The following is a 72089-nucleotide window of genomic DNA, read 5'->3' as shown; positions in this document are numbered from 1 at the left end:
AGCAATCAAAAAAGTTGTTTTGAATGTCAGATGCTTCAAAGACGCACTTCCTAATGGTTCAAATGGAGCCTTCGTCAGTGATTCTAGAACAAAAGGAAGATCCCATTCAGGAACAAGTTTTTTTAAAAGCGGTCTCTCTTTTAAAAGTCTTATTACATACGGGTGTTGACCAACAGGACAGTTGTCAACCTGGGGTAACACAGCAGACATCATAGATCTATATCCTGTAATTGTTCTATATGCAGCACCTTTATGGAATTTGTCTCTCAAAAAATTTACACATTCCGTCAAAGATGCTGCATAGGGATCAATTTGGTGTTCAGCACTCCAGCTACTGAAAATTCTGAATTTAGATCTATAATCTTTCTTTGTTCCCTTACGCCATGATGCTGACAGTAATTTGCAAGATATTTTCTGAAAAACCTTTTGTTGCATAATGTCTGTCGATATGAGCCGTGCATTCAGTTTTAGAGACTCCGACTGAGGGTAAAGGATTTCCCCCCTTGCTTGAGACAGTAGATCCGACTGCACTGGCAGTGACAAAGGTTTTGCAATCAATATCTGCAACAGAAGCGGGAACCAGTGCTGGCGTGGCAAATTTTGTGCTTTCAGAAGTAGTGTGCAATTGAATTGCTGCATGTGAGATAAAACCCGAGGAATCAGCCGTATTGGTGGGAAAGCATAAGCAAACATGTTCGTCCATGCGATTTAGAGGGCATCCTGAGCATAGGTTATTAGATGAGGGGTCCATGTACAAAACAGCTGTGTCTGTTTGTTCTCCATTGTCACAAACAGATCCATCACTGGAAAGTCCAAAATACTGAAAATTTTCTTCACAACTCTCCTGCTATATAGGCTGCCTTCAGAGTCATGCCATTTTCTAGGGCAAGCATCCAAAGGTCCCATGTTTTTCGGCAGAGATTCAGTGATTTCGTACCCTCTTGCTTGTTGATGTACTGTACTACTGTTGAATTGTCTGAACGTATCAAAACATTCTTGTTTTTCAAGTGGGGTAGGAAATGCTTGACACTCCTCAAAACTGCCTCCATCTCCAGACAATTGATATGCTGGAGCTGTTGCATTAGAGTCCAACGTCCTTGCACAGTAAGGTTGTACATATGGCCACCCCAACCCCAAGTGCTGCTTGCATCCACAGACACCTAGGGTTCGGACATCCACACACCCCATTCTCCTCCGCCCCTGGTTAAGTTTAGCCAATATATTTTAGCATTTTACCATGTATTGAGCATAGGTGACCATCATAAAACGCATTTTGTAACATTTCAGCGTGTTTTTAAAAAATGATTTGGTTGATGAGTATGACTTGGGTTTCACTGCTTCTCTTTTCTTAAAATCTGGCAGCAACTCATCTATCTGTTGTTTTTTTTCTTTCTTTACGCTGTTTAAGCAGAGTTTCAAATTCAGGCCCGAACAGTCCTTCCCCTTACAACGGTAAATTAGTAAATTTGTTTGAGTCATGTAATTCATACAAGGAAATATCTGTCATTGCCAAAGTCCGCCTAATTATATTATACCAGTCTGATTCATACATTTAGTAGTGATAGAAAAAAATATCTTTCACCTGCTTTTCAAGATCTGCAGATTCAAATTCACTGGATCGAATCGTCAAAAGAAGGTTTACCAAGCTTTGTTGCATATATGCCTGCATGATTATTCCTACACGAGCAGCGTGTGAACCTTTGTAAGCTATGCGCTCAACCATTTTACAGGGTTGTGTGTACAAACGTACCATACCTTTTGGTTTTGAATTTGAGAATGAAGCTTTTTCATGATTTTGCGTTTGTGAACGTGATGGCGACTGTTCATAGTCAAGGATTTCCCCGTTTTCTTGTTTTTTAGAACGACGGATTTGTTTCTCTGACATGATAAATATTCGGACAAATCTTCAAAACATTCCCTAAATATTAACAAACAAACCAAGCAGAAAGAAATGAAGCGAGCACAAAAATACATCCGATTTGTAAGTCGCCGAAGAACGAAAGTGAGATTACGTGGTCTTTTCGTAGGGAGGTGCTGATTGGTTAGTAGGTCGAAAACGAAATTCTGAATGTAGCGTTGTAGATAAGATTGTATGAAATAAAATACCTGTGATTTTTCGTGTTAAGTGTGGCGCGTGTCCGTTTACTGTTACCTGTTGTAATCATGGGTTGCATACACACAATAGAATTTGAATAGCCGCAGAGCATGGCTTTAAAAAAAAGATTACGAGGCTGTATCATAGAAAATAAAATACTGATAATACTGTAGAGGCAATATTTTCTGGACCTTATAAAACCGGGTCAGAGTAATGTCTTAATCAACTGTAGATTATGCATAGTATACATTTGACTTGGGCGCCGTTCGATAAACTATTCTACGATTTTTCTTGCGGTTAGGGGCCATCGGAGGTGGCATCTGGCTAAGACGTATGTGTTCACATTATATATACGAGCATTTTGCCATTTTTTGTACAGGGTCTCGGGGGAAGGCCAAAAGGATCATACGGAAATCAGGCAATTTCAGTGCAGTTGTCATGCAGTCTCCGCAAGCATCCCGCGGAAATCATGCGACTCCCGTGCGGCTTCCGTGCAGAGGCTGCGCATAGACGATACGAGATTGCCAATATATATAACCATCTGAAAAATGTTTTGCTTATATCAAGGCCGCTGCACGGCAATGGTGCGGCCACTGTAGGGTTGCTGCACAATGACTGCTGCATATCCGTGCGAGTTCACGGGTACTGGACGGGCAGCGAGCGACAACCTTGCGGCAGCCGGGAGAAGTTCTCACAAGTCTGCAATTGACGGACGATTTCTTTTTGGCACCAAAAAGTTTTTGCCTGGGCCGCTCGATTAGCGCGCGACCTCCTAACGATGCCTGTGCGGAAAATGGTGTGCGACATGTCTACAGGCTACGGGATACGGGTTTACAATTTTATTTTTCAAATTTGTATATTTTTCGTTAGAAAAAAATTGAGGAGGCTGTGGAGCCCCTTAATCCGTACAAAAATCGAACTGCCGCCTCCTGCATCCGTACGGAGGCCGCACAGAAAAGTGGATACGGACAGTCTACTTGCTCCGCAGACGCCACATGTGAAATAGGCAGTAACTTTGAACGGTGGAAAAATCTATGTCATTTAGCTTAATAACATAAAAAAAGCCTTCTAAACACCATAGATATTTAATCAAGGCTTATGAGGGATAATAATCGCCTGCCTACCAAAACAGTACTTTGATATCGGTAGACAACATGAAACCTCGGAAAGGTAAAAAATACTTTCATTTTTGTTGAGAAATTTGTACATATTTTGTTCACAAAACACCAAAGTTATTGTCAAAACTGTTTTAAAAACCTTTTACTAAAAGCGTCTATGAAGAAACTTGATATAATTTAACAAAGGTCACACAAATCCGTACGTCAGGATCCATATCTAGGGAGTAGTTTGGAATATTTAAATAAAACTTCATATAGTAATATGTTCACCGCTATAGGGAAATGGGGCCCGTAAGTTTCAGTCAGACTGCCCACGTAACACTAGAGTTATGGGTTCTAGTGTCAACTATAATAGGTTACTATAAGTATTGCAATTTCTGATTCTTAACCTTTGTCATATGTTTGTAACTTCAGAGTTATTGCCGTTTAACTATTTAAACAAACTTACCAATTGGTAGAATTTCAATTTCATTAAACTTCTTTCATTTTTTCCATAAACATTTATTATCAACATGTGATGTTTTGTACCCACACCCGGTCACCCCACTGCCCTGGTCACATCGAGTGGTTAAGGTCGCCGACATCAAATCATCTGCCCCTCATCGATGTGGGTTCGAGCTTCACTCGGGGTGTTGAATTCTTCATGTAAGGAAGCCATCCAGCTGGCTTACGGAAGGTCGGTGGTTCTACCCAGGTATCCGCTAGTGATAAAATAGTGCACGGAGGGGCACCTGGGGTCTTCCTCCACCATTGAAGCTGGAAAGCCGCCATATGAACTATAATTGTGTCGGTGCGACGTTAACCCAACAAAATAAATAAATAAATCTTCCCCTTCTAACCGCTACAATCGTTTTTTTCGTTTTCTTCCGAAACTTAAACGCTCCATGAGTATTTTTTTCAACATGCAAAGTTGTACCCTCTCCCCATCTTGCTCCTCCACCCAGTCACCCAACCACACTGATCATGCACCCCACCCCAACACTTTGTTGTGTGATTTTTGTTCATCCTCCCCCCCCCAACACACAACTAAAAATCTAAAACACATTAATTATTTGTCGGATATATTCCTTTGCCATTCCTCACCACACACCCATTTTGCACGGGGGAATTACCAATTTGCTTCTTAAAATTTATGTTGCTTGATATTCAATTGTTCAAATTTATTGAACTGAAAGTATTAATTTGATGGAAAATGTTGAATTGTAAAAATTTTAGTCTGCCTCAGTGGTAGAGCGATTATTCTTATTTTGACATATTATTTTGAATTCACATATATATTTTTCCTCTCATCTTTTATGGCTTTATATGGCAATAAGGATTTGTTCCTAATCTTAATCATGCATACATTAATAATAATACATTTAATAATAAAAAGAAGTTAATAAAGTTGTGCACGCTTTTTATGAAAATCCGTTTATTTACCACTGACTATTTTATTAGGTGATCATGAGCAATTAAGATAAAATCACCATCAAAAGCATGTGATTGAAACATATTTTCGTGTTTAATAGATGCTATCACTTTGCTCATGGCAGGGTCAGAACAGCTAGACCTCTGCACGCTAGTTCTTTTGTTCAAAGAGGTCTTTCAGAAAAAATAGATCTCTGTCTAACAAATGATGAGGTATGTAAGTGTAGTTAGATGATTCAATGGAATTCAGAGTTGGGAATATGCACGTGTATTTATGATGATCAGTAAGTAGTGATATGTTTAAACGGCTATTTAAAACTAGACATAATAATGGAAACAAATTTAATGTATTTATCCCAGGTTTATTAAATCATTCAGTTTCTGTGTTCCGTGTAGTAATTTGCACGAGATTATCGTGCATACAAGGTTTATATACTCCAACTATCGGTCTTCTATTCATTCGAAGACTTCGTATTGTGTTAAACGTTATAGAGATAAATGGCTGAATCGGAGGAATTGTTAGAAGAATGAGCACGTGGTCGGACATTTTCAACTACCTCTAATACTGTGAATTCTGATGGGTCTAGGAATATAGAGACGTTAAACAGTTTATGAGATCTTATTTCGACCAGCAGCACCCAACTTCGTCGTCCACACTCAAAAGATTCAAGGACTATTCGAAGGATTTTCGCTACTCCGGTAACAAAAAGCAAAATTAACTTCAATCTAGAAGTCACTGAAGGACTCGACGAAATAAATGATTTAGTCAGTCGTGGAGAACAGTCGAAATCTTAGGAAGTCGTGAGTTCTTTTAGCAAGAAAGTCGAACACAGGAATAAATTGATTAGAATTGCCGACAAGTCCGCGGGGGGGTGTGACACTGTTAATGAGTATGAATCTGGCGACCTTGCAAGCGACAGCGACGATGATAAACGACTCAAACGAGCGGAGAGCAGAGCAGTCGCCAAAAAACTCGCCGACAGAGCAGAAAACCGGTTCCTATACCGAGTCCTACTCCCTCCGGCTTTAGCGGGAATTATTCTTCTGCTGTTTCTTACGGTACACAATCTCCAGACCCGGGCAACGTTACACCCCTTTTTCGTTGCTTCAAGAGATCCAACAATACAATCATTCAGTGCTTTGCCTGCGGTGGATGAGGACACACTAGACCAGAATGTCCACTCCAATACGCAGGCCCAGGAACTGCCTTTAATTCCGTTTCCGGGGTCTCCGGCAACCAGTGGCAAAGACAGCAACAACTACTGCAGCAACAGTCCCAACAGCAGCTACCGCCCTAGTCTATGTCATTCAAGACAGATAATGAACAGACGACTGCCTCACAATAATGAGTATAAAGATGAATATTTGTTTATGGACTTATTAAGCACAGATATGGAGAATAATTTAGAAAATATATTATTTCAGAGTAGATATTTTGAATGCCAAAAAATACGTTTCAAGATGCTCATTCTGTTAGAAGTTCTACTTATGTTAAGGGTCGTTTACATGATCACGCTGAATTTTGGGAACATTGTTTTCACAGTCCTCCCGTTCGGTTTATCAACCTCCCATTTTTATTTTTACAAAATGCCTGAGGTGCCTTGTAAAATACATATGGGAAAATGGTGTCAGGCTTGTATTATTTTTGGGGGCAATGCCCCCAGATTTAACAAACCGTCTTTCAATTTTTTTGTCGAGCTTATGACCAAACTGGCAACATACAGAAAACAAGTTCCAAAGTATTTACCAATCATAACTTTCATATTGCATTTTGCAATTATATTTTTGATCCAGATAAATGATGATTAAATAGATCTACACATTTTATATTAACAACGGTATGTGAAGAAAACTAAACTGCATTATAAATATAAATTATAATAGATCTTCTTCAGCGTAATAATAATAAAGATGCTTGATTTGATCACATGATCGATTCTGAAACCGACACTTGTTTTGATCATGTGACCTATTCTGAAATCCAATAACTAGTTTCAATACGCTCAAAAAATGTGTTCATGATTCTGCGTGAAAATAGCAACTACTAAAGGAATTGCTACGCTACTGATAAACCAATAGATTATTGATTTTTTCATCGCCGTGCCTCGACACTGTTGTGGATGTGTATTACGGAGAAACTTTATCAGTTTGCGGCGATCAGTACCGTTTATCAGCAGAGCAAAGCATTGCCCCCATCAGTCCTCTCAGTACTTTGATTAGATGATTGGTGGGTGTCAACAAAACGTACGACCATGCCTTCAGGGATGCGGAGTTTGTAAAGTCAGTTCTGGTACAGGCAGGCATTCTTATAAATACTTAAAAGTCAGTGCTAGTACCTACTCAAAAATTTGAATGTTCAATTCTAGATTCTGGGTTCAAAATAGTGAAAAAAATAGACGCCCTTTCTTGTTCTTGGAGGGGTGAAAATAACTGGCTATTGCCACCTGTCAGTCTATTTCCACGTGTATTCAACCATTTGGTAAAATGCAAAGCTAGAGGCACTCTAATCGCTCCAAACTGGCCATACTTTGGCTATTAGATTTGACTGTAAAAGTTAAATTTGTATTAAAAACAATTTTTTTGATTACAGTTTTGCAAGTTCTTGTTCTAAATTAAATTGTTTTTCCTTAGTAATAAGATATCAGTTCATGGAATATCTGTGACCTCCTGTTAACAAAATTAAATATGTTTTTCCTATGAAAAGTGTCCAGATTGGATCGTACTTTTAATATATTTCTGTTATAGTTCTGACACAGTAGAGCAATAAAGCTATCAAAATTTAAGAAATAATAAGTTCCCAAAAGTGGTTTATCGTAGAATAACCCGAGTTTTGAGTTCTTATGCGTAAGAATATATCGCGAAGGCCGTAGGCCTGAGTGATATATTGTTTCGCATAAGAACGAAAAACACGGGTTATTCTACGATAAATCACACTTGGGAACTTATTATTTCGATTCTAACACGACATACTAGTATCAACAGTGATAGGAAAAATGGGTACTACTTTTTACGACCGTGCCACGCACCTGGATTGGATGACGTCATTGCACGCGAGTGGTATATGCAGAATAACCCGAAATGGATTTTGCTCTACATGTATGAAGGTTATTTGCTGGTCGTGTTAGAATAAGTTTTTATTTCGGATTATTCATGTTTTTTCCGCCCGACTGATTTACAACTGGTCATGTACAAACATCACGTGATTTTTACTACGAGTTCATTATATCAATGGATGGTAGTTCAGTTGTATCGTAATGTTAGACTTGGGGATTAAATCATTATTGTGATGAATTATTAATATACATCATAATTTTGAATACTATTATAAATTTTTCTTACTATAAATTTCGTTACTGAAATTCCTCTATCCGACTGAACGGGAATGACACTAGATGTTTGTTTTATTAGGTATTATGAATACATTCCATTTTGATTATTTCCAGAAGTTTAACTGTAATAGTTCTAGTAAATCTGATTTGCTAGTTTGCCAAATAACACGTTCTTTATTAGCCGAATGGCAAGTTTTTTGTTTAAGCCGAATGGCACGTTTTGGTTATGATCTGAATGGCAAGTTACGGTTGAGCTCAATGGCAAGTTTTTTTGAGCCTATTGGACTTTGCTTATGCGCAGTTTGTAATGATCTGAATCACAAGTTCTTTATATGCCGAATTGAAAAGTTTAAGCCGAATGGCAAGACTTGGTGTTTTTTGTTTTTGAGCTGAATTGCAAGTTTTGTTAGAGTCGAATAGCAAATTTTGTTTAAAACGAACGACAAATTCTGTTATGTGCCTAATCGCAAATTTCGTTTACGCAGAATGACAAGTTCCTTTTTTGAGCCGATTTGCAGTTTGTTATGAGCCGAATGGCAAGTTCTGTTTAAGCCGAATGGCAAATTTTGTGTGAGCCGAATGGCATTTTTTTTAGCCAAATGGCAAGTTTTTTGTTTGAGTCGAATGGCAAGATTTGTGTGAGCCGAGTGGCAAGTTTCGTTTGAGCCAAATGTCAAGTTTCTGTATGAGCCAAGTGGCTAGTTTTGTTTGAGCCTATTTTATAATTTTTTCAAAGCCGAATGATAGTTTGTGAAAGTTCAACAGGCTAGATCACAAGAAGCAAAGAATAATTGATTGTTTTTATGACTGCTAGTAATTAAGATCCATTATACATGGTCCGACTATGTTAAATGTTTTTTTTTTTGTCAGAGATGTTTGGTTAAACATGCAGAATGGTTAGTGGCAGTTAATGAAGAACACATCGGCATGTTCGTGATGTTTGAAGATGCGTTTTTATTATTTTCTAAATTGTTGAGATAATGAATACATTTTTCTCTTTATTTTACGATTTGCAGATCTGGTTGATTCAACGTTACATACAAGCAAATACCAGAATCCGGAGTTGTCTTCCCTGGCTGCCAGTTTCTGATGTAGTGCTAAAGTCGAAAGCCACGAACACTAAGAAATATTATGAACGAGCCTTCCTTGTTTGGACACGGTGGGTGTCTATGTATGGTATTTTGCCACTTCCGGCTTCAGAATCTGATCTTTTGATTTACTTAGTTTCTTTAATTCAAAAGTGTAACTCAGTTTCAAGTGTGGTTGAAGCATTTTACGGCATAAAATGGGCCCATGATCTAGCTAGTTTTTCTAAAAACAATCCTTGTACGTCGTTCTTTTTTCAGTCCGTCAGGGAGGCATCTCGCAGGATACTAGGTCATTCTGTTTCTAAAAAGGAACCGATTACTCCAGAAAGTCTGAAGCAATTAGGCACTATTCATGGATTTGAGAACGCAGGTTGTTATAAATTAAGAAGTATATCAATGTGTTAATTGTCTTATGCGGGTTTTCTTCGCTTTTCTGAGTTGGTTAATATAAGAAGATCTGATATCGTTTTTAATGCAGCTCATTTAATTGCTGTTTTCATTGCTAAGAGTAAGACTGATGTTTACCGGGATGGTAACTGGTGTTTGATTGCTAAGACAGGGTGCGACTCCTGTTCAGTGAAAAATGTTAGAAAGGTATCTGAACAAAGCTAACATCAAATCAGATTCAGAAGAATTCGTTTTTCATTCATTGTCATACTGCAATCGTACTAAAAGTTATAAGCTAAGAGGTTCAAGCTCTTTATCGTATACCCGTGCTAGGGATCTTTTACATGAATTGCTTGAATCTATCGATCTAAACAAGAAACATTTTGGTCTTCATAGTTTACGCGCGGGAGGGGCAAATATGGCGGTACTAGATAGGTTGTTTAAGTGGCATGGTAGGTGGAGGACCGAAAAGGCCAAAGATGGTTACGTGAAAGATGATATTTGCAAGAGATTATTTGTTTCTTAGTCTTTGGGAATTTAAGTATAACTTAATGACTTTCTCTTGAATGAAAGTTTTCTTTTTAATGTTGTCATTTTCTTACAAACTTACGTAATTCATTATATTCGAAATGTTTTTAGAATTACTAGTTTCAAAAAGTTATAATAGTCTTAGAATTTTTCAGTTAGCAATTTAATTATTAGCGTTCATAATTCGCTGTGCCTTAGTATACAGACCGTTCTTTGTTGGTCGGTATGTTAAAAGATACGAGACTGTTCCTATTTAACCAGAGTGTTTTGTTGTTATTTCTCCAAATGATTTGTTTGATAGGGGATAAATGATTTATTTCTGTATGAGAGAATCGAATTAGGAAATAAATGTATTTATCCCAGGTTTATTAAATCATTCAGTTTTTGTGTTCTGTGTAGCAATTTGCACGAGATTATCGTGCATACAAGGTATTCATTCGAAGTATTCATATTGTGTTAAACGCAATCTGACTAAAGCACATCTCCTATTAGACATTTACGAATTAAGTCTACGTGGACTGTGAACACCTAAGACGATCGATTTTTCAAGGGGACCGTCTCAACATGATAATTTCAATTTATGTGTGGTAGGAAAACATTCCAATAATGATGGTAACGTCTGGCTTATTATGTTACCGCACAAGAAAAGATTTGGATTTGTCTGTCCGTCTGTCTGTTCGCCAGAGAGGTGTTTTGTTATGTATATCGCAAAAAGTACTTGATCTAGCGTCATAACACATTTTCCCGAAAGGTTCTTCAATATTATAAGTTGCGCATCTGCGACAAAGTTGAAAAGATGAGCTTATCTGTCCGCAATGTATCCGTATTCCATCGTCGTCGTCGTCCGAAATGAAAATAAATCTTAACTGGGTTAGCTGGGATCAAAATGTAGGTCAACAGGTAAAACATTGTGAAAACTGTAGAAAACGTAATATCTTGCGTCTCCATTCCTTTGTTGGTATTATACGCCCGAAGGAAAGTATTTTGGTGTTCGTCTGACCGTCTCGGTCCGTGTGTCCGTCTTAGGGGTCAAAGGTCATATAACTTTGTTTCGAGTGCGATGTGCAACTCCTAAACTGCTTGAGGGATTTAAAAAAAAACTTGGCACAAATGTTCACCACATTGAGACGACGTGCAGAGCACATAGCTTGCTTAAAGATAAAGGTCACATTTAGAGGTTAAAAGTCACATGACTTTGTTTTGTGTTTATGTTGCTTTGCATTGCGGTGCTCTTGTTTTTATTTGGCAGATTCTTTTTTTGTTCACTTACAATAGTTTTTATTGAATCACTTCCCTTTTATGTTACTAGAAATAGATTATTTTATAACTTTTTTATTATTAGCCGTAGGTAAAAACCGAGACCACTTTTCTTTGGTATAACATGGATGGTACCTGCAAAGTTAAGGTGTATTTTGACACATCTGTACCTGTTAATAATTTTAGTGGACTAAGAGTTTTTCGAGGAATTTCTTCCCGTTGTTGTCATTTTCCTTAGGACTTCAACAGTAAAGTTCTTTAAATTTTGCTCCCATCCTCTGATATTTGACTTTATCAAAACCTTTGGGGGCCTCTGTGGCCGAGTGGTTAAGGTTGCTGACTTAAAATAACTTGCCCCTCATCGATGTGGGTTCGAGCCTCACTCGGGGCATTGAATTCTTCATGTGAGGAAGCCATCCAGCTGGCTTAACGAAGGTCGGTGGTTCTACCCAGGTGCCCGCTCGTGATGAAACAATGCACGGAGGGGCACCTGGGGTCTTCCTCCACCATTAAAACTGGAAAGGCGCCATATGACCTATCATGTGTCGGTGCGACGTTAAATAAAATAAAATAATTATATATATATATCAAAAACTTTTACCAAAAATTCTAAGTTAAAAAGGGACATAACTCTGTCAAAATTCAAATCACAGTTATGAGGATTGTTTTTCCTGGTGTAGACTTCGATAGTAAATAACTATTTTTAGTTTAAAGTCAATAGCTTTGATAGTAACAGAGATATTTGACTTTATCAAAAACTTTAACCATAAATTCTAAGTTAAAAGGGGCATAATTCTATCAAAATTCAATCAGAGATACGGGGATTATTTTTCCTGGTGTAGACTTCTATAGTAAATAACTGTTATAAGTTTCAAGTCAATAGCTTTGATAGTAACAGAGATATTTGACTTTATCAAAAACTATAACCCAAAATACTAAATTAGGAAGGGGCATAATGCTGTTAAAATTCAATCAGAGTTATGGGGATTGTCCTTCCTTGTGTAGACTTTGATAGTAAATAAGTACTTTAAGTTTCAAGTCAATAGCTTTGACAGTAATAGAGATATTTGACTTTATCAAAAGTTTTAACGAACGGAGACGCCGACGCCGACGCCGGGGCGAATGCAATTAAAAACAAGTACATCCAAATTTTATATCACCTACCGCATAGTGATGATATAATAACTCAAACCCTATTGCCGTTATAAACTCTTTTTCATATCGGGCATAATATAATTAAACAATGTTGAGACGGTCCCCTTGAAAAATCTATCGCCTTAGGTGTCCACAGTCCACGTAGACTTAATCCGTAAATGTCTATTACGCTACGCATAGGATCTGAGAACGACCTATTCATAGCCTCGTTCTGACGACCCTTTCGCTAGCCAATCAGAGCTTAACTTACAAGATTTTGCAAATCTACCTGTAGCCTTGACTTTTGATATTTATAATTCTTGTGTCGTAATGTATTAGATAGCCGGATAGCTCAGTCGGTAGGCGACTTGCTTTGTAAGCGAGAGGTCCCGGGTTCGAGCCCTGGAATGACTGCACATTTTTCTTACTCCGACATTCGAACAAGTCTCTGATTTGTCAAAATAAAAATAGCAATACTGGAAATCCAAAATATACAGAAGACGTATGTGAATGGGTCGTTCTCAGCTCTTTGTTTAGAAGATCAAGTACTTAAGTTAGAATGGTGTTAAACGTTACGTACTATTAGTTACACTGCTTGTTGGTGACAGGATACGGGATATACGCTGTCGAGGAAATCCATATCAGGCGAGAGCGAAGAAGTGTAAAGATTTTATCTTGCCGACTACCATTTACTTACATGCTATACTGTAATCGACACATTTTGTAAATTAACAAAGCTATTTACAGTAATCAAAATTCATATCTGAAATGACCTAGCAGGATATGGAATATATCCTGTCTTCACGTGACGTCTATTGACAATAGACATGCAAGAAACTTGTAGGAGGCAAGATAAACATCTACTTTAGAAATTCGTTTTTTTTATCTTCCAGTATATTATGTTTAACAGTTTATTTTACCCACAATATTAACAAAACGCGATAACTGTGGCCTTCATTTACTAATACCGGTGTAACAGCCCAGTTTTTCCCCCAGTCAGTTCTTTCCCCGGGAAAAAATGACTAGCTCTTGTCAGTTCTTTCCCCCGGGGGGAAAAACTGACTAATCAGTTTCTTCCTCCCTAGGCAGTCACCGCCCCCCACCCCCGCCCCCCTGGAATTTGTTTTCTGATAGGGGAGGAAACTAACAAGTTAGTCAGATCTTTCCCCGTAGTCAAGTTTCCCTTCAAGTACTAGTTTCTTTCGGTATTGTTATTAGGAATACAAGTATCTGTTCATTTTCCATTTAAATTTCAGATGAAATAGGTATTGTTTTTCATTTGAATAAACCTATTATGTTTCTTTTTTGTAACTTTAATCAATGTTTTTGTGTCAAATCAAATTTTTAACTTCTGTTTGATTGCCATAACTATTCAATAATTGTCAGGTGCGGGGAAAAATTGACCGGTCAGTTCTTACCCTCCTAACATGTACTTGATCTAACAGGTGGGGGAAGAAATTGACCAGTCAGTTTTTCTGACCTATTAAGTGGCAGAAGAAATTGACTGGTCAGAATTCCCCCTTGCATATACTTGACCTATCAGGTGAGGGAAGAAATTGACCAGTCAGTTCCTACCCACCTAGCATATACTTGACCTGTCAGGTGGGGGAAGAAATTGGCCGGTCAGTTCTTTACCCCCTAGCCAATATTTAACGTGTCGGTTGGTGAGAAGAAATTGGCCGTTCAGTCCTTCCCCTCCCCGCCCCCTCCCCCGCTAGCATATATTTGACCTGACAGGTGGGGGAATAAATTGACCGGTCAGTCTTTTACTCTGACCTGTTGAGTGGGAGAAAAAACTAACTGGTCAGTTCATCCCCCTTGCATATACTTGACCTATCAGGTGGGGAAAGAAATTGACAAGTCAGTTCTTTCCACCCCCTCCCCCAGCCAACATTTGACGTGTTGGGTGGGGAGAAGAAATTGACTGGTCAGTTCTTTCCCCCCTAGCATATACTTGACCTATCAGGTGGGGGAAGAAATTGACTAGTCAGTTCTTTCTCCCTAGCCAGTACTCGACCTGTCAGGTGGGGAGAAGAAATTGACCGTTCGGTTCTTTCCCCCCTAGCATATACTTTACCTATCAGGTGGGGGAAGAAATTGACCAGTCAGTACTTTTCCCCTTAGCCAGTTCTTGACCTGTCAGGTGGGGGAAGAAATTGACCAGTCAGTTATTTCCCCTTAGCCAGTACTTGACTTGTCAGGTGGGGTAAGAAATTGACCATTCAGTTCTTTCACCCCTAGCATATACTTGACCTATAAGGTGGGGGAAGAAATTGACTAGTCATTTCTTTCCCCTTTGCCAGTTCTTGACCTGTCAAATGCGGGAAGAAATTGACCAGCCAGTTCTCTCCCCTCCCTCTCCCCCCCAGCCAACACATGACGTGTCGGGTGGGGAGAAGAAAATGACCAGTCAGTTCATCCCCCTAGCATGTACTTGACCTGTCAGGTGGGGGAAGAAATTGGCAAGTCAGTTATTTCCCCCTACCCAATACTTGACGTGTCGGGTGGGGGAAGAAATAGACCAGTCAGTTCTTTCCCCCCTAGCCAAGACTTGACGTGTCGGGTGGGGAGAAAAAATTGACCGGTCAGTTGTCACCCCACCCCCATCTAGCATGTACTTGACCTATCAGGTAGGGGAAGAAATTGACCGATCAGTTCTTCTCCCCAGCATATACTTGACCTGTCAGGTGGGGGAAGAAATTGACCAGTCAGTTCTTCCCCCCAGCATATTCTTGACCAGTCAGATGAGGGAAGAAATTGCCCAGTCAGTTCTCCCCCCCCCCCCCACGCCCACCCTTGCCAATACTTGACGTGTCGGGTGGGGAGAAGAAATTAAGTGGTCAGTTCTTTCCCTCTAGCATATACTTGACCTATCGGGTGGGGTAAGAAATTGACTAGTCAGTTCTTTCCCCCTAGCACATACTTGATCTGTGAGGTGGGTAGAAGAAATTGAGTGGTCAGTCCTTTCACCCCTAGCATATACTTGACCTATAAGTTGGGGGAAGAAAGTGACTAGTCATTTTATTCCCCTTAGCCAGTACTTGACCTGTCAGGTGGGGGAAGAAATTGACCAGTCAGTTCTTTCACCCCTAGCATATACTTGACCTATCAGGTCGGGGAAGAAATTGACCAGTCAGTTCTTTTCCCCTTAGCCAGTTCTTGACCTGTCAGGTGGGGGAAGAAGTTGACCGGTCAGTTCTTTCCCCCCTAGCCAAGACTTGACGTGTCGGGTTTGGAGAAAAAATTGACCGGTCAGTTGTCACCCCCTAGCATATACTTGCCCTATCAGGTAGAGGAAGAAATTGACCAATCAGTTCTTCCCCCCCCCCCCAGCATATACTTGATCTGTCAGGTGGGGGAAGAAATTGACCAGTCAGTTCTTCCCCCCAGCATATTCTTGACCTGTCAGGTGAGGGAAGAAATTGGCCAGTCAGTTCTTCCCCCTACCCTAGCCAATACTTGACGTGTCGGGTGGGGAGAAGAAATTGAGTGGTCAGTTCTTTCACCCTAGCATATACTTGACCTATCAGGTGGGGGAAGAAATTGACTAGTCAGTTCTTTCCCCCTAGCATATACTTGATCTGTCAGGTGAGGGGAAGAAATTGACCAGTCAGTTATTTCCCCTTAGCCAGTACTTGACTTGTCAGGTGGGGTAAGAAATTGACTATTCAGTTCTTTCACCCCTAGCATATAATTGATCTATCAGGTGGGGGGAAGAAATTGACCAGTCAGTTCTTTCCCCTTACCCAGTTCTTGACCTGTCAGATGCGGGAAGAAATTGACCAGTCAGTTCTCTTCCCCCCTCTCCCCCCCCAGCCAACACATGACGTGTCGGGTGGGGAGAAGAAAATGACCAGTCAGTTCATCCCCCTAGCATGTACTTGACCTGTCAGGTGGGGGAAGAAATTGGCAAGTCAGTTATTTCCCCCTACCCAATACTTGACGTGTCGGATGGGGGGAGAAATAGACCAGTCAGTTCTTTCCCCCCTAGCCAAGACTTGACGTGTCGGGTGGGGAGAAAAAATTGACCGGTCAGTTGTCACCCCCTAGCATATACTTGACCTATCAGGTAGAGGAAGATCAGTTCTCTCCCCCCCCCCCCAGCATATACTTGACCTGTCAGGTGGGGGAAGAAACTGACCAGTCAGTTCTTCCCCCAGCATATTCTTGACCTGTCAGGTGAGAGAAGAAATTGGCCAGTCAGTTCTGCCCCCCTACCCTAGCCAATACTTGACGTGTCGGGTAGGGAGAAGAAATTGAGTGGTCAGTTCTTTCCCCTTACCCAGTTCTTTACCTGTCAGATGTGGGAAGAAATTGACCAGTCAGTTCTTCCCCCACCCCCCAGCCAACACATGACGTGTCGGGTGGGGAGAAGAAAATGACCAGTCAGTTCATCCCCCTAGCATATACTTGACCTGGCAGGTGGGGGAAGAAATTGGCATGTCAGTTCTTTCCCCCTAGCCAATACTTGACGTGTCGGGTGGGGAGAAGAAATTGAGTGGTCAGTTCTTTCACCCCTAGCATACACTTGACCAATCAGGTGGGAGAAGAAATTGACTAGTCAGTTCTTTCCCCTTAGCCAGGACTTGACCTGTCAGGTGGGGGAAAAATTGACCATTCAGTTCTTTCACCCCTAGATGTACTTTACCTATCAGATGGGGGAAGAAATTGACAAGTCAGTTCTTTCCCCCTACACAATTCTTGACCTGTCAGATGGGTGAAGAAATTGACCGGTCAGATCTTTCCCCCCTAGCCAGTACTTGTCGTGTCGGGTGGGGAGAAGAAAATGACTAGTCAGTTCATCTCCACTAGCATATACTTGACCTGTCAGGTGGGGAAGAAACTGGCCAGTCAGTTCTTCCCCCTAGCCAATACTTACCTGTTCTCCACAAGTAACTGCCAACTTCCCCACATAAATCAGAGGTGGAGGACTAATGATTTCAGACACAATGTCGGTTATCAAATAGTCACGGAGAACATACGTCCCGCCCGAGGATCAAACGCGCGACCCTGCGATCCGTAGACAAACGCTCTTACCTACTGAGCTAAGCGGGCGGGTCTAGTCAGATCTTTCCGCCCTAGCATATACTTGATCTGTCACTTGGGGAGAAGAAATTGAGTGGTTATTTCTTTCCCCCCTAGCATATACTTGACCTATCAGGTGGGGGAAGAAATTGACTAGTCAGTTCTTTCCCCCCTAGCATAAACTTGACCTGTCAGGTGGGGGGAGGGTGGGTGGGGGAGAAAGTGTCCGGTCAGTTCCTTCCCCCTAGCCAATACTTGACGTGTCGGGTGGGGAGATGAAATGACTGGTCATTTCTTTCCCCCCTAGCATACATTTGACCTATCAGGTGGGGGAAGAAATTGGTCAGTCAGTCCTTCCCCCTTAGCATATACTTGATCTGTCAGGTGAGGGAAGAAAACAGCCAGTCAGTTCTTTTCCCTTTAGCCAGTACTTGACCTGTCAGGTGAGGGAAGAAATTGACCAGTCAGTTCTTTTCCCCTTAGCCAGTTCTTGACCTGTCAGGTGGGGGAAGAAATTGACCGGTCAGTTTTTCCCCCCTAGCCAAGACTTGACGTGTCGGGTGGGGAGAAAAAATTGACCGGTCAGTTGTCACCCCCTAGCATATACGTGACCTATCAGGTAGAGGAAGAAATTGACCGATCAGTTCTTCCCCCCAGCATATACTTGACCTGTCAGGTGGGGGAAGAAATTGACCAGTCAGTTCTTCGACCCCCGGCATATTCTTGATCTGTCAGGTGAGGGAAGAAATTGGCCAGTCAGTTCACCCCCCACCCTAGCCAATACTTGACGTGTCGGGTGGGGAGAAGAAATAGAGTGGTCAGTTCTATCCCCCTAGCATATATTTGACCTATCAGGTGGGGTAAGAAATTGACTAGTCAGTTCTTTCCCCCTACCATATACTTGATCTGTCAGGTGAGTAGAAGAAATTGAGTATTCAGTCCTTTCACCCCTAGCATGTACTTGACCTATAAGGTGGGGGAAGAAATTGACTAGTCAGTTCTTTCCCCTTAGCCAGTACATGACCTGTCAGGTGGGGGAAGAAATAGACCATTCAGTTCTTTCACCCCTAGCATATACTTGACCTATCAGGTGAGGGGAAGAAATTGACCAGTCAGTTCTTTCCCACTACCCAGTTCTTGACCTGTCAGATATGGGAAGAAATTGACCAGTCAGTTCTCCCCCCCCCCCTCCAAGCCAATACTTGAAGTGTCGGGTCGGGAGAAGAAAATGACCAGTCAGTTCATCCCCCCTAGCATATACTTGACCTGTCAGGTGGGGGAAGAAATTGCCAAGTCAGTTCTTTCCCCCTAGCCAATACTTGAAGTGTCGGGTGGGGAGAAGAAATTGAGTGGTCAGTTCTTTCACCCCTAGCATATACTTGACCAGTCAGGCGGGGGAAGAAATTGACTAGTCAGTTCTTTTCCCCCTAGCATATACTTGACCTGTCAGGTGTGTGTGTGTGTGGGGGGGGGGAGAAAGTGTCCGGTCAGTTCTTTCCCCCTAGCCAATACTTGACGTGTCGGGTGGGGAGATGAAATTGACTGGTCATTTCTTTCCCCCTAGCATATACTTGACCTATCAGGTGGGGGAAGAAATTGGCCAGTCAGTTCTTCCCTCTTAGCACATACTTGATCTGTCAGGTGAGGGAAGAAAATGGCCAGTCAGTTCTTTCCCCCTTAGCCAGTACTTGACCTGTCAGGTGGGCAAGAAATTGACCATTCAGTTCTTTCCCCCCTAGCATATACTTTACCTATCAGGTGGTGGAAGAAATTGACCACTCAGTTCTTTCCCACTTACCCAGTTCTTGACCTGTCCGGTGGGGAGAAGAAATTGACAAATTAGTTCTATTCCCCTAGCATATACGTGACCTATCTGGTTGGGGAAGAAATTGACTAGTCAGTTCTTCCCCCTCCACCTAGCATATACTTGATCTGTCAGGTGGGTAGAAGAAAGTGAGTGGTCAGTTCTTTACCCTAGCATATACTTGACCTATAAGGTGGGGGAAGAAATTGACTAGTCATTTCTTTCCCCTTTGCCAGTACTTGACCTGTCATGTGGGGGAAGAAACTGACCATTCAGTTTTTTCACACCTAGCATATACTTGACCTATCAGGTGGGGGAAAGAAATTGACCAGTCAGTTCTTTTCCCCTACCCAGTTCTTGACCTGTCAGATGTGGGAAGAAATTGACCAGTCAGTTCTCCCCCCCCCCACCCCACAGCCAATACATGACGTGTCGGGTGGGGAGAAGAAATTGAGTGGTCAGTTCTTTCACCCCTAGCATATACTTGACCAGTCAGGCGGGGGAAGAAATTGACTAGTCAGTTCTTTTCCCCCTAGCATATACTTGACCTGTCAGGTGTGTGTGTGTGTGGGGGGGGGGGAGAAAGTGTCCGGTCAGTTCTTTCCCCCTAGCCAATACTTGACGTGTCGGGTGGGGAGATGAAATTGACTGGTCATTTCTTTCCCCCTAGCATATACTTGACCTATCAGGTGGGGGAAGAAATTGGCCAGTCAGTTCTTCCCTCTTAGCACATACTTGATCTGTCAGGTGAGGGAAGAAAATGGCCAGTCAGTTCTTTCCCCCTTAGCCAGTACTTGACCTGTCAGGTGGGCAAGAAATTGACCATTCAGTTCTTTCCCCCCTAGCATATACTTTACCTATCAGGTGGTGGAAGAAATTGACCACTCAGTTCTTTCCCACTTACCCAGTTCTTGACCTGTCCGGTAGGGAGAAGAAATTGACAAATTAGTTCTATTCCCCTAGCATATACGTGACCTATCTGGTTGGGGAAGAAATTGACTAGTCAGTTCTTCCCCCTCCACCTAGCATATACTTGATCTGTCAGGTGGGTAGAAGAAAGTGAGTGGTCAGTTCTTTACCCCTAGCATATACTTGACCTATAAGGTGGGGGAAGAAATTGACTAGTCATTTCTTTCCCCTTTGCCAGTACTTGACCTGTCATGTGGGGGAAGAAACTGACCATTCAGTTTTTTCACACCTAGCATATACTTGACCTATCAGGTGGGGGAAAGAAATTGACCAGTCAGTTCTTTCCCCCTACCCAGTTCTTGACCTGTCAGATGTGGGAAGAAATTGACCAGTCAGTTCTCCCCCCCCCCCACCCCACAGCCAATACATGACGTGTCGGGTGGGGAGAAGAAAATGATCAGTCAGTTCATCCACCCTAGCATATACTTGACCTGTCAGGTGGGGGAAGAAATTGGCAAGTCAGTTCTTTCCACCTAGCCAATACTTGACGTGTCGGGTGGAGAGAAGAAATTTACTAGTCAGTTCTTTCCCCTTAGCCAGCACTTGACCTGTCAGGTGGGGGAAAATTGACCATTCAGTTCTTTCACCCCTAGATATACTTTACCTATCAGATGGGGGAAGAAATTGACAAGTCAGTTCTTTCCCCCTACCCAATTCTTGACCTGTCAGATGGGGGAAGAAATTGACCTGTCAGATCTTCCCCCCCCCCCCCAGCCAGAACTTGTCGTGTGGGGTGGGGAGAAAAAAATGACTAGTCAGTTCATCCCCACTAGCATATACTTGACCTGTCAGGTGGGGAAGAAATTGGCCAGTCAGTTCTTTCCCCCTAGCCAATACTTGACGTGTCGGGTGGGGAGAAGAAATTGGGTGGTCAGTTCTTCCCCCCCCCCCCAGCATATACTTGACCAATCAGATGGGGGAAGAAATTGAATAGTCAGATCTTTGTTTGTTTGTTTTGGGTTTAACGCTGTTTTCAAACAGTATTTCAGTCATGTAACGGCGAACAGTTAACCTAACCAGCGTTCCTGGATTCTGTACCAGTACAAACCTGTTCTCCGCTAGTAACTGCCAACTTCCCCCAATAAATCAGAGGTGGAGGACTAATGATTTCAGAAAAAATGTCGGTTATCAAATAGTCACGGAGAACATACGCCCCGCCCGAGGATCAAACAGGCCGAGAAGAACTGACCGGTCTATTTCTTCCCCCACCTAACAGGTCAAGTATATGTTAGGGGGGTGGGGGGGGAAGAACTGAATGGTCAACTTCTCTCCAATCGGCATGTCAAGTATATGGTAGGGAGGAAAGAACTGACTAGTCAATTTCTTCCCCAACCTGATAGGTCAAGTCTTTTCTAGGGGTGAATGAACTGACCGGTCAATTTCTTTGCCCACCTAACAGGTCAAATACTGGCTAGGGGGAAAGAACTGACCGGTCAATTTCTTCCCCCCACCCGTCAGGTCAAGTACTGGCTAGGTGGGAAAGAACTGACTAGTCAATTTCTGGCTCCACCTGATAGGTCAAGTATATGCTGGGGGGGGGGGGGAAGAATTGACCGGTCAGTTTGTTTTCCCCACACGACACGTCAAATATTGGCTAGTGGGGAAGAACTGAGCAGCCAGTTTCTTCCCCCACCTGACACGTCAAGTATATGCCGGAGGGAAAGAACTGACCGGTCAATTTCTTCCCCACCCAATAAAGCAAGTACTGGCTGGGGGGGGGGGGGGAGAACTGACCGGTCAATGTCTTCTCCCGCCTAACAGGAAACGGGCTGACAAGTCAATTTATTCCTAATCCTGACAGGTCAAGTATATGATTGGGGGGGGGGGGGGGAAGAACTGACCAGTCAATTCATTCTCCCCTCCCGACAGAGCAAGTACTGGCTAGGGGGGAAAGAACTGCTGGGGGAAAGAAAGGAGGGAGTCAGTGGCGCAGTGGTTAGCAGGTTGGACTACAACGCAAGCGGTCCGGGTTTGATTCCCGGTCACGGCTGATATCCCGACTAGTTTTCAGTGCTTGGTGATATGCTTAAATTGGTACTGTTTGCAGCAGAATCAGCCTAGACTGGATTCCGGGGAGGTAAATATGACACCTGCCGTGGGATCGGCTGGAAATAAGTTATTCCATCCCTTCCAGGTGGGGACTTTCGTCGACTACCCACGTTAAACAAGAAACTTTACTTTACTTAACTGACCGGTCAATTTCTTCTCCCACCTAACAGAGCAAGTACTGGCTAGGGGGGAAAGAACTGACTGGTCAGTTTCATTTCCCCACTCAACAGGTCAAGTACTGGCTAGGAGGGAAAGAACTGACTGGTCAATTTCTTCTCTCCGATTGACAGATCAAGTACTGGCTAGGGTGGGAAAAGAACTGACCAGCAGTAATTTCTTTACCTTAGAAGAAATTGAAACAGGAAAAAGGCCATCAATTAGAAAAATATAAAAGAAATTAAAATAATTTCATTTTAATAAAAACATTTCTTTAATTTACACAAAATAGGAAACATATTCACTAACAGGGGAAATAATTTAGCCAGAAAAATTGACGAAGTTTGGGGGGTGGGGGGGGGGGGGGGGGGAAGGGGGGGAAAAGAATTGACTAGTTAGTTTTTTGCCCAAAAGAATGATCACGAGTAACTAGTTGCAACTGGGGGGAGGGGGGGACTGACAAGGGGGGGAAAGAACTGACCAGTCAGGTTATTCCCCGGGGGAAAAAACTGACCGTTACACCGTAAATATACAGTAAAAACAGAGTTTTTCCGTGCCGTTTTCTGGCTATAAGAACTCTCCATAAGAATGATCAAGAGTAACTAGTTGCAGTGGGGGGGGGGGGGGGGGGGGGGGGGGGGGGGGGGGGGAACTGAACAGTAAGTTTCTTCCCCGGGGGAAAAACTGACTGGGGAAAAAACTGACCGTTACACCGGATCAACCCATAACAATGAAATAGGGAATCAGGTTGACACCGCATATGACAAATTTCGTAATATATCGCAAAACCGATGTAAGTAGCGGCGTGGTCTAGTGGTTAACATGTATGATTTGTAAGCTTACGGTGCTGGTTCGAATACAGGACGAGATTTCTTTTTTTCAACATGGTTTTACCTGGAGAAGGAATACAGCTAAAACTATATGTATCATTATTTTCTCGTACACTTATTCCGAGTACTTATTGAAATTTTTCAGAGGATCTCATATTGGAATAGACTTTGAATTTATGAAAATTGCAAGAATAATAAAGAAATTTCTTGCAAGCAGGATGACTACTCAGTTACCGACAGTGATTTTTAATCAGTATATTTAACATTTGTATACATGTATGTGATGACATGAAAAATAAATTAAATAAACAAATAAATAAAAAAAAATTAAAGAAAAAGTGAAGTGAACTCAAAAGACAATATAAAAAAAGAGTAGAATAAGTAAGAAAAAACATTTAAAAAGAAGGGCTCGAACCATCACCATACAAACATGAACAAGAGCTGTCACTAATGGTGACAAATGCCCCCGCAGCACCTTGACCTTTGACCTGGTGACCCCAAAGTCAGTAGGGGTGGTGTACTCAATAAGTACTATCAGCATGTGAAGATTGAAGGTCCATCCGTTCGTTAGTTCGTCACAACATTAACATTTTGCATGAAGGCACTTTATTCGCGAACCACTGCACCCAGGACCTTCAAACTTCACATGCTGATAGTACTTATTGAGTATACCACCCCTACTGATATTGGGGTCACCAGGTCAAAGGTCAAGGTCACCAGGTCAAAGGTCAAGGCGCTGCGGGGGCATTTGTCACCATTAATGACAGCTCTTGTTTGATTTTACTAAGTACCGTTAAAATGAAATTATCACGATCCATTAATATGCGTCTTATTAAAAGGGGACAAATAGTATTATTGAGTTGAATAGAATAAACGATGTACATTATTGGAAATAATAGAGAGTATTGTGTTTGTAATTAGAATGATCAGTGTTAGTCATTGAACTTTAAAATGATTGAAGTGATTGTTTATAGTAACTAGAAAAACAAACGATTGTTTGTTTATGTTGGACTATATAGAAGGAATTACGTCAGTTTTACTTTAACAACTGTGTTTAATGCATTCGGAATAAACATTGAAAGTGTTGACTCACGATTAGAATGAATGACACTTGGTGTTTAATAAACAGACTGAATACATTTTACATGTATTCATAACTTTGATTATTTTTCTTATTATAAAATGACACTGCTATTGATATACATGTAATGAAATATTGTTATGTTATAATACATAACATGATATAATACACAATACGAGACTGTTCATATTTAACCACAGTGTTTTATTGTTATTTCTCCAAATGATCTGTTAAATAGGGGATAAATGATATATTTCCGTTTGAGAGAATCGAATTAGGAAAAACTAAGCTTAGTGAGTTCTATTTCAGAGTGGCTCGATAGTATTCTCGCAAAACAATGGACATTATCATAAATATTAATATGTTGTAAAAAACTGCTTCTTTCCCTAGTAAAATGTAAACAATTGCATCTATATATGTATACACGTCATATCTAAACATTATCATTATCTAAACATGTTGATTATTTGATTGATTCAGCTATTTTCTTCACACTTTATCCTTATCGTTCATCCGTTTATCCTTTTTTCTTTTACGTGTTTAAGTTTTTTACAACTCTAAATTTAGTTTGGTGTTTAACTTACATTTTACACTTACCATTTAAATCAGTATCAAATATCTCTTTAAATGAGATTTGCTTGTTATTTCATATCAAGTGTTTCTGAATTCTACTTTTCAAATTCATTGCTATATGTCTGAATATGTTTTCATATTTAAACTTTTATTGTACTTTACAAAAGCACTTTTTGGTTTATTGAAATGTGTCATCTTTTCATGTATTATATATAATACTGTAGTAACTGGTAATTAATTGTGCCATGAATAAACATGTAATTTTATGTAATAAGGAGAGGACAACTGTAAGCTAATATAGCTTTCTGTCCAATTCCTGGAATGTTGTATTGTAAATATTTCATGCATTTCGGAATAAAAATATGTTTAAACTAAATGTGTACATTTAAGTAAATAGTGTTGCCCAGAGCCTGGTTATTCAGAATCGCAGAGCTTGCGCAGTTCTACGTCCCCAACGCGCTGTTTCAATTGAGAGACGGTTATTGCAAGTAAGATATCTAAACAAATTAATACAAGTCAAATGGTTTATCGCGGCCAGAACTTTGTACAAACCGGACAGAAGTTGCAAAATTGTCATTTGTGCAGGAAAGAAGCGTTTACCGTAATGTCCAGTACTGGACAGGTATAGTGACCATGCACGGACACAGCCAATTTTCCCAGAGGGGGGCAGATCCACTTCATTTTTTGCATTCTGGGACAGTTTTATGGACTAACTTGTTAAATTTGGGAAAATGATAAAATCAAGCTTTCTTGAAGGTAAAATTCTTAGTTTCTTTTAGATAAATAATATGAATTATGTCGGGGTCGTATGTAGCAGCAGCCGCATATACTTTACATGCAGTCCTAATGTTGCCTTTTTCGAAAAACATTTTCTTTCCTTCTTGTCTTCTTTCCTTTTTTAAAGATTTTCCAGCGGGGGTCCGGACCCCCGGTACCCCCCCCCCCCTCTTGATCCGCGCATGGCGACATATCATGCTTTCTGTTTATACAGGTAAACTTGTGTTTGGTTTAATTTCAACAGAGCACAGTTGTCTGAACAGTGTACAAACTCATTACTGTTTTTTCGGGCAAGGGTGGAAAAAAAAGAGGTAAACAATGAAAGCAGTAACAGTTTTATTAAAAAGAATAAACAATGAGACAAACATTTCCAACATCTTTGGACGGTTCAAAAATCCCATGTTAAACATACGATAAACCCCGAAACGCGTGAAAATGTTCCGAGTGTAAATCGGGTGAAATAGACGCTCGTATAGTTAGATTATGCGTCTAGATTGATTAAACTGGGCGAGTCTACTTACTTATTACTTGAGGATGAAAAAAACGTGTATTTTAAATGTTGCTCTTAAACAAGGGTGGCGGTTGAACTACTAAAAGGCCAACAACAGTTAATTCACAACAAATCGTACGGTATGTTTTTATAATCAGTAGAAGCTAGTCGTATTTACGCTTATGAGACCTGTTTCAGCCATAAGTAAAGAATTGACAGGTCCATCATGAAATATTTTCCCCAGCGTGCAAATACTTGTCCTAGTCAATATGATCGCGGCCTCATCGGGCCGCGATCAATAATACGCTTTTGGAAGAATATTAAAATATCTCTCGTAATTCTGAAGTATGTTTAAATGAACAATAGATTCTACCTTTATTAGATTGTTGTAATTGGCTGTACCAGTACTGCTTATATTGATCTATCAAAATTTGTTTTACAAGTTTGTGAGTATTTCTATGCACTCAAACGTGTCCAAAAAGATAATCATTTTCGTATAAACATTATTATAAATAGAATATCTCCCAAGCTCACTATTTAGCATTTATTTCGGGGTGCTTTTTCTAGCAGTGGTAATTCGTCTCATAAAAACATTTTTAACTTTTTCGAGAAGATCTAGATTTTCAAAACCAAACACTTCCGAGCCGTATGCTAAAATGGGCAAAACTGTATGATAAATAACTTAATGGTTAAGTCTGATCCGCGTTGTTTGATGTGTGAATAAGAGATGCATAGCCGTATTTACCTGCTGTCTAACATGTCTTCTTGCTTTAAGAAAACATCAAGATTCAGAAAAAGTTAAACCTAGGTAGTGATAAGCGTCAATTATTTCAAGGCGATGGTCGCCTAGTTTAAGTTATGAGCATTGCCATTTCTGGCACCAAATACTATTACCTTGGTCTTATTAGGATTAATTGTTACAACAGTTGTTAGAATAGTCTAAACAATATTAGAAAACGACAGGATTATTGGAAACTATCACGATGTCATCCGCATAAAGAAGAATCAATAGTTTAAGCCAAGTTTCGTCACTAAAGAAGTCATCTAGCTCTATGCAAGCGGCACCGTTAGCTTCCAAATAAGACTGTAACAACGTTTGTTCATCTGTGGATGTTTTAAGCAAATCAGACTAATAGTGTGGGAGGAGTTGTATACACAATATTTTGCTCTTTATTCTATTCTATTTAGCAATACTTTTAAAGAGCTAAAACGGCAGTTTTAAATAGTCACAGGAAACGTTTCTTCCTTTATGGTCATCTGCACATCAAGCTTGATCATCTGTGAAATTTCGAAGCAAATCAGGCTAATAGTGTAAGAAGAGTTGAATACACAAGATTTCGGGACGTACGGACAGCAACAAAACTATATGCTCCTACATAAATGTGGGGGCATGAAAAGACCAAAATAATTCACTGTTGTAATCAATCGTCAAGATTATAATGATCATGAGCTGAGCCAAATACTAAAATTTTATTAAACTAAAACTTTACAATAGAGTGTATGTACTAGGTACAATTTGCTTGAAGTAACCAGTTGTCAAAAGCTTTAAACCTTATACAAACCCATGCATCTAAATAATATCACTATACAATACATTTTAAAAACTAATCATGATACTGCTTAATATGTAGCGAATGAAATATATTATCCCCTTACAATATTAAGATAACAAATTAAAGAGAAAGAATGAACTTTTTTCAGCTCTCTTTTCAATGTTTAACATTAAAATACAGTTTCTACGTACAGGATACAACATGCATTAGTTTATTCTTTTACTAATGTCTCATCTGTATACATCATAATACATATAAAACAAACAATTTAACATTACAGTATACAGCCGCTCTATACAGCGTCTATACAGCGCTACACATAAAACCTTTTTATCAATTGAAAAATTATAAACACATAAATAATAACTACCTAGAATAAAAATATCAAAATACACATAAAAAGCAGTATTAGACATCAAGAGACATTGAACTTACTGTATAACAAGAGATCACAGAGTGATCTTGGCGCCCACCAATGTGCCACTTTTGAGAGTTCCAAATTTCAAGACTTATTGACTAGCTCAAGGTCAAATTTCATTTCTGTACACAACATTCTGCATGTGGTCCAAATCCAAAAGCTGTAGCTTGAGAAGTGTGAAAGTAGGTCACTAGATTAATTTCAAGGACAAAGTTCTTTGTACACAAAACTATGCATGTGCATCAAGTTTGAAGGCTGTAGTTTGAGAAATTTGAAAGTAGGTCACTAGTTCAATCTTAAGGTCAAACTTTATTTCGGTACACAAAACTATGCAAGTGGTCCAAATTTGAAGGCTGTAGCTTAGGAAATGCGAAAGTAGGTCACTAGGTCAAAATCAAGGTCGAATTTCACTTCACGACACAAATCTATGCATGTGGTCCAAATTGGAAGCCTGTACATTTAAAAATGTGAAAGTAGGTCACTAGGTCAATGTCAAGGTCAAAGTTTGTTTCGGTACACAATCCTATGCATGTTATCTAAATTTGAAGGCTGTAGCTTGAGAAATGTGAAAGTAGGTCACTAGGTCAAAATCAATGTCAAATTTTATTTTGGAATACAAAACTATGCATGTGGTCCAAATTTGAAGCCTGTACCTTCCAAGATGTGAAAGTTGGTCACTAGGTCAATGTAAAGGTCAAAGTTTGTTTCAGTACACAAAACCATGCATGTGGTCCAAATTTGAAGGCTGTAGCTTGAGAAATCTGAAAGTAGGTCACTAGGTCAAAATCAAGGTCAAATTTTATTTCAGAACACAAAACTAGGTCAATGTAAAGGTCAAAGTTTGTTTCGGTACATAAAACCATGCATGTGGTCCAAATTTGAAGCCTGTACCTTCAAAAATGTGAAAGTAGGTCACTAGGTCAATGTCAAAGTTTTTTCAGTGCACAAAACTATGCATGTGGTCCAAATTTGAAGATTGCAGCTACAGAAAATGTAAAAGTAGGTCACTAGGTCAAAATCTAGGTCAACTGATGTCAAGGTTCTTGCTACTCAAAACCATACATATGGTCCAAATTTGAATGTTGTAGGTTATTGACAAGAAGTTTTTAAAAGCTTTTCCCTATATAAGTCTATATGTACCATGTGACCCCCAGGGCGGGACCATATTTGATCCTAGGGGGATAATTTTAACAAACTTGGTAGAGAACAGATGATGCTACATTGCAAATATCAAAGCCCTAGGCTTTGTGGTTTGGACAAGAATATTTTCAAAGTTTTTCCCTATACAAGTCTATGTAAAACATGTGACCCCCGGGGCGGGGCCATATTTGACCCTAGGGGGATAATTTGAACATTCTTAGTAGAAGACCACTAGATGATGTCACATACAAAATATCAAAGCCCTAGGCCCTGTGGTTTTGGATAAGAGGTTTTTCAAAGTTTTTCCCTATAGAAGTCTATATAAACCATGTGACCCCCCGGGCGGAGCCATATTAGACCCCAGGGAAATAATCTGAATCATCTTGGTAGAGGAGTAGAGGACCACTAGATGATGCTTCATACCAAATATCAAAGCGCTAGGCTCTGTGGTTTTGGACAAGAAGATTTTCAAAGTTTTTCCCTATATAAATCTATGTAAATTATAGAAATAAACAAAGGGCCATAACTTACTAAAAAATTGCTGAACCAGTTTGATTTTCAGGGGTACCAATACATCATTCTGACAAAGTTTGGTCAAAATCCCCCAAGTGGTTTCTGAGGAGATGCGATAACAAGAAATTGTTAACGAACGGATGGACGGACGGACTACAGACGCAGAGTGATTTGAATAGCCCACCATCTGATGATGGTGGGCTAAAAATAGTCCATTTATTTAAAGTAACATACGCAACTAAAACCCTTGCAAAATGAAGCGTTTTTAAATCACTTTAACTAACGTGAATAAGCATACATTAACTAAAATATATAAACAATCAACCGTAGAACATAACATGTCATATAAATATAATAAATCATAATTATAATGGTATTAAAGTGTACACCAAATGTAACTTTAATAAAATAGCCTGGAAAATTTGAGTTTTACTGAGCTTGTATCACTTTAAAAACTTTTGAAACAAACGATAATGGATAAAACTTTAATATATTAATGTTAACATATAAAGGGTAGAAATACAAAAAGTGTTGAAGTATAAAAAACATATTTTGCATCATAACGCTGGACATTTCATATTCACAATGTCAAAGGGTCGTACTTAGAACTTGCGTTTAAAGTACTTGTCTACTCTTGTCACGTGACGTATAGATGTGTGATACGTAAACAAAACAATTGAAACTTTTTAAACAAAAACATAGTGTCATAACACACGCATTGCTATACTTTAGTCGGATAATGCAACAACCGGCTACAACTTCCCACATAGTCTATCTGACACACACATTTTTATAACAGGTACTAAATAAATCAACATTTTTTTTTATTTACTCTGTAGTACGACTTGAGTATTTTTATCTAATCTGAGAAGCAGTTGCTAATTAGTTCATCCTTGATCTGATCTAGAGTGATAGCTGATTTTTAAACCACTCCTTAATTGCAAAGTAGTACATTTTAAACTCTTAATACCTTGTTTTTCAGAGCTTTTAAACTTTCAATTTGCGACTGCTCCTCAGTTTTGTTATATAAAAACGTGTTGATGAAAAAGATATATGAGCCGCGCCATGAAAAAACCAACATAGTGGCTTTGCTGGTAATCCGCGCAGTCTGGTCAGGATCCATGCTGTTCGCTAACAATTTCTCAATTGCAATAGGCTTTGACAGCGAACACCATAGATCCTGGCCAGACTGAGCGGATGCGCAGGCTGGTCTGGGTCCATGCTGGTTCTTCAACCCGTTATGTTTGTTTTCTCATGGCACGGCTCATATGTGTGTATAATATATCTGTGATGATAAGCCTCCTGTAATTCAAATCTGAATGACATTGTAGTAAATATGTTATTTATTTATCGTACAATGATGTCACGTAAATAAAGAAATACATTAAACAAATATCGAACAATAACACAGATAGCAAAAATGGGTATCTTTGCTGTTTAAAGGAAGTTCGGATAAACTGAACAGTTTTATTTAACAACATTGACATAATTATATAATGTAAGTGCCTTGCACTAGGACATCTAGTACTCCAAATAAACAGTAAATTGCAAACATTGTGAAATGACATAAAAGTAGCTAAACGTCCAGTTTTTAACTGAAGTTTTCAAACAATATTTACTGAAGACACTTGACAACAGTATCATTTAGTGCTTTCTTCTGTGTTGCCGAAAGCTCGTCATACGTGCTGAAAAATCGACCCAGATCACGAAGACAAGACAGCTCCGGCTGGGCAGACACGCAGTGGATCTTATGATTGTAAAGCTGGTCGCCTAGATTCCTCGATCCTGGGTCACGTGTGTACAAAATTATCATTTTAGCTGCAAAAAAAGATTTGGCATTAGCTGTATTTCCTTCATCAATTATGTTAGAGAGAAAATACTGAATATCATGTTACCTTCTTGTTTACTCATTGTACAGAAATATCGTACTAAAACACATATTGCATTGTTATTAAACAGTATTTTGGTATGAAAAGAGGGACTGTACCTCCATATCGCTGTATCGTTTCGTATGTACATCTCTTCAAGTCACCAAGTCCTAATCCGGGTTCTTCAATTATCACGTGCCTTAAAACGAAAATAAAGTTGTGTTTTATGTTTTTAGATTTTATGAAAATGATAAAACGTTTAAATTTCATAGGCGTAATATTACACATTAGTACCGAATTAAGTTCTCTAATAATATTTCGAACGGAGACGTTACTAAGACACTTTTAAAATATTGCAAACATTAACATAATCATTTATTCGCTGAACTGTAATATGTATTAAAATCTAAGTAAATAGTTAGTACCTTTCAGAAAACTCTGTACACATAATATAGAACTTGCATTTTGGCATGTTAAGCAAGTGTTCATGTCGCCGAACAACAAAGTACTTTGTCTGGATGTTACCAACAGTTAGAAAGGCAGAGCTGACAAGCGCCTCATGTGCGGGTTGCCTGGCCTCATCAAAGCTTACAATACAGATTGAGTTACTGAGAGGAACTCGGCGTGGTATACGCTGCAATACATCCTTGGCATTCTACAGGGTAGAAAAATAAAAAACGGTTAATAATCATGTAATTGCAAAAGCAGAAAAAGATAAATGTCGACAGATTTTTTTCAAAAGTAACTGAAAACAATTTCTGTCATAAAAACGACGGTGTTTAACTGTAACAGTAAGCACAATGCCCAACTTTATAGTGCTACCTGACTGGAATATCATGCCGTACGATACCCCACCATGTCATATGATACAGGCACCGGGCTTACCAGTCCTAGCACTATCCTCTTAATGCTGAGCGCCAAGCGAGAAAGCTACTAGTACCATTTTTCACGTCTTTGGTATGACGCGGCATGGGAACGAACCCACGCCTTCCCGCACTCGAAGCGGACGCTCAATCACTAGGTAGAGATAGTACCTATTTTTTCAAAACACAGGTATGAAGTTAAAAAGCTTTGAAATGCAGGCAAATGTCCATATATTTCTATAAAATAGATATATTTACAATATTTTAACCAGAAGTGTATAGTTATGAACATTTAATATTTTCATATAAATGAAAATCTTGTTATCAAGGAAATTTAACTCTTCATGGACATGTAGAGCAGAAGCATCAAAGGGACATAATATATGGGTTATTTTCTATTTGGGTGTATTTAACATTTAAGTGTGATCTGGACTGCTAAATAATGACCCATTATACTGTTCGCTAAAAATATAGAACATCTGGAACAGTCTGCATGCTGTAACTGAATGCAAATATTCAAGCTCTGACCGGGACACTCTTCCACTTCGCTATAACAGCAGTATCTATAGCTAGGCAGTGTAAGTGCACCGGCAACATTACGTGGACTAACACCATTTTTTGACAATAACATGTTCGGAGTACTCCAGATTATCGGTGTATTGATTTTGTCAGCTAAAGGCCATTTTCGCGTAAAGAAAAACATTTTTTATTGGTCAAATTTGCCTAAATTTCTCTGACGTGTTTTTAGAGTATGAACCTACTAACTGGCAGTACCAGTGAAAAGTGAAAAATAACTTTCACCGAATCTTTTATTCTTTTTAGCAGTAGGTGAACTTCAAAGACAGCGAGCTTTGTCAAACTTTAAGCAATAATTTTACAAATGTCGAGAGCATTTCAACTGACAGGAAATTACAGTTACAAACTATATACTTTTCTGCATCACACGAAGTCATTAGCATCTCTTGTCAATTATGACTAAGATCGACTGTCATTCATTCATTCCAATGATTCATAGATACAGAGTCCACTGTATAATACCCATTTACAAAAATCAAAGTACGCGAAGAACACTTGTACGGTCTCTAAACTACGCTACCAAGGCATTGCAGAAAATGTCTTTTATTAAATCGTCATGGAGAACATTCGCCTATCTCGAGTATCGAACTCACGACCCAGCAATCCATACATCTGCGCTCTCCCTATTGAGCTAAGCGGGCGGGCTCAATGCTTCAAAGAAACTTTTATCAAACCAAAACCGCTAAATAACTTTTAGACAAGAAAACTGTACAGGACTGATATCTCGTTTATTGTTTCATAAAGGCCTATTTATCATATTAATCACACTATTGCGTTGCAACGTCAGTGTAGTACTTTGAGATTATGGAGTCCATTCAATAGATGTGTAATAGAGTTCTGCTTAAGCCGGTTCTAGGGGGCGTGAGAGGTGTTGCACATTTCATTACCTCTCATGAACAGACTCAATCAAACCGAGCCTGCTTGGTTGTATTCTGTGCTTCCAGAGGATCTTTCTACAGATTTTATAAATAATTGTGTACACTATGCATTTACTTCGAAAGTCTTTGCTTTCTCCAGATATATTTAGCCGGCTGTAATGCATTTTAGTCTAAAACTGTTTACCATCAAACTATTTAAACAAGGACGACACTCAAAATGCTCCCCCCACCCATCCTAATGCATTCAGTAACTGCACAAGTAACAGATATTATCTGGTCACTGTGCACTGGACGTTTGACGTATTGATCTCAAATCAATAATTATGGGTCATTTACCAATCATAAGTGACCTCCGTATCAAATGTGATCTTAGATCAAAGCATTATCTAGTTATTTGGCCAATAAAGTTCTACTGTTCTGGGTCAATGTGACCTTGACCTTTGACCTACTGATCTTAAAATCAATAGGGTCATCGGCTGTTTATAAACAACTTCCCGATTAAGTTTCGTGATCCTAGGACCAAGCGTTCTCAAGTTATCGTCCGGAAACGATTTAACTGTTCCGGGTCACTTTGACCTTGTCCTTTAACCTACTGATCTCAAAATCAATAGGGGTCATCTGCTGGTCATGATCAACCTCCCTGTAAAGTTTCGTAATCATAGGCCCAAGCATTCTCAAGTTTTCGTTCGGAAACGGTTTAAATGTTCCGGGTCACTATGACTTTGACCTTTGACCTACTGATATCAAAATCAATAGGGGTCATCTACTGGTCATGATCAACCTCCCTATTAAGCTTCGTGATCCTAGGACCAAGAGTTTTCAAGTTATCGTCCGGAAACGGTTTAACTGTTCCAGGTCACTGTGACCTTGACCTTTTACCTATTGATCTCAAAATCAATAGGGGTCATCTGCTGGTCATGACCAACCTCCCTGTAAAGTTTCGTAATCATAGGCCCAAGCATTCTCAAGTTTTCGTTCGGAAACGGTTTAAATGTTCCGGGTCACTATGACTTTGACCTTTGACCTACTGATATCAAAATCAATAGGGGTCATCTACTGGTCATGATCAACCTCCCATTTAAGTTTTAGTGATCATAGGCCCAAGCGTTCTTGAGTTATCATCCGGAAACCGATTGGTCTACCGACCGGCCGACAGATATCTGCAAAACAATATACCCCTCCTTCTTCGAAGGGGGCATAATGACAGATATTCATTAAATTACAAACCTAACGTAAAGTTTCATTTAATATGTCATCAATAAGCAATAAGCTCCTGTTAATTTTGATCGCATGTGAAATAGGGACTGTAGTTTTATCACAACAATATGCTGTTGTCAGAACTTGTGTCTTTAATTATTCAGTGGAAATAGGCAAGTACTATATGTTTATAGTGGGTCCCGAATGCTTTTTCATAAATCTTAATTAAAAGTGCATCGTAAAAGTGTATATTTGTCGAATCGGATTTCCAAACTTAGATCAAACAGTGATGATACGGAAAAAATGAGTTAAATTATGATAAATTTTCAAAAGTTTTTCCATGAAATGTGCACAAAGGTGTAAAGTTCTAAATGACATCTTCATGGAAATTTGGTGAGTGCTCCAAATAAGGAATATGTAAAGGATATACAAATGTAACTAATTTTTATGACAGAAGATGAAACTAGTTTATCTTGGTTTTCTTCTTGTTTTAGTTTTCGTTTGTTTGTTGTTGTTTTCTTAGGTTTAGTACCGTTCCACAACTGCATTTCAGTTATGTAACGGTGGAAAGTTATCAATGTTCTGGATTCTGTATCAGTACTAAACTCTTCTCCGCAAGTAACAGCCAACTTCTCCATTTGCATCACAGGTGGAAGAATAATGCTGTCAAACACGAAGGACTGTAACTTTGACTAGGGATCAAACAGATAACCAAACTACCCAAATACAAACGCTCTCCATATTGAAGTAAGCGTGCGGTCACCTAATTGTATGATATTTCAATAATAACTTTATTGTGGTCTGGTCACAATTTAAATGTGGCAAAGAGTTCTACATTAAATGCGTGCGTAAACCATTACTGAAAGGCACTTGTATACAATAACTTCGTAGCACAACAGCAACTCTTAAACGTTATCAATATCGAAATACCACACATTACCACACAGATGTGTTTGTAATTAGGTAAAAGAAAAAAAAGGTATTACCATATCCCTGTGTTCTCCAGGACCACCGGCATGTAGACTATTCTGCACTTTGTATATCCATAATGCAAGCATAAATACGAAGATGATCAACACCATAAATGCCATTGTGAGAGCCTCTTAAAAATGAAAATAGGTTCATTAGCATTAATTTAAAAAAAAAATCATTTGAGACAAAATCACTAGTAAAAGCTCCTTTATGGAAACAATTTAATTATGAAATGACACAGTTAGCGTTATGACTTTTAAATGCATCATATGCCACATCTAGACATAACTATATGAAAACAGAACAAAATTAAACTCTTGATAATATAGCGGTCTTGGGTCAATTTATTTAAAGGAAAAAAAGATGTACTTCTCTCATTTTGAAAAAAAGCCAGAAATATGTTCTGTAAGATTCGAAAAATAATCTTTTTGTTTGTTACCAGACGTACAATTAAGTAAATTGGGATAAATATTCTACTCTTGTTGAGGATTATGTTCTATATCATACTGATAAAATATCTTAATTTTTACCTTTGTTGAATGTATTCGGGATTATTCTGTTTACATCACCTTGTAATCCTCCTAAAAGTTTATCAGCTGTCAGTTTGGCTTCTTCAATTGCTTTTACTTGGTCTTCAACCTTCGTGAGCATTGATTTCAAGTCAAGCTCAACAGTTAAACTTAAATTGGTTAATAATGTATTTAACTCTTGAATTTTATCATTTGTTCCATGTTCAAATTTTTTAAATGTCGTTTTGTATTCTGACAAAGTCCTGTTGAAATCATCTGTGAAAACAGTTAATTTTTTCAATCTAGCACTTAATTCCTCTTGTACGTCTTCGACTCTTGTCGTAAATTTATCTTTTATTTTATATAACTTCTCTTCAAAATTTCTTCTGGCATCTTTAAGTTCTTTTTCGTCAGCTTTTGTAGAAATATCACGGCTTACTTCTTCCATTCTATTAGATATACGTTTAAACTCAGTGTTATCCTTCTGGGATAACGTGACCTTGTACTCTTCCAACTTCTTTGAAAATGTAGTTTTATCAGTTTGCTGTTGCCACTCGACGGTTTCAACAGCTTTATAGATATCATCCAGTCGTTGAACTAAATCATACATCTCTTTAACTTGGTATGGCTTGCCAATTGTGGTACCGACAAGTATACCAGTGCAGGTAATCAAAATATTAAGCACAACATTGCATACTATCACAGAAGCCGGTGACCTGTAGCAAAGACAAATGAGCATTTTGAGTGTGCCTATAAGCTAGCTTACTTTATTTACAAATGGTAATGTACACATGCGAAATGTCAGTAGTCAATATTACTATCCAGAATACATTATTTAATACTTTGCGGATTTATACACTAGAAAAGCACTAATGATTTAAAATACTATGCTTCAAATGCAAAAGAAAAAATACAATTTTATGATCAAAGCCACATCATCAAACAAAGTGTTTATCATACTTATGGAATGATTTAAGAAAATAAGACTAAATATGAATCTGACATTGTAACTGTAACATTTGTTTCTTTCAAGCCCAATGTTTGGGCAGCACATTTATCCCTCTAATATCATTACCTTAGAATGGATAAACACTGACCGGGCTCTTAGAATCAACCAGTACTGACCAAGGATTCAGTATTCATCAGAAATACCATGAATTTTATGGTAAAATGAAAGTAAAATAAATACTCAGCTTTTGAAATATTTTCTAATTACAATTTTAAAAACCACACATTTCTAATGAAGATCCGACTCGAGGTAATCGATCTTTTTGTTCCTTAAATGAATCACTTATAGAAAATAGGAAAAGAAGAGAACAATGACATATAAGAGGGTCATTATGACCCTATATCGCTCATCTGATAATTATATGTAAGGTCTGGAGGATGTGGATCGCTTGGTGAAGATCAACATAATTATGTCACGGGTTGAATCCTACAGGCAGGCCAAATAGCTAAGCCCTATTTCGAACCTATTATCTGTTAACATGACCCAGTTTCAAACTTGGCCTAGGGATCAAGATAAACATTCTGACCATGTTTCATGAAGATAGAGTCAGAGTGTTAACAAGCTTTTCCTTTGATTTGAGCAGGTGACCTAGTTTTAGATCACACATGACCTAGATTCGAACTTGGCCTAGGGATCATCAAGATAAACATTCTGACCAAGTTTCATGAAGATAATGTCATAAATGTGGCCTCTAGGCTGTTAAAAAGCTTTTCCTTTGATTTGATGGAGTGACCTAGTTTTTGAATCCACATCCCCAGATTCAAACCTGGCCAGTCATCAAGAAAAACATTCTGACCAAGTTTCATGAAAATAGGGTCATAAATATGGCCTCTAGAGTGTTAACAAGCTTCTCCTTTTATTTGAGCACGTGACCTAGTTTTTGACCCCACATGACCTAGTTTCGAACATGGACTAGGAATCATCAAGATAAACATTCTTACAAAGTTTCATGTGGCCCCTACAATGTTAACAAGCTTTTCTTTTGATTTGACCGGGTGACCTAGCTTTTGCCCCATATGACCCAGTTTTAAACATTCTGACCAAGTTTCATCAAGATAGGGTCATAAATATGGCCTCTAGGGTGTTAACAAGCTTTTCCTTTGATTTTACCCGGTGACCTAGTTTTTGACCCCACATGACCTAGTTTCGAACTTTGTCTAGAGATTATCAAGATAAACATTCTGTGCAAGTTTGTATCAAATTAAAGCATAAACGAAACCTCTATATGGCTGAAAGGGCAAAAAATAGAAATATTTGCCCCATTCAGGGGCAGTAATTCTAGAACCCATGATGGAATCTTGCCGGTTTTCGAACGGAATCGAGATCGTATTGTGACATAAGTTGTGTGTAAGTGTGGTGGTTAAAATCAAATGTAAAATGTCACTTCTATCGTGTTACAAGGTAAAAAAGAACAAATTTTGGCTCTTTCAGGGGTCAATCAGAGGCCGTAACTCAGGAACCTATGATTGGATCTGACGAATTCATCATGGAATCCAAGATCTATTTTGTTAAAGATATTTTGCAGGTTTATATCAAATCAAACCATAAATGAAGTCTCTATAAGGCTGCAAAAGCCAAAATAGCAAATTTGGCCCTTTAAGGGGCCATAAGTCTAGAACCCATGATGGGATCTGGCCAGTTTTCGAAAGGAACCGAGATATTATGCCAATACAAGTTGTGTGCAAGTTTGATTAAAATCGATTGCAAGATGTAGTCTTTATCGTGTTCACAAGAAGTTGTGGACGGACGACGAGGACGGACGAAGGGCGATCACAAAAGCTCAATGTGATATATTGTACATTCTTTCTGACTGCAGGAGCTTTGTTACGGATTGCTGATTTTATCACTGGTAAGATTGTTGAAATGAAATTAATTGTTTATACAATGTCAGTAAACAAATGAGTTATTTCAAATAGAATTTAAAGAAAGCGTATGCCTTAGGTTGCGTCATATTTTTAACAATATGAAAGATCCAGTTGGAAAAGTCCACAAGTAAAAACGACAATTTCAGTGTATAACCACCAATGCGCTATCATACAATGGTGGTTTTATCTCTATTTACAATATCTGAATTTCGCTAAGCAATTTGGAGCTATTAAAGTTTTGTTCAAAAGGTAATCACGATATCCATGCTGAATACTTAATGTGGAAGTAAACATTACTTCAAACATGCAAATTCGATGAATTGGTAGCCCCTGCCGAACGGGTTTGTGGTGAGGAAAGGCAAAGAAATATATCCGACAAAACGTTTTTGAAAAATTAAAAAAAAAAAGGAATGAAAAATTATTTTTTTTTTTTGGAGTGTGTGTGTGGGGGGGGGGGGGGGGGGGCCGGGGTGAGGGTAAAATAAACTTCACATGCTGATATTAAATACTGATGGAAAAAGAAAAAATGAAAAAAAAAATGTCGGAGGAGGAGAGTGCATGATCGGGGTGGTGAGAGTGTCTGGGTGGAGGAGCATGGTGGGGGAAGGTACAGCTTTGCATGTTGATAAATATTCATGGAAGGTTTAAGGTTAAAAAAAAAGAAAAAATGAAAAAAAATGTAGGGTGGGGACCAGGGCGGTGGGGGCGACCGGGTGTGGGTAAACAACTTCACATGTTGATAATAAATGTTCATGGCAAAAATGAAAGAGGTTTAATGAAATTCTACCAATTGGTTAGTTTGCTGTGTACAAATATGTAGATTTTTAAACAATTAAAGGGCAATAACTCTGAAGTCACTAAAGAGATCCTGACGAAATTGTGTGTACACTACCACATTATGGTGATCTAAGTTTAGTTCTAGGTCAAATATGTCACAAGTTATGAAACAGAAATTGCCATATTTATAGTACCCTATATAGTTAACACTAGAAACTACTAAGGGCCATAACTCTGGTGTTACTTGGGCAATCTGACTGAAACTTGACGGGCCGCATTTCCCTATAGTGGTGAACATGTATATGAAGTTTTATTTAAATATTCCAAACCACTTCCTAGATACGGCTCCGGACGGACGGAAAGACGGACAACGCCAAAACTAAATCACTCCGCCTTTGGCGGGGGATAAAAATTATATTATTATTATATTATAATACCAGATTTATATAGCGTCCTTTTCATGATAAACACGTTCAAAGGCGCTTTACATATACTGCAGCCACAAAGGGCGCGAAATCATCCTCTGCTAGTACAGACACAGAGCGATCTGACCAGAGGGACAGAGTGAGATAAAGCCCCCAGAACAGATAGAGAGAACTTTTCAGATACAGACGTGTCCGGCTAACTTAGCCTAAGTAGAGCTAGCTAGCTCTTTTCGAATAGACAGTCTGGTTCTTTAACGTGCCCGGTGTATAGCACCGATACACGCGAAGCCGTCTTTCCTGGAAAGAACCAGTACAGGCCTCTAGTTAGGTGGGAGACACTCAAGAGCATCTCAGAAATTTCCAGTGCCTGGACCGGGATTCGAACCCCGGACCTCTGAATTGACAGTCAAGCGTGTTACCACTAGACCACCGGCATTTTCTAAAAATCAGTGTTTACATGTAATCACACGGTTATTTGGATGAATTGATAGCATTTTGCTTTGAACTTACTTCATCCATGTGGCTGGATTATCTGAAAAAGAATTATGTCTTATTTTATATAAAGGTTACGAACTGCATTCACGTCTATGCAATACTGGACACAACATCGGATTTATGAATCAAATTGGGCACATACGTATCCAACCTGAGTAATTACGAGAAAACAAGGCCAATATACGCGATTCAAGCATTTTGAGTAGTTAAACTGAGGAGGAAAACACGCATGTGAATAATAAAACTATCACTGATGATTAATCAAATCATTTCCTATTGGCTTTATCAATTAGCTACATAACGTCGATGTCTGAACGAGCGGACCGGACTTTTAGCCTTACACTAGACGGATACCGTCCTTGGCACGCTTCTAATACAACTTAAAGCAAATAAAATGATATCATAGTAATTACAATTACCTTCCACTGTGACAGTACAACTGGAGTTGATATCCATGTAAGCATTACATTCACATCTGGTTTCTCCAGCATCATCTTTACTTATATTTTTTATTTTCAGACTATGTTGCTTATTCTGACTGAAAATGGTGATTCTACCACCATTCTTAATTTCTACGTCGTCTTTAAACCATTTGACAGGAATTTTAGTCATGCTAAGCTCGCAATGTACGGTTAATGTATCTTTTTCCCTCAGAGTAAGATCACTTCATCATATTAAAAGGAAGTAATTCTGAACACAACAGGTCCAAATGGGCCAAAGTCGCTCACCTGAAGAGGACCTTGCACATCTGACATTGCTTCTAACTAGGTTTAGTGAAAATGCTTTAAGCAGTTCATTAACAAAAAGTTTTTAAAGTTTTTTCCTATAGTTTGCTGTGACGCTATGGTGTCAATTAGATGGACTAAACAGAACCATTACAATGACGCTACAGACCAGGTTTGTCAAAGATCCATCAAGCGGTTCATGAGAAGAAGTCCTTTAAAGCCTTTTCTATTTTAACTCTAGCGCCCCGGCCACTAAAGGAGGCCTAGTGCCCCAATTTGAACAAATTGGCAAGAGGACCTTACAATGATCCCAAAGGAAAGGTCTGATGAAGAACCAGCAGGCGGTTCCTCAGAAGAAGACATTTTTTTTTTTAATTTTCAACTCTAGCGACCTCTAAAAGGGCAGAACACCAACAATGAACAAATTTGGGAGAGGGCCTTACAATGATCCTCAAAACCAAGTTTGATGAAGATTAATCAAGCCATTCGTTAGAAGAAGTCATTTCTACTTTTAGCTCTAGTGGCCGCTAAAAGGAGCTAAGCGTCGCCATTTTAACAAAATTTGTAGGGGACCTACGATTAAGAAAGTTTGAGTTCAAACATCTTTTTTATCCAATCATAAGCGAAGGATTTTCAAAAAAATAACCAACTTTGAACTTAGTTTCATATTATTTCAAAACTGAAAAAATCATGAAGTGGTACAAAATTAATGAGAATTCATAGTTCCGCCTGCTATGGTTCTCTAACATTCAGGGAGGCGGAGCAACTGTCAAAATACAGGAACTGCACACAACAAATAATGTGTCTATATAATGAACGGACCAAGTTCAGCAAAGAAAGATATAAATAACAAAGTGTATTTTTCTTCTTTTTAATGCAAGCTGTTCTTTCTTAGTTCAAGTTTTACATTTCTGCACCTTTCACACTTTGTATTATCTCCACGATGTTAATACAACATTGACCGGGACAACAATTTTGAGAAGTACGCTTAAGTCATTTGGTTTATTGTTGCTGTTTATATCCATATCGTCCTATTTCCATCATTTTCATGTTTATTAAATTTAACAGCTGCAATAAAGTTGATCAAAATACTGAAGAAGGGCATCCACCGCCAATTTGCTCTGTAATGACTTTGTAGCACCGGTGATACATGTACACACGGATAACACGAGTGCAGATAATACTAGCCAATGAAATTAAAGGTGTGGTTAAGTTTACATTAGGCGGAGATGTTGCTGACTGAACCTGTCAGTGTAACGAAAAGGGGTTACAGATCACTTACTGATATGCTAATGAATGTATTTCAATTTTTAGCTTTAGTGGCCTGTCCCCACTTGTACAAATTTGGGGCTAAATGACGGACGACCGAATATTTACAAATAACTCGAACTATTGCCTTGACAATTGAAAATAAAAACGATTACAGAAGGATTTACAATATTTCGTTAACATATGTATCAGGTAAAAGCAATATAAAAACGTACTCGAAGTCTTTGCCTTTACTGTAATGGATTTCTCACTCACACCAATTTCATTGCTTGCCATAACAAAGAATTCGTACTCTGTTCCAGGTCGTAAACCTATAATGTATTAACATTAATTCAATAATCATAACGTCATAGCATCCGTGTTTTAACAGGTCATTATTTCTAGATGAGATCTGGTTGTGTTGCTTTGTAAAAAAAATCAAAAATATGATATGCCAAAAAACAAGACTTTGCTACTAATTACCGTCAACAGTAAATGTGGTGTTATCCCGGGATTGATGAACATCTAGGTGTTTATATTCCTGTTTATTCGCTGTTGATTTATAGCCAATGCTAAATTTTTGCGGACGTCCACCATCCCACCCAACGTTCCATTTTAAAGTGGCACTGTCCAGTGAAACATGATCTACTTGTAAGCCAGTTGGTGGATCCGGTTTTGCTGCGGAAAAATATTTTATAAGTGAAATGAAATCGAATTCATAAATATATATTCACTCTCTCACATACTGCATGGACTTGTTCGTGAAAAGGACAATATGGCTACTTGATCGTTTTATTTTCAACAGATCTATTCCTTAAAAATCCTAAAGATGGTGTTAGAAAAATGTATCAATGGTCTCAAGTTTTTGTTAAAAATAACCGTATTACTTTCTCGTTATGACTACAGGGAAGGATTATCGCAAGATATACGTCTTGCTGTCTAAATATTACATATTAAAAGCAGATGATCTAAAGCACATATATTTTACTTGTATGAAATTGACTATATGTGTAGTTAAAAAGCGTTCATGAACTTTTCGAGACTAGATAAATATTTATCAATGGAATCAAAGCTCATAACACTATATGTTTTTTTTTTGTTTTGTTTTTGGTTTAACGCCGTTTTTCAACAGTAGTTCAGTTATGTAGCGGCAAGCAGTTAACCTAACCAGTGTTCCTGAATTCTGTACCAGTACAAACCTGTTCTCCGCAAGTAACTGCCAACTTCCCCACATGAATCAGAGGTCGAGGACGAATGATTTCAGACACAATGTCTTTTATCAAATCGTCACAGAGAACATACGCCTCGCCCAGAGCTCGAACTCACGACCTCCAGATCCGTAGATCTGATTTCTCTCTATTGAGCTAAGCGGGCGGGCCATAACATCAACAAAATACACCTCAAAAATGGATGTAACGTGCATATTGTACACTGAAAAGTGGTCTTGATTTTTCCCTACGACCAGTAATAAAAATGTTACAATATAAGCTATTTATAGTAGCAACAAAGGGAAGTAATTCTAGGTTCTTGCACATGACATTCCGTCTCATAATGGTGAACAACTGTGCCAAGTTACATCAAAATCCCTCCATGCATGAACAAGAAATACTCCGGACAAAAGTCATTCTTGTATCTGACATTTGACCTCTAAGTGTGACCTTGACCTTAGACCTAGGGTCCTGGTTCTTGCGTATGATACTCCGTCACATGGTTGTGAACATTTGTGCCAAGTTACATCAAAATCCCTCCATGCATGAAGAAGAAATGCTCCGGACAAAGTCATTATTGAATTTACATTTGACCTCCAAGTGTGACCTTGACCTTTGAGATAGAAACCTGCGGTTTGCGCTTGACACTCACTGAGGTTAACATTCATGCCAAATATAAACGAGATTGCTCCATGCATGTCAAAGTTATGGTCCGGACAAACAAATACGGACGGACGCACGGACGCACGCACGTACGCACATACACCGAACAGCCATTTTGACAATTATGTCTTCGCTTCCGCAAGCGGGCTCGACAAAAATCAAGCTCATGACCCTATCTTTTTTATTTGCTGAATTTTCTAGGTATATTCTAAAGTTTTCAAAAATCAGAGTTTAATCAAATTCTACATTGTAGAAACAGTTTCAATTCAAACGTGCAGAACTACCTTACAGACTGTTGTTAGGATAGTACAAATATCTGAGAAGATCTTTTAGATGCACAAAGCGTAACCAAGACACAGAGTTGTCAGAGAACAGTGTGCCCGAATATCCGAACATGTTTGGAAACAGAAAAGTGAAAATGAAAGAAAACAGAATAAAATAAAATAAGTATTTTTGTGTATAAGGGCGGGATGAAGTGAGGGGTGGGGGTGTAGTGCGGACTGGCAGTGTAATACGAAACAATATGTGGTAGAAAAAGAAAGGAACATGAACCAGAGTTTGCTGGGGATAGGTGGGGTGGATAGAAATGGTAAGAAACAATGATAATATAGTTGTTCTACTTGATCTTTTACCGGTATTTTTCTTGAATAATACTTGGCAAACTTTTGCGTAAATCTATCAATGACCTGACGTTTTTATTACAATAATTCGTGTTAATTCAATTGTGCTAGTAACACTAATAAAATCAGATTGAAAAAAAAAAGTTCCTTTTTATAGCTGTACTGCAGTAGTAAAGAGTTTTCGCCAAGCATGCGACCGACTGTCCAAGTGGTATATATTAACAGCAGATAATATATAATATAATCAGCAGATAATCAGTATAGTTTACTGGACTGTATGAAATTGGCATTATGTGTGGATAAGATGGATTCGTTGACTTTTAATATCTTAGAAACTTTATACAGAGGATATTACACGAGTGCCTCTTCATACTGAACTTAATAAAAACGTTGAATAACATAATAAAGGTTCAATTTTATTCAACGAGTAATTGTTTATGTTTTTAAATATGTAATTTGGATCTATTATATTTATTTAAATCTGTATGGAGATCTTTTTAAAGCGTAGAGCGTAACCATGATAAAATAGCAGACTTGGTGTGTAACAGCTCTAACGTCCCTCAGACCGGGCTAAATCGAAAACTCAAACAAACGCACGTCAGTTTGCAAGGTAACTAATCACCATCTCATACTTACACCGATGATACATTACATATCTTAAGCGCGAATTAATGCAAGAATATGTGACAAGTTAATACACTGTTCTTAAAATGTTTTTTAATAAGTAGGAACATTTCTAAAATAACATACTTGGGGTCTTTGTCTTGACCATATTTGAGTCCGCACTTTGTCCAACGTCATTGAAAGCAATCACAATGAACTCGTATTCAGTGCCAGGATCTAAATCTAAAACATAATATGACACACATTTTAAACATGTCATTTTATTCATATGCTTTCATTGACAATTTCATGATTATATGTGCTCGACTTAAACTGTAAAACGCTATGTTCGGTAATATGATCTGATAAAATATCAGCCTGCTTCTACTTACGATGAACTGTTGAGTAAGTGCTTCCCGGTGGCTGAACATCGACTAAATTCTGTCTACCTCCTGCTGCCTTATATCGAACTTTAAACTGTTGTGGCAATCCCCCATCCAACCCAGCGTTCCATTTCAAAGCAACGCTGCCCTTTGAAACCTTTTCCACCTCCAAGTCAGCTGGTGGATCCGGTTTTGCTGTAAAGAAAGTATTATTGATTTAACGTGTTATTGTAATTACAAGAAAATGTTTCACATCTGGGGAAAGCTGATACAATATGTTTGTAATATTATTTTACGAAAACCCTGGCAAGTTTATGAATTTCAAAACAATACATGTAACTTGCATTTTATGATCTGGTGGCACAAATTAGGATATGTTATTGATCTGAACTGTCCATCTCAAACTACATGTAAATATATTAAGCATGGGCATTTTTACAACGGAGGTAACCTTTCGAAAATACACTAGAACTGTCACAGGAGTGATAAAATAATACCCCCCACAATACGGCTTTGTCACAGAAGTATGTCAAATTTGAAGTTGGAAAGGGGCCATAACTACGTCAAACTAGATGCCCACGGACAACATGTCGAGCCCGCCCTTTGACCCATAACTGTGACCTTGACCGTCGAGATAGAGTCCGTCTCATTGAGTTAAACATTCGTACAAAAGGACCTCGGACATTTTCCTATTCAGATTGCCTATCCGATTAAGGAAAAAGTGACATAAGGATAGACTTCTGAAATTGCATAATTACGATAGCTGAAGACCATTTCTTGATAAATGCGACTTCATTTTACAAGTTTATGAACAAAAAAGAAGACTTTGTAGACATTTCTCATTCTCTTTTCTATTAAAATAGTTCACATAAATCATTTTTACGTTTTAAACATCTTTCCCCCCAGTGACGCAAAACAATAGTTCACATGCCTTTGTAAATAATTATTATATACGTATGCTGCAAAAATGGCACTTGGTCACAGGTGGGAAAGTGTTTAAAATTGAAAAAAACTACGTACAGGGTGTCAGCAAATAAATTTTTACACAAATATTTGACACTTATTGCATGTGTTTCCTAAACCTTACATATCTACAGCTTTTTTCATTTTTGTAAATATTTCAAGCACAGAAAACACTAAACTAAATATATAGGGGACATAGAAAGTGAAGCTAGAAAGCAGACAGATCCTTATAAGTATATCTTATGATTTTTTCATCAGATCTGTTACCTCTTGACAGTCTAAGTCCGTCGATTGAGTGTCATCAGGATTGAGACAACTGCATCTGTCGTAAGTCAAGAACCAAGCAAGTGGCTTCGACATATTACATATGTGTCTTCAACGTAAACATGACAAACAAATACAGACGAACTTCTATGGGAATAGTGCCACTTAGGTGCAAATGTTTTACCTTTTGTAGGACACAGTTGAAGCGAACCTAGAATGCATTTCAAGAGCAACATTTGCTTTTATTCGATCCAGCATCCTATACCCTAACAGAACTACACCAGACACCATCTCATTAACTAACCTAGTTGCTTCCAGAACTTACACTGACACCCATAGAACTAATACTGACTCGCCCATAAATAACACTGACACCCCCAGAATTAACATCAATGCGCTCACACGTCTGAAACTTATTTCGAAGCCAACCGAAATACTAGTAAGGACCTCAAAGAACTAACACAGACACCCCAAGAATATCTATATAAATGTTGATACTAGATAGTGAAGTTCTGTTCCACTGATATAAAATGCTAAAAGTAAGGCATCCCTGAACCCGCAGTGGAATAGGCAGTCTCCTGCACCCCTCCGTTTCAACTGAAAAAGGCCAACTACGCCAATGTATGGCCAGCTATGCCTCTGCATGTATTCAATAATAATCCTCCACATAATGCCCGGTCAGTATTGTACATGTGTATAAATACAGTATAGCAATAGATGTATAGCAAACAAACAATAGGATATGATCAATGCATCAGTGTTATCATGGGCACTCGGGTGGAAATAACTGAAGTACAGTTAGGGACCAAAAGTTTTGTTCCACTTTTATTTTTTCCGTTTCGTTTATTTTCAAAAATGTCAATAAAACTGATAATCTGCATGGTATCAGTTTATTTATTGTGCTAAAATATTTCATAGTAGACATACCTTAAATACCAATGCTTATTTTAACTAAAAATATGACCCTTAGTTACAAACCGTTCGAATTTCAAGAAAACGAATATGAAATAAAACTATTTTTTGTGACAGTTTGATAGGAATATAACTTATTTATCAGTATTTGAAGCTGTTATATAAAAATATCTGCTACTGAAGTCAAGAAATAGCATTAAACTTAGGGCAAAATCCCTAGCATAATGTCCGATGTCCTATAAACAAGATTCCTCAATGCAAGTCAAAGTATTGGGCCGGACAAGATCTGACATGACCTTTGCCCTCCAACTGTGACCTTGACCTTTGGGATAGGAAGCTAGGGTTTGAGCACAACACTCCGTCTAACTGAGGTTAACATTCAAGCAAAATATAAACAAAATTTCTCAATGACAAGATCTTTTAGATGCATAAAGCGTTACCAAGACGAAGAGATGTCAGAGAACAGTGTGCCCGAATATTCGAACATGTTTGGAAACAGAAAAATGAAAATGAAAGAAAACAGAATAAAATAAAATAAGTATTTTGTGTATAAGGGCGGGATGAAGTGAGGGGGTGGGGGTGTAGTACGGGCTGGTAGTATAATACGAAACAATAAGTGGTAGACATTCTGAAAAATAAAGGAACATGAACAAGAGTTTGCAGGGGATAGGTGGGGTGGATAGAAATGGTAAGAAACAATAATAATATAGTTGTTCTACTTATCTTTTACCGGTCTTTTTCTTGAATAATACTTGGCAAACTTTTGCGTAAATTTATCAATGACCTGACGTTTTTATTATAATAATTCGTGTTAATTCAATTATGCTAGTAACACTAATAAAATCAGATTGGAAAAAAAATGTTCCTTTTTATAGCTGTACTGCAGTAGTAAAGAGTTTTCGCCAAGCATACGACCGACTGTCCAAGTGGTATATATTAACAGCAGATAATATATGATATAATCAGCAGATAATCAGTATAGTTTACTGGACTGTATGAAATTGGCATTATGTGTGGATAAGATGGATTCGTTGACTTTTAAAATCTTAGAAACTTTATACACGAGTGCCTCTTCATACTGAACTTAATAAAAACGTTGAATAACATAATAAAGGTTCAATTTTATTCAACGAGTAATTGTTTATGTTTTTAGATATAAAATTTGGATCTATTATATTTATTTAAATCTGTATGGAGATCTTTTTAAAGCGTAGAGCGTTACCATGATAAAATAGCAGACTTGGTGTGTAACAGCTCTAACGTCCCTCAGACCGGGCTAAATCGAAAACTCAAACAAACGCACGTCAGTTTGCAAGGTAACTAATCACCATCTTATACTTACACCGATGATACATTACATATCTTTAGTGCGAATTAATGCAAGAATATGTGACAAGTTAATACACTGTTCTTTAAATGTTTTTAATAAGTAGGAAAATTTCTAAAATAACATACTTGGGGTCTTTGTCTTGACCATATTTGAGTCCGCACTTTGTCCAACGTCATTGAAAGCAATCACAATGAACTCGTATTCAGTGCCAGGATCTAAATCTAAAACATAATATGACACACATCTTAAACATGTCATTTTATTCATATGCTTTCATTGACAATTTCATGATTATATGTGCTCGACTTAAACTGTAAAACGCTATGTTCGGTAATATGATCTGATAAAATATCAGCCTGCTTCTACTTACGATGAACTGTTGAGTAAGTGCTTCCCGGTGGCTGAACATCGACTAAATTCTGTCTACCTCCTGCTGCCTTATATCGAACTTTAAACTGTTGTGGCAATCCCCCATCAAACCCAGCGTTCCATTTCAAAGCAACACTGCCCTTTGAAACCTTTTCCACCTCCAAGTCAGCTGGTGGATCCGGTTTTGCTGTAAAGAAAGTATTATTGATTTAACGTGTTATTGTAATTACAAGAAAATGTTTCACATCTGGGGAAAGCTGATACAATATGTTTGTAATATTATTTTAAGAAAACCCTGGCAAGTTTATGAATTTCAAAACAATACATGTAACTTGCATTTTATGATCTGGTGGCACAAATTAGGATATGTTATTGATCTGAACTGTCCATCTCAAACTATATGTAAATATATTAATCATGGGCATTTTTACAACGGAGGTAACCTTTCGAAAATACACTAGAACTGTCACAGGATTGACAAAATAATACCCCCACAATACGACTTTGTCACAGAAGTATGTCAAATTTGTAGTTGGAAAGGGGCCATAACTACGTCAAACTAGATGCCCACGGAAAACATGTCGAGCCCGCCCTTTGACCCATAACTGTGACCTTGACCGTCGAGATGGAGTCCGTCTCATTGAGTTAAACATTCGTACAAAATATAAACAAGATTTCTCAATGCAAGTCAAAGTAATGGGTCGGACAAGATCTGACATGACCTTTGCCCTCCAACTGTGACCTTGACCTTTGGGATAGGAAGCTAGGGTTTGAGCACAACACTCCGTCTAACTGAGGTTAACATTCAAGCAAAATATAAACTAATCACCATCTTATAAGATGTTCAAATAGACTTTTAAATCCTCATTTGTGTTTACAATATGAGAAAAATTATATTCAATAAGATCAATGCGCACATTCAGTATCATTTACGGAAGTTGCTTAAATACGCTGTAGCGTGATGGAAAACATTATTAAGCAAATTTACTTTTATCAGCTGATTTGTTCTGATGTCTTTCAGGTTCTATCTAAACTGTAACCGTTGCCATCTGTATCCGTCCTCTAGAAACTTTATTTTAAAACCAAGTACACTTAGTGACTTACTATGGACAATTTCGTTTATATATCCTTTTATATAACCTGAGGAAATACATTAATAACTTATCAAGCGATAAGCTTATCCAGCAAATAAAGGTGTTGGAAAGTAATACTGAAATCTAATGAAATAGTTTTGGAACCCCTCGTATTTGTTTTCAATGCAAAATCAATTAGTTAAAGCTCATCTACGCTAACATTTGAAGACTTTGCTTAAAAAGACAGTCAGAAATACTAAAGTTCAATGTTATATATTACCTTGATCGGCTAATTTGCGTCTTCCAACAGGAGGATAAACATCGCCTTTAACCGCTCTTCGTGACTCTTCTGATGATTTTTTAATTAAAAGAAAAAGTAAGTGAAAATAGAATAGTAAACGCAAGACAATTTTCAAATTGTGCTTTTATAATTGCCATTGCTTTTCGTGTGTTATATTGCATTAAAATCGGCCATTTTTTTCTTCACTACATAAATTATGATCTTTATCAACTTGCAAAAATTTTATCCAGCAGTAAGGGTTATTGGCAAACAGTGTTGAAGTCGATTGAATATCATATATTGAAAATTAAAGTATTGATCAATATCACCGCCTAACTTCAGCAGCATTTAAGAGAATAAAGACATTGCTTAAATGAAACCTTAACTTACAATACGTGCAGCAGTTCTGCTAAGTTTTCATCTATTAATGAATAAAGTATAAATGGCTCTTTCAAACTGTATTTTAAAATTTATCAGTTCAAATTATATCTCTTTTCCCGTAAACTTGACATAAAAATTATGATCAAAATCAGGACAGTTTCTGTAAAACATCTTCTGATATCCACCTATACAGCAAAGTCACCTCCGCCGTCAATCGAACACTCAAACCTTTTGAATGGTTGTCAGGGATTATAGTCAACTCTCTGGTTAATTAATCACTGACAAAATTAAGACTTTATGCCAGGAAGTATAGTCACCTCCGATGTCAATCAAACACTCATAACTTATAGATTAGTTGTGATTGAGTATCTAGTCATTTCCCCTATCTATATGACACTCACAAACTTTAGATTGGTTTGTCAATGACTCTTGTCACCTCCCTTGGCACTCAAAACCATTTAAATGGCAGTCTGAGACTATACAGTTAGCAAACGGGTCTTAAAAATTCATATATACATGCACGCTATTTATAATTTATGGTAATGATTTACATACCTGCTTCCTTAATGGCTGCCTGTACCTGCTGTAAATTCACAGAAGGTGTAACTGTTATTTTTGTATTTAACTCATCGAATACAGCTTCTGATAATTCATTCAATCTTTTTGTAGCTCCGCCAGTTTCAAACAGCGACCATATGTGTCCAATACCTTGTGCTGATTTAACCTTTATCGGTACTCGTATGGTTCGTTCATTCCTCGTAGCTTCCATTGCTTTCGCTCCTGCAAAATATATATCTTGTAAACACATCATGAATCTAAATTCCACTATAAATCAACGCGTTTTGATTTCAATGTCAATTATCACGTAACTCGAGCTGATTAAAAAAAACATCCCCACGCTTAATTATGTGTGATTGAAACGATGTGCTTCGTCTGTAAAATTGCATATTATGAGAAAAAAAACTGCCGAGGGCGATCTCTTAAAAAATTGAGTGGTCGCCAGCTCGTTTTACTGAAAAAGATGAATTATATCAACTCACTTAGTTCATCTAACAGGTTCTTCATAGATTCTGGTGTAACTGTCACATCAAGTCTAAATTGACTGCTCACATTAGGGAGAGTAGAACGCAGTGCTAGGTCAAGATCATTTAGAGAATCCAGGAAGCTTCTGCTCTCCAAATACATCAGCAGGTTTAATATACCATTATAAGTTGTACATCTAAATTTAAGAAGGATGCACTTGTGTTCTGCTGATAGTATTTCCACATCAGGCATTTGTTCAATGTCTTTAAGAATGTTGTCAACAACGCTGCGAATTCTCGGATAGTCATTTTCGTTTCCGACTTTCTTTATTGCTTTATTAATAACCGTTGTGATTATTCCTTCAACAAAGTCTATGTCATTGCTTTCATTCACAGCTCCACTCAACGTAAGATCAGTATCTATCACTGAAAGACAAATTCGGGCAATCAACCAAACTTAAAAAGTGTACTAAATATTACTAAGTTATCTGTTGTCAATGTATTTGATTTAACTAAAATACTGTTGTAAAAAGATAGCATTTCGCGTTTAAATATCCAGATAATTATTGCGAAAAGTTTGTGGTAACAATATATCAATCGCGTTAGATAAATGATACCAGAAATAGTAGCCGTACATATCAAACGTATTAACATATTTTCATTTTCTAAACCTTTGTACATTTTTCTATAAATACCTTTTATAATCTTTTCACATCGGTCTTCAATCACACTCATTTTGTTTAGTTTGTCCATTATTTCTGTGGAAAAAATTATGTTGTGAAATATTAGCTTATTTAAATAATATACTGAATATTTACTCAAGTTTATAAAAGCATACATACATCAGTAGTAAAGGTAAAACGTAGCTAAGACGGTTCTTGAGTCAGTGTTGACTTTTTTTGTTAAAACACAATTATAATAAACAAAGTTGCCTACTTTTTCGCGACGAAATAATCTTAATTCATAAAATATGCTAACAAGTATAATAAAACACATATACCTTTTCTCATTTCGCAAAGAAGTTCGTTATTGTCTCTGAGTTTGCCCATTATAGCCTGAAACGAATCCTCTGTTTTTTCCAGCTGTTCCGTAAGTTCCGCTTTTAATGTAGGGCTGATAGCTTCTTCTTTGCATACATGAATAATCGTTGTGCAGTCGTCTTTCAGATTGTCGCTTAACCCATTCGAGAGTGAAGTAAGTGCATTTTCTATCTTTGTCCGGATTTCGTCATATTCATCGACACATAGGGAAGAAGAATGAGTATGGGCATAAACCTCATCTCTCATATACTTTATAGATTTCAAGGCCTGTATGTCACCGTCGTCTAGCGATTTCTTAAACACTGTCAGTGTCACTGTTAAAAGCATAGGTAAATCCCATGTTTCTACGTCCGTTCCTCCAGCGGTTGGAAACAACTTCTGATTTTGTTTGTTTACAAATTTGTGCCTGAGTTTTCTTTCGTGATTTTTAAGAATTGTATCAAGATCTTCCCCGGCATTTTTCAATTCTCTGTTCAAAACTTCTTTTGACATTAACCGTCCTCCCTTAAGCAGCAATATGGAGGCTCTTAGAAAACGTTCGTCGTCTCTGGTAATTAATACCGTTGCCTGTTTTGCCATCCTGAAACGAAACATGAAAGTCATGGAGACTATGCGGCATTGACTGGATTTCCTTATATTCCATGAGAATGGTTTTGTCATAGCAAAGAAAAATTGGTTTTATAAAGAATTAAGGGGATTACCTACTTTCATATTATTCAACTGAAAATGCAGATAATATAAAACTAAACTAAAACAACTCAAGCAAAAGTTTCAGATAAATAGCAAAACAATTCCATCAGGACGGGTGAATATACCTTAATGGATGAACAAACTCACACAGTAAACGCAATTTGTTCTTGTATGTACGGAGTAAGAACACAGATTGTTGGATTCAGAGGTGAAGATTCAGTTTTTATAATGTTCCCTATATAAGGAAAAGGTAGCCCTGCTCCCTTCATAAAAGAGAAGAACAATCGACAATAATAAATGAATCATCAAACTGTTTTACAAGTCTCCGTGGTCTTAGATAAGATTTTCTAGCTTTGGTAACAATCCAGTAAATTTGAAATATCCTAGTGTCCAAAATAAATTTTGAATTTTCTCTGTATAATCGAGATTACTTTGATGGAATAAGAATGTTGCCGCTTTAAGAAAGAAATTGCTCTTTTATATTTACATTTGTATATATTTACACTCACTCTGAAGAACAACGTTCACTTTCATATAAACAACAGTAGAGCAATTACTATACGGGCGGTTCTTTCCGCGTGCTGATTTTATTCACAAAAAAGAATCACTGACAAAAAACGTTTGAAAATATAACAAAAAATAAAACTCGTTTTTGGATCGATTGTCTCGCAATCGATCAAAAGTTAACAATGTAGAAATTTCTTTTCAGCAAACCGAACAAAAGTAGTGCCGTAGGTACAAACAAGTAGTTCCATGCTATACATTTATTTAGCCATCAAAATATAATTATTTTGCCGCGACGGTATTTTCAGTTGTCGAACGTCAAATTTTTAACGTATTTTTCAGTCAGTGTAGTATACATGTCTGTTTGTTTTTCTTTCTGAGGTTATAATGCAGTAATTCGGTCAAAAATGTGCTTCCGCGGTGCTTCGAAAGAAGTCCCTAATAAATAGATCCTAATTTTCCCATTTTTCGCGCATATGCGCGTAAATCTGGGGCCAAAATGGGCATTATTTCACTCGTGGAATGAATTTTACATAAAATAGGACACTTTTCATGCTAATATTCGCATGTTTTCGAGTTGTTTACTTGAAAACGAAAGTAGGGTGTTTATTCTGCGGACCGCTTTCTGAAATGCGCAATATGAGGGTACCTGACTTCAGTTGACTTACATTTCACTGCATACTATTCAACACACCTTTTTCTTTTCGTTTTCTTGAAGCAAATGTATGGATATCTTGTGGAAAATAGGTCTACGACGGAGTGAAAATCTAGGAACTGTAACAAAATTGTTCTGAAGTAGCTGAATTTTATATGAAACAAAGAACAATTTCTTTTATTGGTATATAACCTATAAGAGCTGAAATAACACTTTTCTCGAAACACATCACAATTAGTCTTAATAGTCATAAATCGGTTGTATACTGAACAGCAAAAGAAACTATCCAGTTTTATAACTGGGGTATTTCTTATTTAAAATCTTTAATTTGTAAATCGCTTGTGGTTTACATATCACATTACATTTGACGAACTTCACGTGTAAAATTAAAAAAAAATCAATCAACCGTGAAGTCAATGGTTCCACAAAAGCAGTTTTGCACGTAATTCAAGTGCGCCTGTAATTAGCAATTTTCTTTTAGAAAAAAATGTTGTCATTGGAAATACTGATTATTAGCTAACTTGAAAAACAGCATAAAGTTTAAGAAATATTGTTGGTTGCACCGCACGACTGATTCAAATTTAGCGCGAGCGCCCAATTCGAATGTTACAATGCAACTGACGAAACAATATATAGCCTTTCAAATGGCTATTGTGTGACTACTGACTTCGTGGTTGATTGATTTTTAAAAACTTATCACATGAAGATCTTCTTGTGCAATTTTTGTATGAAGAAACTGTTCAAAGTTGAAAATTAATTTTACATTTCAAAATATACCAGTTATACATCTGGATAGTTTCTCTTGCTGTTCAGTATATATGTTACAAAATGATGTTTCCAATGCAAAATAATCATTAAATTTGAAAATTTTTGAATTTCGACCATATTTTGAGTAGATGCGCCTATTTCTGCAGCGATTTTTGCAATTGAAAGGCCAATATTTTGTCTCCAGAATGTGTGAAAATGCACAAAATGCATTCATTTGAGTCATATTCATGACGGAATGAATGATATTTCAGAATCAAAGTGAAAAATAATGCATACAAGTGAAACTTTTACCAAAATTTACAATGAAGCGATCGTAGAGCCTAAATTTAGCCCAGAATATGGGTAGTGGCCTCAATTAAATGTCTATATTTCACTAAAATCTCGAATTTTCACAATGGAACTTGTTAACATGTTCGGTATTACATCTTTCTTGAAAATAGAGATGAAAATGTTATGAAATTTGATAAAAAATATTTGTTATCTGACTGCAGTAACATAATAATGCGCTAAAACTTGGTCACGGAACAAACGTCAAAAATATAAATAGATTTATTGACTAATGATTATATTTATGACTATTCTGGATTCTGACTAATACATGTACGATTATAGTAGCATAGCACCGCGAGACATAGCAAAGTTGCAAATGCATACTTTCGAGTTATAAATATTTTTGAATGAGCAATGTACGTTCGATTTTATAAATATTTCGTTTTGGTTTTCCTTAATATTCCGCCAGTAGCGTTTAGATACAAATGTACATGTATTCCATCAAAATGTTGAAATGACGGCGCTAGAAACAACATTGCACGTATTTTTAAATTATTTATTTTCAAATCAAAGGCATGTTACATTTTACTATTGATTATATTCCGCGCCTAATTCATAGATGTGCCACTCAGTTTGCATGCCTATATCGGAAAGACAGCAGTCAGAATGTTGTCGGGTAGTGTTATGTGTGTAAGGTATGATTAAAAGTACCATCAGTAACCATTCACGTGTGTTAAACTAATCAAAAACAAGAAATGCCAAGTATTGGCCAGATGTCGTAAAAATGCAACTTAAATGTAACAAATGTAAGCTGTTCTGACGTTTATGCTTTTCTTTTGTCAATAACAGCGAACTGCATAAAAGACGGCGTATCACCAGTGATGGATAGACGGTTTGATACCTGATCCATATCGGACCTAGACATGGTATCGGTCCGAATTAAAGCCAGTGAGCAAAACTATAATAGTCGGCATCATTGATTACGATATCTATCCTATATAAGAGATATTTGTCCAATGGTGGTTAGATATGGCTTGGATTACATAACACTTTTATAAAGTGCTGAAACGTTTTCAAATCGGAACAGAAATTATTTCATGGACTACATCTTCCGATGGCTTTACAGACCATTTTGAAATCTGTATAAAACTGTTGTTTTATATTTTGAAAAAATATCACACAATAGCTAAAAAGCATTAAGTTCAGTTAAGGTTTAGATTTAGGCCTTGAGAAACAAAAAATCAAAGTCAAAAAGAACAATTATCAAGTCAGTTAAAAGCATTACCTGCAATAAAACAACAATTAGAGTCACTAGGTGATGAAATAAAAGATATACAAACATATCAAGGTTTACCACAGCTATTTCAAGAGCCGCAACCGTTATTACCACCATTACCAGACTCCTCTGAACGTTTTATTTCATCACCTAGTGACTCTAATTGTTGTTTTATTGCAGGTAATGCTTTTTACTGACTTGATAATTGATTGTTCTTTTTGACTTTCTGTTCCTTCTGTAATTGGTTTATAAATTTCATTATACATTTCTTGACTAGTAGCTTTTCTTATTTTTTCTTTTTTTATTTCTTCTCTTTTAGCTTTTACTTTTTGTTCAACTAGGTTGTTTATTTCTCTCATTTCTTTAAGTTTTGCTAGCATTTATATAATAATATAAGATAATGTAAGATAATGTAATATTATTATATAATGAAAATTCCTAATTATGATACAAAAAGTGATTAATCTAAAAACTTTAAGCAAAGTTATCCTTTTATGCCGGATTCATATTTTAGAATGTTAATATGTGGATCTTCCTGATCAGGAAAAACAAATACATTAATGCATATACTTCGAAAACCTCTTATATTTTATGATAAATTATACCTTTATGCTAAAAACCTAGAACAATCTAAATATCAGGATTTAATAAATCATTTAAATGAAATTGCAGATGAAATTGAATTAGATCCAAATGAAATACTTGAATATTCAGCTGATCCCAGCCAAATTGAACCATGCAATAGCCTTGAACCAAAAAACAACAAAAAGTAGTAATATTTGATGATTTTGTATGTGAAGAAAAAAAGGTTCAGAATAAAATAACAAAATACTTTATTCAAGGACGTCACAAAAACTGTTCTGTTATTTATTCAAGTCAGTCTTACTATAAAACACCAAAAGATGTCCGTGTTAACTGTTCACATTATATTTTGTTTGAAAGTTCAAGTAAAAGAGAAAATGATACGATTTGTAATGAACAAAATATAGATTACAACTCTTTTGCTAATGCAACAAAAAAAAAATATGATTTCTTATATGTTGACAAACCTAGGAAGTTTTTACCAAAACACTTTACTGAATAATTTAATGGGAGTTTTTGATAATATAGAACAAATAAGTGAACCTGAAAGTATAAGTAAAGTTAAATTTGATATTGATTTAAGTGATTATATAAATAAAAAACAATTTAAAAAACTTAAAAAAGGACATGGACTCATATCTTCAAAAACATAAGGAACTTGATAACACAATGAACAGAGCATTAGATATGGGAGGTAATGAAATATTTAACCTAGGAAATCCAGATAAACCCGCTGATGCAGTTTCAAGACGATTTATGTTTAAAAAAAGTTCAAAGTGTAATAGATGACTATAAACTTGAAGATATCAAAAGTATGAAATAAACACTAGAAGCACAAGTAAAGAATATTGAAGAATTAACAAAAGACTTAAAAAAATCATTATTAATAGTTCAATTAGTTTAGAACAAATTTTGAAAACTTATACAATCAAGTTCAAGAATTAAAAGATAGTATGATTAAACATGAAGAACTAAAATACAAGATTATTGATTTTTTTGTTTTTGTTTTGTTTTGGTTTTAACGCCGTTTTTCAACAGTATTTCAGTCATGTAACGGCGGGCAGTTAACCTGACCAGTGTTCCTGGATTCTGTACCAGTACAAACCTGTTTTCCGCAAGTACCTGCCAACTTCCCCCACATGAATTATCAGAGGTGGAGGACTAATGATTTCAGACACAATGTCGTTTATCAAATAGTCACGGAGAACACACGCCCCGCCCGAGGATCGAACTCGCGACCCCGCGATCCATAGACCAATGCTCTTACCTACTGAGCTAAGCGGGCGGGCTACAAGATTATTGAAGCCGAGAAAAAGTTACAAAATATGTATCAGTTAGAAATCAGAACAGAAATAAATAAACTAAATACTAAAGCTGAAAAAAAGCATCAAGATTTACTCGATACATTTTCAATAAATTTGCAGAATATAAATCTGAGAATTGGAAAAGGCAGCTTCACAAAGAGGTGATGACCATGACACAGCATTAGATAACCTTAAAAAAGAGCTTGATTCTAAAATAGAAAATTTTAAGAAACAACTTCGAATCTTGATAAGTAATGTCGACACACGTCACAATTTACAGTACGCAGACTTAAGTAAACTTACAGATCTGTTACAAAAAGATATTAACGCATTTAATGATAAAATTGAAAATGATAAAAATGAACTGGACTTTTTAGTTGAAAAATCAGTTAAACAAGGAGATTCAATTACTGCTAATACTGAAGCAATTTCTACTAATGCCGAAGAAATTACAAAAGTAAAAAATGCATTTTTAAAACAAGAAACACGATTAGCTAGAACAAAGAATGTTGTTGACAATCTATCTCCTTCTGAAGTTGCTACAACAAAACGAGTTTATGATTTAGCTGAAGTAATTCTTGAACTTAATGAAAATTATAAAGCAATAAAAGAAGAAATAGAAAAAGTAAGACGTGAAGTGTTCTTTTTGAATATTACCATAGCAGACAACTACATGTAAAGTTATATTCTAATACGTATAAGATTTGATATTGAAGATAAACAGTTACAACAAAAGGTATTTAATACCACAGAATTTTTTGCATTATTTGGAATACGAGTTAATAAGATTACAGATTATAAAAGTTTTATTAAAAAAAGAGATCAATGAATATTTGTTTTTTATAGATTTGGAAGATTTTCAAGTTCAACAAGATGGGGATTACATAATTGAAATGAATATTATCGTTGGTAACTATCATGAAAATCTTATTAATTTTAAGTCAGATCATTTTATTTTTAATTAACGGGGAGATCACACAAATAGAATTGAGCATATAAGATCTGAGGTTAAAAATACAACATTAATTTTCAAGAAAAAAAATTGAAATTAATTTTAAAAAAGGAGCGACGTTTTGGATTCATTCAGAATTTAGATATAATGATAGTTATACTATAGAACCAGAAAGTTATGTCAGATTCTATTTAGTTAATTAAAACTTTAATTACTGTGTTTTTATTTAACTGGAATAATTAATATAATGGGAATATTTGATAATATAAATGAAAAAAGTCAGTAAAACAGAAAGATGGACGTCAGTCCCTGAGAGCTTGGAAGCTCACACAAATTAAAAGAAAACCTCCATTGTTTTTAACATCTGCAACAGAAGATGCCGATAGTGGATTATTTCAGTGGAAAGTTGTAAATGCTAGTTCTTGTTTAGTTCAAAATGGTTATAATGTAACAATCAAACAAACTTGCATTTTAATTATTCTTATTGATGCAATTAAAAAAGATAAAGGAGAAGCTAAATTACAACTAAATATTAAAGAAAATAAAATTCTTCAAAGTTACAATGCAAAAAATAACAGAAAAAAAAATAATGAATTTAAAATGAATGATGTAATTTATATTAATTCTTTAAACGTTATGAATATTCAATTAACAATTTGTGGTTCTAGCTAACATAACCGTAAGCTAATGTATCAATACCATTATCAAGAATATATCTTTTATTGTCATAAAATGATAAAGACGTTTTATTTATAACATAACTGGAAAGATTATGCTTATCAGAACGAATAACTTTAAAGGTGTGATTACTTTAGGTTGAATTAAACAAAGCATCTTTGTAATTTTTATGAACTATTATTTTCTTTACAACATGCTTTTTTATTCCTTTTAATTCTTTAACATTAACTTCATTTTCTAATAAATATGAATACATTTTACTTTTTAATCCGACAAATTCAACAATGGGAATGCCGGCAGCTTCATCTTTGAATTTTCTAATTACTTTTTTGTTGTAATCAAAATAAAACTCTGATTTTGGGTTGTAATCACTATTATCAAATAAATCTTTGTCCTTATAAAAATCCTCATATGCATCTTTGGTTTTTATTTCATAACATAATGAATCAGTGTCAATAAATAAAAGCTTTGCTGAATTTTTATACTTTTCCTTAATATAATTATAATGAAAATCATACATTGAATATTTCGATAAATCCAGAATGCACATTCCAACATAACAAGGTCTGTTTAATAACAAACTTTCTTTTATTCTATCAATACCAAACAAATTCTTATTAAACATTGTTGAACTAAAAAATGAAGGTTTTGCTATATATTTTAATAAAAGGTTTTCATTATGTGTTAATTTAATATTAACCCTCTGGCGTAAATTCTCCATCGTCTTACCGAATACAGAGTGGTATATTAACTTAAAAAAGTCTTTTTCAAATGAATATTTTGCTTTTTTTAAATATTTTTTGAGTATTAAAATCAATATATCTCTTTAACCAAGAACTTTCGTTAAAAGTTAATATTCTATGAATTTTTGATACTTTCAAGGCTTTTATAATGAACTACATACTTTTGTGTTTTTTTTTTCATAAAAGTTGGAACTAATTTTTACATTTTTTTTTCCTATTTCAAATTCTTTTTTAATATTTTTACTATAATTTGAAAAGCCATCCGTCTGGTATTTTAATTTTTTCAGGAGCTAAAGGGTAATCATTATGGGTTTTATGTAATTCTTTTGGAGATTAAAGATCACATTCAATTATAAAGTTAGTTTTACCCTTTTTAATTAAGGTGTTGAATTGTTTTTCGGATATAAATTTAAAGTTTTCAGAGGGTAAAGGTTGACACATAGCCCAACCGTAAAGGTTATTGGCTTCGAGGTACATAATGTATTTAGATTCTAATTCCGGATCATTGTATTTTTTATATATTTATTGTTTGCTTTGCTGTAACGGTTTGAAATATAACTTATTCCTCCTCTCAGTCCCTTTTCAATAAAATGATACATATCAATATCAGTTATTAAATCCAGATTTATTCCAGTCATTTTTAACATTGCATCCCAAGCTAACCCAGGACTACTAAAACAATGACAAGGGTCAAGTTTATAATATTCCAAACATAGTTTTATAAAATTTTCGAATGTATCAGCTAAAAGTAAGACGTGAGTTTTTAATATAGATCATGATATTCTCCCATTGTTTTAATTTCAAATTTATTCCAAACATTTTTAACATGTTCATATTCTCCATCACTAATTTCAGTTTCGTTTAAAATTGAATAAAACTCGTTTTTTGGAGGTAATTTTGTTTCTTTGAATTTTTCAAATGAATCCATGTAATCATATGGATAAATACCTTTTGTTTTTAATAATTCTATATTTTTATCAAATTCTTGAGACAAATATTTTAATTCTGGAATATTTTTTATCAAGTTATCCAATGATCGGGACATAAATTGAAATGAATCAATAGAAAACAAGTCGGAAATCAAAAATGCCATATATATCTTTCCATATTGTTAGGAATTACATTAATTTCTTTTTTGAATTTTCCTATTTGTTGCATAATAAAGTGGGAATCACATCCTCTTAAATTATGAAAAATGACATAAATTTTGTGTGTTAGTCTAAAATTAATATTACATTCTGAGTGAGCACTTCCTCTAAATTTTGCTGTTATATGACACTGATCTCGGACAGGATTTTCATTTTCCTTATATTCTTTTTCACAGATATAACAAAACATTTGTTTTTTTAAATTCACTTTCATCTTTTTTAGACATTCTTAATGCTTTGTTAAAATGTTCTTTAAATATTTCCTTACAATATTCCTCTTCCTCAAGCATTTTTTCAATAAATTTATAAACTGCATTAGGACCTCTGTAAATCTGGGTTGGTTTAGTATAACTGTTATCATAACAACAAACAACTTTATAACCGTAACCACAATCTATATGTTTTTGATATGGTTCAGTAAATGAAGATTCAGGTGATGGTAAAGCATTTGATATTTATTCAGTTATTGATTCAAAATCAGCAAAAATTACAAAAGGTACTGCTAAACCTTTATGATAATTTCTAAATTGTACTTTACTTCCCTCTTTTGGCATTTTTACAGCTTGAACACCATTAATAGCTAAACAATTTGGTTTAAGTTCATTTAATACTCTTTCTTTAGAAAAAAATTGTAAACATGATTTGCAAAAATGTTTTTTTTATTTGCATGTTTTGTTTTTTAAACATTAATCTATTAAAGTCTTTTGACCAAACATAATGTGTTATTTCGTTATTACTAATTAGCAACATGTCACAGTGTTCTTCATATTGATATTTTGAAATGTATAATGGATAAATATTATTATCTTCATAACCAAATATATTAAATGAACCATCATTTTGAGTTTCTATTTTAGGTATTTGATTTATTGTAACAGGAAATTTTATTCCTTTATAATTAAGTTTTTCTATATGCTTTTTGTAATTTGAAACTCTTTGAGGTTTTTTTTCAACAGGAAATTTGTAAGCTAAATGACAGCATTTAAAACATTCGTTATCATCATTCTTTATATTAATTAATCCTTTCATTGAATTTTGTAATGGTTTTGGTAGTTCTAAATAACTTGAAGCAGCTAATGGATTATATTTATATCTGTTGATATAATGGACATCAACCGGCTCTATTCTCCAACCACTTCCTTCTGAAATCCATTTACCAATCCTATTTATTATTTCATCAAAAGCTTGGCGTAAAGTGTTTTTTTTTATTTCATTTGTATTAAGAATAATTAAAGCCTTTGATTGAAAATAAGCTGATTTATATATTGTATTTGTATTACTAATTTTCGCGAAAGTTATTTTTAAAACAACATTTATTTTTATACCTTTTAAAGTTTTAACTTCAGATTTAAGAATATCAAATGAGTCGTTAATAGTTAAATATAATTGATTCTTTGGATCATTTCTATATTCAATCTTAATTTCAAATTTCTTATAATATTGCTTTGTAGATTTCTCAATTTCTCACAGCCATCTATATATTATATTTAGAAAAAAATTCGTTAAGCAAAAAAAGCATAAAATTAAGAAATAAAATATTTGAATTTATATCTTTTTCCATTAGTTTTTGATAGTCCACTTTTTACTCTGTTTTTCCCTTCACAACACATTTTTATTAGCTCAGAATTAATATCAATTAAATGTTACGTTTTTCTTCATTAGTATCACAATCGGTTGCAATAACTTTTTTAGGATTGTTTCGGTGATTGTTTGGTTTAGGACAATCACACAATATTTGATTATTTTCTAATTCTAACAATAAACAACCACAATCCCATTCAAATAAATTACCTTTAAGGAGATAAGGATCTATAACATTTTGTAATTTTTTATATGAATTTTTATCTTCATTCATTATTTCTCCTAAAGTGCTAGATAATTTTGGCATAATTATTCTATCTACCTTTCTATTAACCATCTATATAATATACTCATAGAAAAAAATCTTTAAAAAACGCACGTAAAGAAATTATATTGATTTGAGAAATTTGTTTATATTATATATATCTTTTGAATAGGCTTTTGAAGATTTTTTAATCTAAATTGTTATCAATTGTTAATATTTTTATGTTGTTTTTAGCCATTCGACCTAACCATTCTTCGTGTAATTTATGTAATGTTTTTAAAAAATCTAAACTAACTTTGTTTTCTTCCGTTCTGTTTCTTTTTTGAAGTCTTTTAAGACATATTTCCGGGTTGGGTTTAACATAAACAAATCCATCAATTGGGGTTTTTCCGTATTTTTTTTATAATATGATCAGTTAAGAAACGATTATATAACGCCCACTCGGGGTCATTTATAACACCGTTGTCGTGATATTGTTTTGTAAAAACGTTACTTTCGGTTAAATAACATCGTTCGAGGACAGAAACACCATCAAATTGTTTAGCAGAAGATAACATTTTTATATGGCTGTTTAAAGTTGCTAGTTGGAAAGGAAATAAATATTTTAGAGGTTCTTGAGCAGCAAGTTCAAAAAGGTTATACGAATTTCCACTCGTATATATCTATAACATTTTGCCATTCACGAATTGGTTCTGGAATTATATTAAAATTAGGATTATATTCTTTAATAATATCTAAAAACGTACTTTTTCCTGATGCAATATTACCTTCGACTGATATAATTTTTCTCATTTATATAAAATACTTATAGAAAAAAATCTTTAATATAACTCTTCTTCTTTTTTATTTTTATATCCATTAAGTTTAAATTCCTTCATATACATTTCAAGAGGCATTGAATAGTTTTTTTTTCTTTCTGCATTTCTAACAGTATTGTAAAAATATCCCGAATAACTTATTTGGATCCTTTTATTTACTTTTCCACTCCGTGCTTTTGTTATAAGTTGTTTTATTTTGTGATGGTGTAATTTTAAAATAGCTTTTTTGTCGTCAACTTTTAATCTATTAATAAATATAGTAATTACTGATGGAACAGCGCCAGCAACTGCTACAAATATAGGAATAGCTGGAACAAGTGCTAATGCAGCTGAACAACCAAAGACACCTGCTGTAATTTGTAATCCTGTATTTACTCTTCCACAAAACTTATAACTTTTTCTGTATGCAGCAGCAAGTTTAGTCAAGTGAATAATTAATTGATCTATTGTTTCTATTCCATTATTAGAAATTAGATTTTTATTATTCATTTATATAATATATTTTTTAAATTAAGTTTTTTCTAATTCTCTAAACGGAATCCAGCTATTACATTTTTCATTATAACCTTTCCATTTTACTAATTAAAAGCTTGTTTTTTCTTGTAGTCTCGTCTAATAACTTTTTCTATTTAAAAACCTCTTGCTTAGTAGGTAAAAGTTCTTGTTCATAAAATGAACCTTGAATTATTTCATCATTTAAATCTTTTATAGTGTATGTTCTGGGATTTGTATTATTAATTCCATAAATTATAAATATTTCCTCTGTCCAGTTTGGTGTATATCCTTTTCCAAAATGTCGTTTAAGTTTGCTTAAGCGAACTCGATCACCAATTTTAAATTTTGATTTACTCTTTGGTATCTTTAAATTACCATATAGATTAAAGTAAACAGTAACTTTTTTAAGTTTTTACTGGCTTCAGTCGGTGTCATTTTTATACTAGAATGTTTTCTTTTGTTATATTTGTCAACCATATCCTGTAAATTATCTAAATATGTGTATGTATTATTTGCTGTAAAATATTTCCACATTATTCTTTTTAAACCTCTATTAAATCTTTCTATTACTACAGCTTTTCCTTCATTAAATGTATAATACATGTTAATCTTATTTTTATTCAAAATGATTCAAACTTTTTATTATAAAATTCTTTTCCTTCATCTACCCATAAATTTGTAGGAGTTTTACCTTTTAAAATTATTTTTTCAAATGCTTCAGTAACAGATTAATTAACAGTTTCATTCTTTAATGGAATAACCCAAGCATATTTACTGAATATATCAATAACGGTTAATACTTTACACCTTTATTATATTTTGAAAAAGCTTGCATATCTACTAAATCAGTAGACCAAGTACATCAATGTCATGGACAATCACTCTTCGTTTCGTAAATTTTCGTTTAATTGGTTTATGTAATTCTTCTGCTAACTCATCACTCCAGCGGTAGCTCAGAGTTACCGGCTCTGCAGTTATTTCAGGGGTATACTCTACCCCCTTTTCCCGTTTTTTGACTTCGTTTCTGTCCGAGACCAAGTTTGTATTTCGTTTTAATTGCAGGTTTTACAACTAAACGTTTTGCAATCTTTTCTCCAAATGTTTTTGGTTTAGTATTATTTAAATTGGAAAACATTTGCTTATGTACCTTTTTTACACCGCTGTTGTAGCAAAATCATGGTTCATACATACTGCATCTAGTTCATTAACAGGAGGTCCATTATCCAAAGGATTTCCTGGTCCACAATAGTTATATCCAGGGAGTGTTAAACTTTTCTTAGGTAATAAAGGTAACATTGCTTTATGAATATCTAAATTACCCCCTGTACTTTTAACGAACTTTGATTTCATTCTTCCACAAGACGAACAGGTAGCCATTATTATTCTTTTACCGTTTTTTTTGATGTAACATAATGAGGATTTATATTATCAGTAAATCTTCTTTCTTTCAAACAATATATTTTATTCTGTAAACTCATCTATATCATATGTATTTAAAACTTTTTACTGGGTTTAAAACATGTGGGTTTTTAATTGGCCGGTCTTGGTCATTTTTAACCAGCGACAAGGGGTCAAATGAGGTCAAACTGTTTTCGCTCCATCATATATATTACTACTAAACTGGATTTGGAGATTGGGACATAATTCTTCGTGAACATGTTTTGAATCTTTCTTGCTCGGTTCAAATAGAACCACACGAAGGATTGGTGCCTCAATATCTCCCAGAAAAGTAAAATGTGCCAGATCAGAATAAATGAATAAATGATTAGTGCCAACATTCAAATCCACACCGTACGGAAAAGGATTTTCATCCCCTGGATAAACATCTCCCAGATGTTGACCTTTTCCCCCTAGCTTAAGTAATAAACTAGGGTGAAAATGTATACCGCATGCTGTGTATTGGAATTGAATTTGATACGTCTCCTTGGTTCGGAATAACCTATATGAAACACTATGGACACTTTATGCAGAATATCATCAAGTTCTTTTTGAATAGCATTGTCGATTTCAGTAATGAGATGTTCTGGGGAAGAATACACTCCAGATTTGATACAGCAATGGAAGGTGTACTAATCATTGATTTTCTTACACTTAGCGGAAGGTAATTTACTAAATTCCTTGCCAAGTTTTTGCATGGGTTGTAACAACTTGAAAATGAGATTCCTCCTCTTTCACATTGACAATTTGAGAAGAAATGATGAGTTCGACTAAAGCCATTTCATAATCATCTTTACTGACATTAATGTGTTTGGGTAATTTTGTCCTGAATTCACTCTGGGTATTGTTAGAAAACATGCTCATAGAGCTGTCACTGAGCACCGTTATGTAAAACGAATTCATCGCTGATGACCAATAGCTAGACTTTGCAACGTAGGTTGTTTTATGAATTTCAAACCTGGGGTAGGTAAAATGACACCAAGTGTGCTACTGGGCAGAATTAACCAAATCCTATCTTCAGATTTCAGACAGAGTTGAATGATAGAAACCACCAGGACAAAATAAATGGCAAAAATCTGTGACATGTAAGTGAGACGATTTTTTGGCTCACGAGTTTTACAAAGCGTCGTTGTATAGTCTGTCACCTCCACGCTAGCCGAATCTGACTGAGACATCCTGTCAAAATGTAGAGTCTTTTATACCAAATGACTTTCTGGAATCCAACTGTCAAAGGACGGGATATGATAAGGACCAAAAATGGCCCCCACTAAATATGCATTTAAAACAACACCATTCCATTGGTAATTAACTATATTTTTCAAAATCCACCAGACGTCGGTAATGAACCAAAAATAATTGATTATTACACCTATCTAAGACTTACGCTGAAAAGATATTTGATCATTTAGAATGGGGGTATAGAAAACTATTTTGCAATATATTTTATTTTATATTGCTGAACCCTATAAATTGTATGTCGTCACAATACACAGTGATCCAACTTCTTGAAACAAATTTTTATTTTGTATCCTAAGACAGAATGATCGTGCAAAAACAAGGGAAACAAGGGAGATAACTCTTTCATGTTAAGGACGACCGAAAACTCTTTAAAGAAATAAGATTTTTTTTTATTTTATACATCTACATAGGCATATTCTGTACTTATTATGTCTGTTTCGTTTTATTTCGTATCAAGAAAATTTCTAAAACTAAAATCCAAAACTTTCATTTCATATGCGTTACCATAGCAACATAGAAACAGTTTTGCATTTTTTGGATTTATAGTAATTTAGCGAGTTGTTTCACATACTTGATGAAATATTAACTTTTAAAAAACATTTTTGCTTCTATATCTCCTGACATATTTAGTGTTTTTTTTTTTGTTTCGTATACGGAATGTTCTTCTTGTGTGACATTCGTATAAAACAAAACCTTCGTTGAATAAATCAGGAGGCAGGACTTTGTCTTACAAGTTTACATTTTTCATATTTTCGGTGATTTTTTATTTAAATATGTAATGAAGTATATTCATCAAGTAAGTTGAAAAAACGACAGTGTTCATTTTACTTGAATAAATAATATACGAGTTGAATATTATTAAATCCTTACCACATAATTCAAACACGTACCCGCAGAAATGTCGCCGGAAACGAGTTAGATCGGTATTACAACTATGGAAGCATCTATGTAGTTTATTCAAATTAATTTCTTGGATTAAATCAAAAACGTTTCCTTTGACACGAAACTATAATATCGATATGAGAAGCACGAAATATACATTAGCGTATGTAAGATCATTACGAAGGAGTGACATGAAAGGCACGTGCAGTTTCCCGCCAAAATGCTCTTATATATGTAACGTAAATGCTTCCGATTTCCTGCAAAAGAGTTTGGATTATAGACGAAAGAAAATTATTTGATTTTAGTCCATTATGTTATATTCCAATTACAATTGTTGCATTTATATTATATATTGCGTTTATATTAAAATCAGTTTACAAGACGACCTGGGATATACCCAAGTAGTAACATTTGTATGCGCGCATGAAGACATTTGATTTTATTCTAATGGTATTGAAAACTGAATTCATTAGAGCGGTAGGTATAAATTGTTTACAAAATAACAATAGGTCATATTTGCACAGTGAGAAGCAGATGACCCGGCTTTCCTCTGGATTACCGCTTTTCCTTTCCTCGAATAGAAAGACAGACAGATTCGAGACGAAACGGCTGCAGCGATAAAGAACCGGCATAGTTGCTCAGTACGCACGTGTTAGTCTAAGAAACATCTGCGCACGTGCCCACGTATATGCTAATAAGCTGTGTCAAGCTGATTTTTTCTGAAAATGTATATTTTAGTAACCTTATTTCCTCAGCAAAACTTCAGCTTGACACCAGCTCCGGCTCACAATGAAATTTGAGCATGTAATGTGTAAATCGCGTGTAAAAACGGTAAAAGTCACGGACCTCGAGTATTTTAAAGGTCTGAGTCGTACAAATAACTTGGTTTTGAAGTTTTTAAAAGTCATAATTTTAACGATTATGATCTTCTTTTTTGTTTTAGACAGTTAAAATTTCAATTGTGGAGTTTTCATATTCTAATTATTTAGGGGGCCATTTTGCATATCTTATCATATCCCGTCCTTTCTTTGGATAACCTTCCCAGTGAACTTAAATTTCTTTGATTTTTTTTTCCACCTACTTTCCTTGTGCGACGAGCAAGGACTGATTCAATTTCGTAAATATCTTTGTCTTTTATAGTCTGAATTTCAGGCAAATAAAAGGATCCTTCAATTTTTTCCCCACCCAAATCTTCTAACTGAACGGTTGGTGGCAAAGAACGGCGAATGTGATTGACCTTGAATAATTCTTTGGTCCAGTGTTGGAGATACCCTTTGTCAAAAGTTCGCTTTGTTCTGTTATTGCGAATAAATCACCCACTTTGACCGAGATAGGTTTTGATTTTATTTTTGATCCATACAAGTGTTGTAATACTACAGGTCATGTTTTTTCAGTGACCGATGCGGGTGTTGTTTGAATACTCCGTTGAAAACTATGATTGTAGGCATGGACCAAATCATCTAAAATATCGATGTAACGTCGCGTTTTTTCATGTGTGAAATACTTCCACATGCGACTTTTCAAACTTCTTTGAATTCTTTCAACAATGCTTGCTTTAGT

The 72089-nt window shown here is 36.2% G+C and overlaps 1 protein-coding gene across 1 annotated transcript; it reads right to left on the bottom strand.

Moving 5' to 3' along the window:
• Nucleotides 1-25931: 25931 nt before the first annotated feature.
• Nucleotides 25932-54818, bottom strand: LOC123561137 (uncharacterized). Its single transcript, XM_053516581.1, has 17 exons — nucleotides 54203-54818; nucleotides 53898-53960; nucleotides 53221-53628; nucleotides 52736-52960; nucleotides 51800-51868; nucleotides 50448-50633; nucleotides 50203-50298; nucleotides 46618-46803; nucleotides 46373-46468; nucleotides 43615-43809; nucleotides 43368-43463; nucleotides 41174-41195; nucleotides 36609-37303; nucleotides 36093-36208; nucleotides 32018-32247; nucleotides 31712-31791; nucleotides 25932-31542 (listed from the first exon to the last, which is right to left on the bottom strand). Exons 1-17 carry the CDS (start codon nucleotides 54732-54734, stop codon nucleotides 31340-31342), a joined length of 3498 nt encoding a protein of 1165 aa, XP_053372556.1. The 5' UTR covers nucleotides 54735-54818; the 3' UTR covers nucleotides 25932-31339.
• Between the last annotated feature and the right edge of the window lie 17271 nt (nucleotides 54819-72089).

The sequence above is a fragment of the Mercenaria mercenaria genome, chromosome 10 (genome assembly GCF_021730395.1).
Source record: "Mercenaria mercenaria strain notata chromosome 10, MADL_Memer_1, whole genome shotgun sequence".
NCBI lineage: Eukaryota > Metazoa > Mollusca > Bivalvia > Venerida > Veneridae > Mercenaria > Mercenaria mercenaria.
The sequence above is the reverse complement of the archived record's forward strand: the minus strand, read 5'-3'. Positions and strand labels throughout refer to the sequence as shown.

Excerpts from the sequence above, each read along its gene's own strand:
- LOC123561137 (XM_053516581.1), bottom strand. The coding sequence starts at position 54,734 with ATGTCAAAAGAAGTTTTGAACAGAGAATTGAAAAATGCCGGGGAAGAT. Across the intron at positions 53,961-54,202 it reads TCTTTGCGAAATGAGAAAAG|AAATAATGGACAAACTAAAC; the intron begins GTATATGTGTTT and ends TTTTTTCCACAG. Across the intron at positions 43,810-46,372 it reads GGTCAAGACAAAGACCCCAA|CAAAACCGGATCCACCAACT; the intron begins GTATGTTATTTT and ends ATTTTTCCGCAG.